We start from the raw sequence: 61,357 nt of genomic DNA, 5'->3' as shown, positions 1-61,357 counted from the left end.
GTGGTGTGCATGTTACATATTTGTGTTTATAAATATATATGTGTATATATATATATATATATCTCACATAAGTGATGATTTTTCACAAACTGAATTTTCATCAGCCAAACACATGTGCCCAAGTCAAGAAACAGAATATTAGCAACATCCTACAAACTTCCTTATTTCCCTCCCATTCATTACTGTCTGCCATCCAAGTATAACTATAATCGTGACTCCGAACATCAAAGACTAGTTGTGCCTGTTTTTTTAACTTTGTAAAAATTGAATCATACCACATATTCTTTTGTGTCAGTTCAGTTCAGTCACTCAGTCGTGTCCAACTCTTTGAGACCCCATGTACTGCAGCACACCAGGCCTCCCTGTCCATCACCAACTCCCAGAGTTTACTGAAACTCATGTCCATTGAGTCGATGATGTCATCCAGCCATCTCATCTTCTGTCTTCCCCTTCTCTTCCTATCTTCAATCTTTCCCAGCATCAGGGTCTTTTCAAATGAGTCAGTTCTTCCCATCACATGGCTAAAGGATTGTAGTTTCAGCTTCAGCATCAGTCCTTCCAGTGAACACTCAGGACTGATCTCCTTTAGGATGAACTGGTTGGATCTCCTTGCAGTCCAAGGGACTCTCAAGAGTCTTCTCCAACACCACAGTTCAAAAGCATCAATTCTTCTGCGCTCAGCTTTCTTTATAGTCCAACCCTCACATCCATATATGACCACTGGAAAAACCGTAGCCTTGACTAGACAGACCTGTACTGGCAAAGAAATGTCTCTGCTTTTGAATATGCTACCTAGGTTGGTCAGAACTTTTCTTCCAAGGAGTAAGCGTCTTTTAATTTCATGGCTGCAGTCACCATCTACAGTGATTTTGGAGCCCCCAAAAATAAAGTCTGACACTGTTTCCACTGTTTCCCCATCTATTTCCCATGAAGCGGTGGGACCAGATGCCATGATCTTCGTTTTCTGAATGCTGAGTTTTAAGCCAACTAATTCACTCTCCTCTTTCACTTTCATCAAGAGGCTCTTTAGTTCTTCACTTTCTGCCATAAGGGTGATGTCATCTGCATATCTGAGGTTATTGATATTTCTCCCGGCAATCTTGATTCCAGCTTGTGCTTCATCCAGCCCAGCGTTTTTCATGATGTACTCTGCATAAAAGTTAAATAAGCTGGGTGACAATATACAGCCTTGACGTACTCCTTTTGCTATTTGGAACCAGTCTGTTGTTCCATGTCCAGTTCTAACTGTTGCTTCCTGACTTGCATACAGATGTCTCAGGAGGCAGGTCAGGTGGTCTGGTATTCCCATCTCTTTCGGAATTTTCCACAGTTTGTTGTGATACACACAGTCAAAGGCTTTGGAATAGTCAGTGAAGCAGAAATAGATGCTTTTCTGGAATTCTCTTGCTTTCTTGATAATCCAACACATGTTGGCAATTTGATCTCTGGTTCCTCTGCATTTTCTTGAATTCTGGAAGTTTTCAGCTTGAATATCTGGAAGTTCATGGTTCACGTACTGTTGGAGCCTGGCTTGGAGAATTTTGAGCATTACTTTACTAGCATGTGAGATCAGTGCAATTGTGCAGTAGATTGAACATTCTTTGGCATTACCTTTCTTTGGGATTGGAATGAAAATTGATTTTTTCCAGTCCTGTATCCCCTACTGAGTTTTCCAAATTTGCTGATATATTGAATGCAGCACTTTCACAGCATCATCTTTTAGGATTTGAAATAGGCTAACTGGAATTCCATCACCTCCACTAGCTTTGTTCATAGTGATGGTTCCTAAGGCCCACTTGACTTCGCATGTCTGGCCCTAGGTGAGTGATCACACCATTGTGATTATCTGAGCTATGAAGATCTTTTTTTCATAGCTCTTCTGTGTATTCTTGCCACCTGTTCTTAATATCTTCTGCTTCTGTTAGGTCCATACCATTTCTGTGCTTTATTGAGCCCATGTTTGCATGAAATGTTCCCTTGGTATCTCTAATTTTCTTGAAGAGGTCTCTAATCTTTCCCATTCTATTGTTTTCTTCTATTTCTTTGCACTGATCACTGAGGAAGGCTTTCTTATCTCTCCTTGCTAATTCTCTGGAACTCTGCATTCAGATGGGTATATCTTTCCTTTTCACATCCACCATTATACTTATGAAAATCATTCTTATTTTTTTGTGTAGTTGTAGCTTGCTTATTCTTATTGGAATAGTAAAGCATTCCATTTTATAAGTATACTATAACACATTTATCTATTTGTGTTGAGGGACCTGTGAACTAAAAACGCTGCCTTCCAGATCAGTAACAAAGGATGTTAGAGCCATCAACCACCTCAGCCGTCCTTGACGGTGAGCCCTGAGGGGATAGCTGAGGTGAATATCAAAGGAATGATTTCAGTGAACTGAGAATCTTGCATTTCCTCATACATAGAAAAGTGCCAAATTCCACATTTTGACTATCTGGTCTTTGTTGCAAAAATTCCTGTGTATCCTGGCTTGCCCTTGCCTCTTCTGAGCAGTCCCTCAGAGGTATCTGAGATGCTGTGTCTTGGGCTTAGGTCCTCAGTTTTGCCCACCAAATAAAATATAACTCACAATTTTTAGTTTGTGCCTTTTTTTTTTTCCCCAGTCTCCAAGACCATTCTCAGGCTCAACAATTTGCTGGAAAGACTCACAGAACTCATAACTGTTATATTCCAGTTAAGGCTTATTACAGTTTGCTGATTTGAAATCAGCAAAGGGAAAAGGTACATAGAGCTGAGTCTGAAAAAGACAGGCACAAGTTTCTAGGGGTCCTTTTCCTGTGGATTTGCATGGATAGTACTTCATTTTTCCAGCAAGTATGTGTGACAACAGGTACAAAGTGTCTAGTAGGGAAGCTCATTCGAGCCTCGATGTGCAGGCTTTGTGGGTTTTTTGGAAATCATCACTGTAGGCATGAGATGCACACGTGATGGACCTCAGCTACTCAGGCTCACTCTCACTCATGGGTCAAAGTGATACCTCATGATGTAAAGATAGGCATACAGAAGCAGGCATTCACGTGAGTTACATTATTGTCTTAAGCTAACTGGCAGAGCCCATGGCTTTAGGCATACAAAGATACTCTTTTCTGGCAGAATATTCCATAGACTCAGAGATCTCCTAGAATACAAGGCAAAGACTAGTTCTGAGGACTTTGAGACTGTCCAGGGTTTGAGTAGTCTAGGTTTATAGAATTAGTCCTTTCTGCATTGTTGATGGGCATTTAGGCAGTTTACTGTTTTTTTTTTAACATGAATAATGCTGCTATGAACATCCTTGTATACATTTTTGGTGAAGATTTGGGTGCATTTATATTGGATGGTTCCTCAGTAGAGAAAATAAAGGTCATAGAATACATTTTCAGTTTTCATGTGAAGTGTGAAGTGAAAGTCACTCAGTCATGTCCCATTCTTTGTGACACCATGGAATTCTCCAGGCCAGAATACTGGAGTGGATAGCCTTTCCCTTCTCCAGGGGATATTCCCAACCCAGGGATCAAACCCAGGTCTCCTACATTGCAGGAAGATTCTTTACCAGCTGAGCCACAAGGGTTAGTTTTCATAAACACTGCCAAATCATTTTCCAAAGCGACTATGTCAATTTAAACTCTCACCATAAGTGTATGAATGTTTTCAATATCCTTTTTTCTGGGGGTGGGGTGGTGGTGCTGCATGGCTTGTGGGATGTTAGTTTCCCGACCAGGGATTGAACCTGGGCCATGACAGTGAAACCAGAGTCATAACCACTGGACAATCAGGGAACTTCCACAATATCCTTTTTTTTAGAAACAGTTTTATTGAGGTACAACTGACATACAACAAAATGAATACTAAAGTGGACAATCTGATAACTTTTGACATATGTATACATTTGTAAGACCATCACCAAAAACAAGATAGTGAACCTATTATTCATCCTCAAATGCTTCCTTGCAATTCTAATTTTCTCTTTTTTAGAAATCACTTAAATTTTTTTTTATTGAAATACAGTTGATTTACAATGTTATGTTATGAATAGATTCAGGTATACAGCAAAGTGATTCACCACCATTATATATATGGTGGTGGTTAGTGGTCTAGTTGCTAAGTTATACCTGACTCTTGTGATCCCATGGACTGCAGCCCTCCAGGCTCCTCTGTCCATGGTATCTCCCAGGCAAGAATATGGGGGTGGGTAGAAATTTCCTTCTCCAGGGGATTTTCCCAACCCATGGATCAAATCCTGGTCTCCTGCATTGCAGTCAGATTCTTTACTCACTGAACCACTAGGGAAGCCCCAGTTATATACATAAATTTTTTTTAAGATTCTTTCCCATTATGGATTATTACAAGATATTGAGTATAGTTCCCTGTGTTATACAGTAGATCTTTGTTGGTTATTGATTTTATATATAGTAATATGTATACTTTCATCTCAAACTCTTAGTTTATCCCTCCCCCACCCTTTCCCCTCTGGTAACAAATTTGTTTTCTGTCTGTGAGTCTATTTCTATTTTGTAAATAAGTTCATTTATATCAGTTTTTTTAGTTTCCTCATATAAGTGATATCATATGATATTTGTCTTTCTCTCTCTGACTTACTTCACTTAGTATGATCATCTCTAGGTCCCAAATTCTCTTAATGAATCTGTTTTCTATTTAAATTAGCCAGAGTTAGTTTCTATTATTTACGAATGAGACTTCCTAGTTGATATAATCCCATTTTACATTTTTTGTCTTTGTGTCCAGCTTGGTCTTCTGCATTTCTTTTTATTTTGCTAGATGCTTGCTAGGTATCTACAGTGTGTGCTAGGAACGTAGACCCTGACCTTTGCCTGTGTGAGTCAGTTCAGCTCGACTCCCAGTCCTCTGATTGCAGCTTTGGCCCCAGAACTCCTGGTAATTCCACATTTCCTTTTATCCCCTATTCTCTGAACACTCTTTTTCTTGAACCCCTATAGTTCTGGTCCTAGTCCTTCCTGATTGGCATAGAACCAAACGCCCTGAGGCCCAATTCCAACAGAGGGTTTCCTAGTGTTAAGAGAAAGAGCCTCTCCCTTAGATCTTAAGTTGCATAGACCACTATTGTAGGTTGAATTGTGTCCTCTCCCAAAAAAAGATATGTTGGAGTCCTAACCACTAGTTCCTTAGAATGTGAATATATTTGGAAATAGGGCCTTTATGGTGGTAACCAAGTTAAAATGTCATCATTAAGAGCTGGCCCTAATCCAATAAAATTACGGTTTTGTAAAAGGGGAGGACGTCTTTGGTGGTCCAGTGGTTGGGACTCTGGGCTCTTAATGCAGGGGGAGTGGGTACAATCCCTGGTCAGGGAACTAGGATCCCATATGCTGCACAGTGCAATCACAAAGTAAAAAATAAGAGCAGATATTTTTTAAAAGAGGCGGGGAAAATTTGGAAACAAGGACACTTATGTAGAGAGGACAACACAGAGACATAGGAAGAAGATGGCTACATATAAGTCAGGGAGAGAGGCCTGGAACAGATCCTTCCCTTACAGCCCTCTGGAGTAATCAACTCTGCTGACGCCTTGACTTTGAACTTCCAGTCTCCAGAACTCTGCTGCTGCTGCTGCTGCTAAGTCGCTTCAGTCGTGTCTGACTCCGTGCGACCCAATAGACGGCAGCCCACCAGGCTTCTCCGTCCATGGGATTCTCCAGGCAAGAACACTGGAGTGGGTTGCCATTTCCTTCTCCAATGCATGAAAGTGGAAAGTGAAACTGAAGTCGCTCAGTCGTGTCCGACTCCTAGCAATTCCATGGACTGCAGCCTACCAGGCTCCTCCATCCATGGGATTTTCCAGGCAAGAGTGCTGCAGTGGGGTGCCATCGCCTTCGAGCAATTTCTGCTGAAGCCACTCAGTTTGTGCTACTTTGTTAGAGCAGCCCTCGCAAACTAACAACCAGGTGGGGTGCATCAGCTTTTCCTAATGGTTTTCAGATCACATGGAGTATGACAGCAGATCAGAGCATAGTGGCTGCCCTTTTAGAAACACTGCTGCAAAAACCAAGGTTGGGGAGAGAAGAATTGGAGAACAACAAACTAACTCCAGATTATCTGGCCATTCATGAGACCTTGAACAAGACCTGGCTACATAGTGGAGTTCTACACTCCTTGTTCTTTCTGTTTTCACAGATTGATAAGCCTGATTCACTTCTTAACAGCCATCTGTGAGAACGCATGAACTGCTTCACTCAGTGGCTATTTCCACACTCTTCCACAGTCTTGGGGAGGGGGGCGCATTTGGGAATGTTTTTCTCTCAGGCCCTTTTCTTGGGAACTTTTCCAAAACCAAAAGATTAATACAATTTTGATAGAGGCAGTACAGCATGTCTTGAAACCTCCCTGAAGTATACTCATCACCATTAATCGGGTAACCCGGCAGATAACCTTCAAAGAACCAACTTCAAGCTGAGTCCTTGTGAGGACTGCATTTTGCTTTATTTGCAAAATGCTGTGAAGTTTCAGAACTCCTACTTGTCTTGATGGTCAAACTTTTGATTAAAGAGGGAAAAACAGGAAGAAAGAGAATGACATAAACAGAAAGTACATTGGGAATCTTAAATGGATTCAGAGCCCATGATTTATTGCTCTTCCAGCTGAGCCTGGCAATAAAGAATATAGTAAAGGTGTCCCACCAGGAACTTCTTTTCTATTTCAAGTCCCTCCTTTGGCTATTTTCATGCTTCAATTCATCCCCCCAATTTTTTGGACTTTTAAGTCTGGATTTGAATATGTTTCAACAAATCTGCATTAATGATTAAGTGCTCAACCCACTTGGTTGAGCCTCAGGGGTCAGATTCTGCCTGGAGGTGAACATAGTGACCCCCTCAGGGACTTGCTCTGGTGACATTAAAGAAGATTTTGGTTTGCTGGTGGTCGAGAGACCCTTTTGCCTCTTTGGTTCACTTCCTTTAGCTTCCAGGGACTAGTGACAGTGCTCTGCCCGCCTTTAAAAGAGGTTGCTCTTTTAAAATTGAGATGAAATTCACAGAACTGAAAATTCACCATTTTAATGTTTTTACAGCATACACTTCAGTGGGTTTTAACATGTTCACAATGTTGTGCGGCTAATAGAACTAATTCCTGAACATTCCATCACTGTGAATGAAAACCATCCTCTGTCGCCTCCCAACCCCTCCATCTTCCCCAGGCCCCCAGTGTGCTTTTTGTCTGTGTGCATTTCCCTACTTTGGATTTGCCTATTCATGTAAATGGGATCATATAATAAACGAACAATGTGACTGGCTTCTTAGCACGTTTTCAAAGTTCATTCATGCTTTAGCATGTATCGGGCTTCCATTCCTTTATCCAACTGAGTATTACTGCATCATATGGATAGACCACATTTTGTGTGTCCATTCATCAGTTAATGGACATTTGGATTATTTCCATTTTTTTCTTTAATGAATAATACTGCTATGAGTATTCATGGACAAGTTTTTGTTTGGATATATTTTCAGTTCTCTTGGCTATATACCCAAGAGAAGAATTGCAGGATCATATGGTATCTCTATGTTTAACTTTTTAAGGAACTGCCCAAGGTTTCCCAGAGTTTTTTCCAAGAGTAGGATGGTAAGATTGCTCTCAGACATACTGTTGTTGAGGGGCAGCTGAATCGTCAGAGAGAAATGCCCACCATAAAGCTGAAGGTGCAGGAGTAGTGCCCAGACGAGATGCCAAAGTTAGATATTTCCACTTGGCCATCATCCAAATGCAGTGACTGTTAACGTTGCTGGGAGATGAGTTTCTGAGGGTGATAACAGATGGAAAGAAGGGAATACAAGAGGCATATCATAAGCCAAACCCTGTCTAGGATTGTGTGTTAGCTGTGCTGCCAATTTAATCACCACCACACACTTGAGTGGTTGCTATTAGCCCCATTTTGTAGATGGGGCTGCTGAGGCGCACTGAGGTTAAGCATGTGAACTGGTTTGCATAGTTTGTGTCTAACAGGGCCAGGACTTAATGCTGACTTAAGACCACCTTAATGCAACCTTAATACAAACTAAGAAAACTGTAAGGGAGTAGAGGTAGATTTGAAAAAGAGAGTACTATTACTTGTACCAGGATGGGATAGATAACACATAGTGTTCCAGAGTAAGAAAGTTGCTTGTTTGTTCTTTGTTTAGTAGGTTGCCAAATATGCCAACTGTCACAAAGGGGTCAATTAAATGCAAAACATATGTGCATGAGAATATCCAATTATCTCATTTCTGATCCATTACATTCCTCGGGATGTTTCCTATTCAGACTTTAATGCGGCCTGGGCTACATGCCGCTGGCCTGCATGCATTTCCCTCTGCACAGCACCAAGGACACAACTGAATCTCCATTATAGACAATAAGTGCATTTCGGAAGGAGTAAGAAAACCCATTATTTATAGAGAAAACAGTTTCACAAAAGCTGGAATTTCAAAGCACAGTGAGACTTTCTCACATTAAGCCATGAATCAAAGTTCGAGTGCATAAGACTAAGTAACTCAATACTAGAAGGGATAAAAAAATTACATTGCAGTGTTGAAATAAGACCATATTTTATTGCAAAGAGGCAACACCTTAAACTTCCCTGAGTATTTTGTATCTTTAGCTTTTTTTTTCTTCTTCAGATGGTGATGAGTGAACCTGAGATTAAAGTGCCATTATTTCAGAGCACTGAAGCACAACCATGTAATGACTCCAGAAATCCCTGGCAGTTTCAGTCAGCAATCTCTTTTTTATTAACAATCTCGACATTGTTGGGGCTAGAATCTTTCCCGACTTTAGATTGTTGGTTTACTTGACACTTGAGAATGTTTTTGAGGATAAAACAAGTTTGGAGCCAGATCCATGTAAAGCCAGTCATGAAGCATTTCTATGAAAAATTTCCACGGAAAAAATCAGAAACAAGTGTTTCTTTGAAGAAAAGGTAAAAATAAGGTGAAGTTGATGCCATAGTAAGTCTACATTACTCACAAATCAATGGATGAATTGATTCCAGTAGTTGTTTGTTTAGCTTTCTTCTAGGTAAAAAGAGCTTCTTTTTTTAAAGTATGGTTTTTTCTTTCGTAGTATGTTGACTTATAATGTCAATTTCTGCTGCACAGCAGAATGATTCAGTTATACATATACATTCATTCTTTTTTAAAATAGCCTTTTCCATTAAGTTTTTTCACAGCATATTGAATATTGTTCCCTGTACTTTACAATTGGATCTTGGTGTTTATCCACCCTATGTGTAATAGTTTATTTATATTTGCTAATCCTAAATTCCCAATCCTTTCCTCCTCCACCTACCCTCTCCCTTGACAACTAGAAGTCTATTCTCCATGTCTGTGGGTCTAAAACAGCTTAGTTTTTAAGGATTCTGCTACTTATACACTTTCAAATACAGGGATAAAGGAAGCCTCTTTGGTCCTTCTCTGTGGTGACCTAGTATCTGCTAAGATGCCATCCAGAGGTTGATCTGTGTGCTACAGCTACTGTAACTGCAGGTACTGATGTCTAAGAAAGTGAATCCTTTCCAAGTTGAACTATAGAAATACAGATCACAGAGGTATGAGAGAGCACTGGAGGAGAGCAGTCATTGCTGCTTGGGGTTCATGCCATCAGATGACCCTACTTAACTCCTGAGAAGAATATACATCCTTTCAGAAGATCTCACTATTTAGTAGTTGAGCATTTACTGTGCAGACAGAGTCTAAGATGGCCCTCCATGGTTCAGATCTCCTGATGTTCACAACCTTGTGTAATCCTCTCCCCTTGAGTGAAAATGAGGCTTGGGATATGCTTCTAATCAATATGGTAAAAGGAATGAGATGTCACTCTCATGATTATGTTATGTTGGATAAGCCTCTGTCTTGCAAGCACATTTGCTCTAGAGATGCTCCTTGCTGGCTTGATGAAGTAAATGGCCATATTGGAAAATCCACATGATAAAGATCTGCAGGTAACAGCCTCTAGGATTGAGACTGTCCTCCAGTCAATAGCCAGCAAGAAACTAGGATCATCTTTCCTAACAATCACAAGTACATGAATTCTGTCAATATCTGATTGGAAATGGATTCTTTTCCATTTGAACCTTCAGATGAGATCACAGCCTTACCCAACACTGTGAGTGAAACTTTGTAACATCCTGAACAGAGGACCTAGTTAAGCTATGCCAGGAATCCTGACCCACAGAAACTGTAAGAAACATATGCCACAAGTCACTGAGCTTGTGGCAATTTGTCATGCAACAACAGAAAATTAATGCATTCACATATTCTATTTACTAATCCATAAGCAGACAATTCTATTCTTAAATAACAGCACTGAATGAGACCCATGGTTGACTGCTTTGAGTAAGCACCATAGCATTTCAGAATGAGCAGATTCTGTCAAAGTGGGTTTCTTCTTCCTATAATTTGTTCATGACCATGAAAAGGCTAAGGTAATGGGACCTGGAAAAAGCAAGAGAGTTCCAGAAAAACATCTATTTCTGCTTTATTGACTATGCCAAAGCCTTTGACTATGTGGATCATAATAAACTGTTGAAAATTCTGTAACAGATGGGAATACCAGACCACCTGATCTGCCTCTTGAGAAATTTGTATGCAGGTCAGGAAGCAACAGTTAGAACTGGACATGGAACAACAGACTGGTTCCAAATAGGAAAAGGAGTACGTCAAGGCTGTATATTGTCACCCTGTTTGTTTAACTTATATGCAGAGTACATCATGAGAAATGCTGGACTGGAAGAAACACAAGCTGGAATCAAGATTTCCGGGAGAAATATCAATAACCTCAGCTCTGCAGATGACACCACCCTTATGGCAGAAAGTGAAAAGGAACTAAAAAGCCTCTTGATGAAAGTGAAAGTGGAGAGTGAAAAAGTTGGCTTAAAGCTCAACATTCAGAAAACGAAAATCATGGCATCCAGTCCCATCATTTCATGGGAAATAGATGGGGAAACAGTGGAAACAGTGTCAGACTTTATTTTTCTGGGCTCCAAAATAACTGCAGATGGTGACTGCAAACATGAAATTAAAAGACGCTTACTCCTTGGAAGGAAAGTTCTGACCAACCTAGATAGCATATTGAAAAGCAGAGACATTACTTTGCCAACAAAGGTTCGTCTAGTCAAGGCTATGGTTTTTCCAGTGGTCACGTATGGATGTGAGAGTTGGACTGTGAAGAAGGCTGAGAGCCGAAGAATTGATATTTTTGAACTGTGGTGTTGGAGAAGACTCTTGAGAGTCCCTTGGACTGCAAGGAGGTCCAACCGGTCCATTCTAAAGGAGATCAGCCCTGGGATTTCTTTGGAAGGAATGATGCTAAAGCTGAAACTCCAGTACTTTGGCCACCTCATGCGAAGAGTTGACTCATTGGAAAAGACTCTGATGCTGGGAGGGATTGGGGGCAAGAGGAGAAGGGGACGACAGAGGATGAGATGGCTGGATGGCATCACTAACTCGATGGATGTGAGTCTGGGTGAACTCCGGAAGTTGGTGATGGACAGAGAGGCCTGGCGTGCTGCGATTCATGGGGTCGCAAAGAGTCGGACACGACTGAGTGACTGAACTGAACTGAATGGGACACTGAAGTGAAGTGAAAGTTGCTCAGTCGTGTCTGACTCTTTGCGACCCCATGGACTATAGCCTGCCAGGCTCCTCTGTCCATGGAATTATCCAGGCAAGAATACTGGAGTGGGTAGCTGTTCCCTTCTTCAGGGGAATCTTCCCAACCCAGAGATTGACCCCAGGTCTCCTGAATTGCAGATGGATTCTTTACTGTCTGAGCCACCAGGGAAATGCTCTATTTTATATAGGAAAGGGATTTTTTTTTTTAATAAATTGAACTAAAGGGGATGCTGTAGGAATGAGAACAAGTTCATTGAAGCCTTCCCGTTTGTTGCCACTTTCTAATGTTAATGGCACCTCTGTTGATTAGTGTTTGTTGGTTATTCAAATTCATTTTTTCTATTTGGTTATCTATAGATGGCTTCCATGGAAGAAAAAAGGTCTAGAACCAAGTTCAGGTGAACAACAGTAAAAGCTCTTCATGCTCCAGTCAATATGAAATTGGGCCGCAAAGACAGCCTGGTTAATATAGGAACTCTCAGAGAAAACCGTGTTCACTCTTCATTTCTTCTGCAGTCATCTTTTTCTTCAAAGATGATGTCTGTCTTCCTTGTCACTGGTGCTTTTTGGTCTGTGATCTATTTAATCTCTTCTCTAAGGTTTCAGTCAATCCTAAAGGAAATCAGTCCTGAATACTCATTGGAAGGACTGATGCTGAAGCTGAAACTCCAATACTTTGGCCACCTGGTGTGAAGAACTGACTCATTGGAAAAGATCCTGATGCTGGGAAAGATTGAAGGTGGGAGGACAAGGGGATAACAGAGGATGAGATGGTCGGATAGCATCACCGACATGATGCACATAAGGTTGAGTGGGCTCCAGGAGTTGGTGATAGACAGGGAAGCCTGGCATCCTGCAGTCCATGAGATTGCAAAGAGTCAGACACTACTGAGCAACTGAACTCACTAAAGTTTCATTAGAGTTTAGACATTGACATTTGATATTTTAAACATTTTGATATCTCTTCAACTTTTACATGTTTGATTAGGCAAATAATTCTCTAGAATTACATAAGCATATACAATTCTTAGAGTAATTATTGAATAACTGCACATTCATATTAGTAGAATATTCTTATAAACACTACCTTAAGTTCAGAAGAGAAGACACATTTTGAAGTGTAGCTCACAGAAAGTTCAGAACTCATTTTTTAAAGATTAAGTTAAAAAATGTGCAGGAACTCATTTATTTCACATCTGTCACCCACCAGTGCCTACAGTTATTAATGACCTAGTATGATTTGCATTGCATTTGCATGCCTGTGCATGTACTGACCAGAATATAAAACCACTCCACCTAAACTTTGGGAGAAATCATTCCTGGATTTCAGAAAGAGAAGTGACCAGCCTAGGGAGAGAGTCAACCATGCTTTTGAATTTTTATAAAAAATATTTACTGGGGGAGTTCCCTGGTGTTCAGGTGGCTAGGATTTGGTGCTTTCACAGTAGTGACCTGGTTTTAATCCCTGTTTTGAAAACTGAAATCTTGCAAGCCACACAGTGATGCCAAAAAAAAAAGAATTACTACCTGAAACCATAGATGAAAGATATGACCTAGAGCACCTGGACCACACCTCTTACCATGAGAACTTCTTGGCATTCAAGAAGACTCAAGATGGATATCTGCTCTCCTCTCCATTAGAAGTGCTAATGCGGCCTCAGCTATGACTCAGGAAAGGGAATCATGGTCTTTATCATCAGTGGAAAAATCTATCTGTAATCATCCCTGCATGTTTCAGCTACGGGGACCACTGTGACATCTCCCTGCAGCCCTTGCATCTAGTCCAAAATATTTTTTGTACATCATGACAATGACGTTGTTCAGTTCTAAGTCCACAAATAAATATGTTTTTAGCCACAATTTTTCCAGTAGTCATGTATGATGTGAGAGTTGGACCATAAAGAATGCTGAGCACCAAAGAATTGATGCTTTCAAGTTGTGGTGCTGGAGAACACTCTTGATAGTCCTTTGGACAGCAAGGAGATCAAACCAGCCAATCCTAAAGGAAATCAGCCCTGAATATTCACTGGAAGGACTGATGCTAACGCTCCAATAGTTTAGCCACCTGATGCAAAGACCCTACTCATTGGAAAAGACCCTGATGCTGGGAAAGATTGAAGGCAGGAGGAGAAGGTGACGACTGAGGATGAGATGGTTGGATGGCATCACCCACACCAATTCAGTGGACGAGTCTGAGCAATAGTGATAGTGAAGGACAGGGTAGCCTGGCTGGGAGATAGTGAAGGACAGGGTAGCCTGGCTGCTGCAGTCCATGGAGTTGCAAAGAGTCGAACACAACTTAGTGACTGAACAATAGCAACTAGTCAGATTTTCCTGTATTAACCAGATTGTCTCTGCTGCCCAAATTTATGTACTTCTGCAGGAGGATGGGACACTGACAACTTTAAGGATTGCTCACCCAAACTTGATTCCAAGTTTTTTCCTTTCTAAATGCTTTTTGGGTGAAAGCTAGAATCCAGCTATTGTTTTGGTGCCTTTCGTCTCCACAACCAACCAGTTCATTATTCCTTCTCCACCTCTATTCTTAGCCCTCCTTCAATTCCAAGCACCTTTCGCTCCTCTGAGAAATGGTCACCTTTGCCCTTCCATAATGACTCCCTTCACCAGAGGGAAATTTGACCTCAGAGCACATAGTGGCTAATGCTCCATCCTCCTACCTGTTCAGAGTCAGGTGACAGCCAAATCCTTGCCTTTTACAACAAAATGGGGAATGAGATTAGAGTCCAACACTCAGGCTATTATTTCATAAAGAGTTCAGTGCTTCAGCACAATTATCTGATCTTTATTGTTACAATTCAATTTTCAGGATGCAGTGGAGAGAGAAAATATATTCACGTTATCAACCTTCTGGTACAGGAACATCTAACAAGAGCCTCTTATCCTTTCTAATTCCCAGGAGAAAACAGCAGCCCTGAAAGCTGCTGCATGCCATCAGAAACATGGAGATGAATCCCTTCAGTATGGGGACTTGATGGCTTTGTGCTTCTTCAGTCACAGAGTTGACCTGACTGCTTATTCTGAAGGGCCTTGAAGAATAACTTTGGCTTTGATTACCCAGTGGTTTTCAGCCCTTCTCATTTGCTCTTCATATCTTGTTTTTCTGGGATTTAGGGAGTTCCTTCTTACCCTATTGCCTCAAAGCAACTTGCCTTATCATCTTTTGGAAGTCTAAGACCCATTCTCTTTTGTCCTTATGATTCTCCTGAATATCCTTCCTCTTTCTTTTCCTTTCTTCCTAGCATCAGTGTTTTCATCATAGCATCATTTTTTTTAATGAACACAGACACTCTAATACTAATTCTTTAATAGGGAAAAGAGATAGCATTCTCTGATTTGTCTAGTTAGGCATCTGCAATTGCTCTTGGAGACTACAGAGCTTTGTGGTGAGTCACTTCAACATTCCTGGTATGTCTGTAAAATAGTGTGCCAACATTCATATATAGAGACACAGATTGAGTGCACACAGTTTATTTGCAATCTTGGGAGATGTGGACAGAAGAATGTGTATTAATAGTAATATAAGGAAGGGAATGCAGTCTGTAAGGGGTACACTATTAGGGCAGCTACCATAGTTGTGCAACTAAAGTGAAATCCTTTGAAGAAGTTTTGGGAAATAACGTAAAATGCATACTCCATTATGATCCTATTCAAGGGGCAAGGGAGCTGAAGGATTTTTACATTCAAACCCTATAAATTATTGGTTATGGGATGGTCCTGTGGGTTAAAATTACCCAAGCACCTTGAGTTGACCTTACATGCGGGCAGGATGAGTTCCAGACTGTCCCGAGGACAATGCTCTGACAACGTTGTGGGTTCTGGCTGTTAGAAATCAGTCTGACATGCACAGGAGTGAGGGCATTGTGAAAACCGCCATAGGGACCAAGGGTGAGAGCTCAGAGGACTTGATTCACCCCATCGACTACCTGATGAGCAGCCACTTTGAAATTCACAGTGGTGGTAGCCCATGCTGTGATCCAAACATTCCCTACAAACTAGTGGCTGAGGTTAGTGGATGATCAGTACAGTAGACATTTGCCACTCTTCTGGTTACCCATTCCCCCAAATCTTTCTTATTTGGAGGACTCTGTCATTAAGGGACTTGGTAAAGTGCTTTCATTCCCGAGGTCAAAATGTCTGAATAAAGTTTTCTTTCCTTGTCTCCTTCTAGCCAGGGTATTGGCAGAGATTAGCCATTCAGAGATTCCTGCCTGGGATTTCTTCTTAGTCAGTTTGGGGTTGCCATAATGAAGACCCACAGCTTGAGTGGCTTATCAACAATAGATTTTTATTTCTCATAATTCTGGACACTGAAACTCCAAGATCAGGGTGCCAGAGGGCTGGGTTCTGGTCAGAATCCTCTTCTGAATGTCAGGCTGTGGTGTTCCACTTATATCCTCACATGGTGGAAGAAGAGGGGGAAGCTCTCAGGGTCCCTTTTCAGATCAGATCAGATCAGTCGCTCAGTCGTGTCCGACTCTTTGCAACCCATGAATCGCAGCATGCCAGGCCTCCCTGTCCATCGCCAACTCCCGGAGTTCACTCAGACTCACGTCCGTCGAGTCAGTGATGCCATCCAGCCATCTCATCCTCTGTCGTCCCCTTCTCCTCCTGCCCCCAATCCCTCCCAGCATCAGAGTCTTTTCCAATGAGTCAACTCTTCGCATGAGGTGGCCAGGGTCCCTTTTATAAGGGCACTAATCCTGTTCATTGAGGCTCCACTCATGATCTAATCACCCCAAAGACCTCTACTCCTAGTACCATCACATTTGGGGGTTAGAATTTCAACATATGAATGTGGGAGGATGTAAACATTCAGTTCATGACAGACTGCTAATCTTCTGGAGATGCTGTGCGGAATTGTTCTTGATGGTGCAGTTCAGGAGCAGAGGAGTCCATGTACAGATGTAGCCTGGATCCCTGCCTTGCTCCAGCCCAATGCCGCTGGTTTGTACATGTTCCTCCAACAAATGCATTTTCTTTCACTTAGCAAGTGCTGGTTCCTATTGTCTGCAACTAAGAACAATTGATCTTCACAGAATTACCGGAGTTTGAATGCAGACAATGCCCTGCTTTGTGCAGAGGACTTTTCTAGGATCTAGAGAGGAGGCTGAGAAAAACAAAGGAAGCAGATGACAAGTGTTCAGCCTTCAACAAACTCACAATCCAGTTGGACAGAGAAGTAAACTCATGTGAAAATGCCTGAAACAAACCCACTTACTTCACCTTGTTTACATACATTACATCTTTTACCCACTTATCTCTTATATACTTGAGATCTTTTATCCTCAATAACCCTGTATGGGAGGTACTATTCTGTAGGTTTTGCGGAAGAAGAAGCTGAGGCATGGAGAAAGTAAATCATATTTTCAGAATGACAAAATGGAGACTCAAGTGTCATTGTGTCCAACTCTGTCACGTGCCCTTGCCTTCAGGGTTCTGCTTAGGAATACCTCACTGCACACGGGCAAGGGCTGCAGCAGGGGTTGACAAATTATGGCTCAAGTCCAGTCAGCCAATTCTTTTCGTAGATAACATTTAACTGGATCACAGCCACATCCATTTGCATATGTATTGTCTATGGTTGTTTTTGAGCTGTGACCATAGAGCTGAGTAATTGTAACACAGACCATATGGTCTCCAGGCCTAAAATATTTACTACTTGGCCTTTTGTAGAGAAAGTTCACAAACCCCTGGGCTAGGGCATAGTTATAAACAATTTCACTTCATGGAATCAAGCTTCTGAGAGTCCTCGATCTGATGTCATTTGGTCTGCACTGTCTTAGAGACATTAATGATTACATAGTAAACTGAAATCTAAGTACAAAGCTATAGTCATTTTAATGATAATTATAACAGCAACTGTCATTAATGAAGATTCTCTATATTCATGTGATGAATGTTTTACTTCTACTAGCCTGATGCCAAATTCAGAGAGACTAAGTCAACCTGTGTAGGCACAGAGGACTGGTCATGGCAGAGCTAGATTTATCCTGCATGCAGTCTCTAGAGGCTGGGCTCTTAACCCCCACATGTTGCAGCCTTCACATCTATCATGAAGAAGAAGAAGTCAGGAAAAAGATAAATTTTCTATGGCTCTGTGGAGACAGGCAGATAACCAAGAACATCTCAAGAAGCTGGTGTTAATGAGACAGGAGATGTTGGGTTACCCAGAGCAGGAGGGTCTGGTTGTGATGGGCACTTCTCTCTCTCAAGTTGTCAAGATTCCACTTGTTAATTACATGCTGCTTTCTATTTTTTCCATGAAATATGTTGACAACTCTCAAGATTTATTATAGACACCTCACAAAGCTGCTAGTCCCATACCCACTAACATTTGATTTTCAAGAGTTTCTGAATTTTTCTATTTTGTGATATTTTGAATGACCCTCTCAAGCCCTTACAACTCCAGTAGGGGTTCAGATGGTAGAGAATCTGCCTGCTATGTGGGAGACCTGGGTTCGATCCCTGGGTCAGGAAGACCACCTGGAGAAGGAAATGGCAACCCACTCCAATATTCTTGCCTAGAGAATTCCATGGACAGAGGAGCCTGATGAATACACTCCATGGGATCACAAAAAGTCGGACACAACTAAGTGAATAACACTTGCACTTTCAAAATGAAGAGTAAACCTGCTCTTTGCCCCAGAGCACAGCAAAGAAGTAGGTGGTGAGTCTTCTTAAAGAGCATTTAAAAGGACCAAGATAATCACGATGGTGTGATCACTCACCTAGAGCCAGACATCCTGGAATGTGAAGTCAAGTGGGCCTTAGAAAGCAGCACTACAAACAAAACTAGTGGAGGTGATGGAATTCCAGTTGAGCTATTTCAAATCCTGAAAGATGATGCTGTGAAAGTGCTGCACTCAATATGCCAGAACATTTGGAAAACTCAGCAGGGGCCACAGGACTGGAAAAGGTCAGTTTTCATTCCAATCCCAAAGAAATGCAATGCCAAAGAATGCTCAAACTACTACACAATTGCACTCACCTCACATGCTAGTAAAGTAATGCTCAAAATTCTCCAAGCCAGGCTTCAGCAATACATGAACCATGAACTTCCAGATGTTCAAACTGGATTTAGAAAAGGCAGAGGAACCAGAGATCAAATTGCCAACATCCGCTGGACAATGGAAAAAGCAAGAGAGTTCCAGAAAAACATCTATTTCTGCTTTCTTGACTATGCCAAAGCCTTTGACTGTGTGGATCACAATAAACTGTGGAAAATTCTGAAAGAGATGGGAATACCAGACCACCTGACCTGCCTCTTGAGAAACCTATATACAGGTCAGGAAGCAGCAGTTAGAACTGGACATGGAACAACAGACTGGTTCCAAATAGGAAAAGGAGTACGTCAAGGCTGTATATTGTCACCCTGTTTATTTAACTTATATGCAGAGTACATCATGAGAAACGCTGGGCTGGAAGAAGCACAAGCTGGAATCAAGATTGCCAGGAGAAATATCAATCACCTCAGCTATGCAGATGATACCACCCTTATGGCAGAAAGTGAAGAGGAGCTAAAAAGCCTCTTGATGAAAGTGAAAGAGGAGAGTGAAAAAGTTGGCTTAAAGCTCAACATTCAGAAAACGAAGATCACGGCATCTGGTCCCATCACTTCATGGGAAATAGATGGGGAAACAGTGGAAACAGTGGCTGACTTTATTTTTGGGGGCTCCAAAATCACTGCAGATGGTGATTGCAGCCATGAAATTAAAAGACGCTTACTCCTTGGAAAGAAAGTTATGACCAACCTAGATAGCATATTGAAAAGCAGAGACATTACTTTGCTAACAAAGGTCCATCTAGTCAAGGCTATGGTTTTTCCACTGGTCATGTATGGATGTGAGAGTTGGACTGTGAAGAAAGCTGAGTGCTGAAGAATGGATGCTTTTGAACTGTGGTGTTGGAGAAGACTCTTGAGAGTCCCTTGGACTGCAAGGAGGTCCAACCAGTCCATCCTAAAGGAGATCAGTCCTGGGTGTTCATTGGAAGGACTGATGCTGAAGCTGAAACTCCAGTACTTTGGCCACCTCATGCGAAGAGTTGACTCATTGGAAAAGACTCTGATGCTGGGAGGGATTGGGGGCAAGAGGAGAAGGGGACGACAGAGGATGAGATGGCTGGATGGCATCACCAACTCGATGGACATGAGTCTGAGTGAACTCTGGGAGTTGGTGATGGACAGGGAGGCCTGGCGTGCTGTGGTTCATGGGGTCACAAAGAGTCGGATATGACTGAGAGACTAAACTGAACTGAGCTGAAAACACATCTGCCTTGTCTTGGAATGTGGTTTACACAGTTCCCACCTTCACTGGGAGATTCCAGCTGTTAAGTCCTACCTGATGGTACCACCGGATCCCCTTGGCTTTATCCCTGACCTGCTCCTTCCAGGAAGGTCACTCATGTTCTACCAGGAAGCTCAGCCTTACCTATTCCAGGTGTCAGACAGCCAAGAACGCAAGCATCCTGAAAAACCTCTGCTACAACCCAAATATGCTGGAGCATTGTTTGCCCTCAGATTTTGGCCTCCCAGCCCTGAACACAGAACACAATGTTAGTCTTGCAATCTAACTTGTGTCCACCAGCCTGGGCCGTCTCCAGTGGGGGAGACCCTCCCCCTCCTCTCCGTGTGGTCTGTGCTTAGCACACTGCTGGGCATACAATAGGTGGTCAGAAAAAGATTTTGGAGACCACCTCATCAGCCTTAGAGGGATCTGAATCTGAAGGACAGCTGGCCATATCTCCCTTAACTCCTCATGATTTTCCCTGGGCGCCTGAGGACTAGGGCCCAGGGCAAACTTCAGTTCCTGACACCCAGCCTGGTGCTCTGGGCCTCATTATTCTGCCCTGGTCTGGCCACAGCTCACCTAACTGCCTGCTATCAGATTTTTCAGCATCACCCGTTTGGAATTCTGCTCTGACTCAGTGTTTCATCCACCTGTCAGGCTTCAACCCTTGCCTTTCCAATCTTCAGCATTGCCTGTTGGGTGTGTTGGCCCCATGCTTTGCCTCTTGCCCAACTTCTTCGATTGGCCCAGGAGTTAGGTCATTTCCTCTAAAGCCTGTCCAGCCATATGGTATGTCTAACAGGTCATGTACCCAGAAAACAGAAAATTGGATTAAAGATTTACTGAGCATGGCCCCGCCCATCAGAACAAGTCGCAGTTTCCCCCACAGTCAGTCTCTCCCATCAGGAAGCTTCCATAAGCCTCTTATCCTTCTCCATCAGAGGGCAGAGAGACTGAAAACCACAATCACGGAAAACTAACCAATCTGATCACATGGACTACAGCCTTGTCTAACTCAATGAAATTATAAGCCATGCCGTGTAGGGCCACCCAAGACAGACAGGTCATGGTAGAGAGTTCTGACAAAACGTGGTCCACTGGAGAAAGGAATGGCAAATCACTTCAGTCTTCTTGCCTTGAGAACCCCATGAACAGTATGAAAAGGCAAAATGATATGACACGGAAAGATGAACTCCCTCCTCGGTAGGTGCCCAATATGCTATGGGAGATCAGTGGAGAAATAACTCCAGAAAGAATGAAGAGACAGAGCCAAAGCAAAAACAACACCCAGTTGTGGATGTGACTGGTGATGGAAGTAAAGTCCGATGCTGTAAAAAGCAATATTACATAGGAACCTGGAATATTAGGTCCATGAATCAGGGCAAATTTGAAGTGGTCAAAGAGGAGATGACAAGAATGACAAGACTGATCATTGATATTTTAGGAATCAGTGAACTAAAATGGACTGGAATGGGTGAATTTAACTCAGATGACCATTATATCTACTACTGTGGGCAGGAATCCTGTAGAAGAAATGGAGTTGCCCTTATAGTCAACAAAAGAGTTTGAAATGCAGTACTTCGATCCAATCTCAAAAATTACAGAATGATCTCTGTTCATTTCCGAGGCAAACCATTCAATATCACAGTAATCCAAGTCTATGCCCCAACCAGTAATGCTGAAGAAGCTGAAGTTGAGTGGTTCTATGAAGACTGACAAGACCTTCTAGAACTAACACTCAAAAAAGATGTCCTTTTCATCATAGGGGACTGGAATGCAAAAGTAGGAAGTCAAGAAACACCTGGAGTAACAGGCAAATTTGGCCATGGAGTACGGAATGAAGCAGGGCAAAGGCTAATAGAGTTTCGCCAGGAGAATGCACTGGTCATAACAAACACCCTCTTCCAACAACACAAGAGAAGACTCTACACATGGACATCACCAGATAGTCAATACTGAAATCAGATTGATTATATTCTTTGCAGCCAAAGATGGAGAAGATCTATACAGTCAACAAAAACAAGATCAGGAGCTGACTGTGGCTCAGATTATGAACTCCTTATCGCCAAATTCAGGGTTAAATTGAAGAAAGTAGGGAAAACCACTAGACCATTCAGGTATGAACAAAATCAAATCCCTTGTGATTATACAGTGGAAATGAGAAATAGATTCAAGGGATTAGATCTATAGAGTGCCTGAAGAACTATGGACAGAGGTCATGACATTGTACAGGAGACAGGCATCAAGACCATCCCCAAGAAAAAGATATGGAAAAAGGCAAAATGGTTGTCTGGGGAGGCTTTACAAATAGCTGTGAAGAGAACAGAAGCAAAAGGCAAAGGAGAAAAGGAAAGATATACCCTTTTGAATGCAGAGTTCCAAAGAGGAGCAAGGAGAGACAAGAAAGCCTTCCTCAGTGATCAGTGCAAAGAAATAGAGGAAAACAACAGAATGGGAAAGACTAGAGATCTCTTCAAGAAAATCAGAGATACCAAGGGAACATTTCATGCAAAGATGGGCTCAATAAAGGACAGAAATCGTATGGACCTAACAGAAGCAGAAGATATAAGAAGAAGTGGCAAGGATATATAGAAGAACTATAAAGGAAAGATCTTCATGACCCAGATAATCATGATGGTATGATCACTCACCTAGAGCCAGACATCCTGGAATGCGAAGTCAAGTGGGCCTTAGAAAGCATCACTACGAACAAAGCTAGTGCAGGTGATGGAATTCCAGTTGAGCTATTTCAGATCCTAAAAGATGATTCTGTGAAAGTGCTGCACTCAATATGCCAGCAAATTTGGAAAACTCAGCAGTGGCCACAGGACTGGAGAAGGTCAGTTTTCATTCCAATCCCAAGGAAGGGCAATGCCAAAGAATGCTCAAACTACCGCACAATTGCACTCATCTCACACGCTTGCAAATAATGCTCAAAATTCTCCAAGCCAGGCTTCAACAGTATGTGAACCATGAAATTCCAGATGTTCAAACTGGATTTAGAAAAGGCAGAGGAACCAGAGATCAAATTGCCAACATCCATTGGATCATCGGAAAAGCAAAGGAGTTCCAGAGAAACATCTACTTCTGCTTTATTGACTATGCTAAAGCCTTTGTGTGGATCACAACATACTGTGGAAATTCTGAAAGAGATGGGAATACCAGACCACCTGATCTACCTCCTGAGAAATCTGTATGCAGGTCAGGAAGCAACAGTTAGAACTGGACATGGAACAACAGACTGGTTCCAAATTGAGAAAGGAGTACGTCAAGGCTGTATATTGTCACCCTGCTTATTTAACTTATATACACAGTGCATCATGAGAAATGCTGGGCTGGATGAAGCACAAGCTGGAATCAAGATTGTCAGGAGAAATATTAATAACCTCAGATATGCAGATGACACTACCCTCATAGCAGAAAGCAAAGAAGAACTAAAGAGCTCCCTGATCAAAGTGAAAGAGGAGAGTGAAAAAGTTGGCTTAAAACTCAACATTGAGAAAACTAAGATCATGGCATGTGGTCTCATTACTTTATGGCAAATAGATTGGGAAACAGTGAAAACAGTAACAGACTTTTTTGAGGGGGACTCCAAAATCTCTGCAGATGGTGACTGAAGCCATGAAATTAAAAGATGCTTGTTCCTTGGAAGAAAAGCTATGACCAAACTAGACAGCATATTAAAAAGAAGAGACATTACTTTGCCAACAAAGGTCCATCTAGTCAAAGCTATTGTTTTTCCTGTGGTCATGTATGGATATGAGAGTTGGATTATAAAGAAAGCTGAGAGCTCAATAATTGATGCTTTTGAAATGTGGTGTTGGAGAAGACTTGAGAGTCCCTTGGACAGCAAGGAGATCCAACCATTCCATCCTAAAGGAAATCAGTCCTAAATATTCATTGGAAGGACTGATGCTGAAGCTGAAAGTCCAATCCTTTGGCCACCTGATGGGAAGAACTGACTCACTGGAAAAGACCCTGATGCTGGGAAAGATTGAAGGAGGGAGGAGAAGGGGATGACAGAGGATGAGATGGTTGGATGGCATCACTGACTCAACGGACATGAGTTTGAGTAAGCTCCAGTAGTTGGTGATGGACAGGGAGGCCTTGCGTGCTGCAGTCCATGGGGTCGCAAAGAGTCAGACACGATTGAGTGACTGAACTAAATTGACTGACCCAGAAAAACAACGAGATTCCTAATAATACCACAAAACAGGGACATGTTATCAAGAGCCATTATTTCACTTGCTGATTAAACCTATCTATAAGTAGGTACTGTCATCGCTATTACATTAATGAGGAAACTGAGACTCAGGAAAATACTTGCTCAGGACGCTTAACTTTCTGTTGCTACATAAAGAATGACCACAAACAGTGCCTTTCAACAACACACTAGTTACCTTCAAGTTCCCATGGGAGGGGCCTGGGCACAGCTGGGTTAGAGGCTATGCCCAGGGTCTACTACTCAGGGTCTCACAAGGCTGTGTCACAGTGTCAGATGGGCCACATTCTTGTCTGGATTCTTGCCTGGGGAAGACTCCACCTCCAAGCTCAGTCTCTTTGTTGACAAAGTTCATTTCCTTGCAAACGTGAGATAGGGCCTCAGCTTCTTCCCGGACATTAGCTGAAGGCCATCCTTACTCAAGGCTTTACTCAAGGCCACCACATAGGCAAGTGATATGACTGTTCATTTTTTCAAGGCCTGAAAGAGAACCTAACATTCTAAAACTCCAGTCTACTCAAATAGTCTTAAGTGAAAGTGAAAGTGAAGTCGCTCAGTTGTGTCCAACTCTTTGCGACCCTGTGGACTGTATCCTACCAGGCTCCTCCGTCCATGGGATTCTCCAGGCAAGAATACTGGAGTGGGTTGCCATTTCCTTCTCCAGGGGATCTTCCCAACCCAGGGATCAAACCTGGGTCTCCCACATTGCAGGCAGACGCTTTAACCTCTGAGCCACCAGAGAAGCCCCTAAAGGTGACATCATATCACCTTTGCCATATAATGTGCCATAATTGACATCTCATCATGTTTACCATGTTTAATGGATTAGAAGTAAGTCACAGATCATCCCTCCCCTCCAGGGGGGAGGATCATACAGGTGTTACTGGAGGATGTGCCACAGAGCTGCTAAGTGGCAAGTGGGGGCTAGAGCCCTGCCACACTGCCTCCCTGCAGCCCAGGCACCTTCTTTTTCCAGCTGCCATTGTTGCCACATGGAATTGTTCTGTTTCATGAGTCTCAAGTTATGAAAATTGGAAATACTTTGACCTTACCCTCAGGGTCCAGCTCACAGTATGTTATGATCAAGTCCTTTCAGTTTTCTCTACTTTCTTCAATGTAAGCCTGAATTTTCAATAAGGAGCTCATGATTTGAGCCACAGTCAGTTCCAGGTCTTGTTTTTTCTGAGTGTATACAGCTTCTCCATCTTCAACTGCAAAGAATATAATCAATCTGATTTCCGTAAAGATGCTTTGATGATGTCCATGTGTAGACTGAGACTGGTCTCTTGTGTTGTTGGAAGAGGGTGTTTGCTATGACCAGTGCCAGGTTGGATGAATCACAAACTGCAATCAAGATTGCCAGGAGAAATATCAACAACCTCAGATATGCAGATGATACCAATGTAATGGCAGAAAATGAAGAGGAACTAAAGAGCCTCTTCATGATGGTGAAAGAGGAGAGTGAAAAATTCAAAAAGATCATGGCATCTGGTCCCATCACTTCACTGCAAATAGATGGGGAAAAAGTGGAAGCAGTGACAGATTTTATTTTCTTGGGTTCCAGAGTCACTGCAGATGGTAACTGCAGCCATGAAATTAAAAGATCCTGGCTTCTTGGAAGGAAAGCTATGACAAACCTAGACAATGTATTAAAAGGCAGAGACATCATTTTGCCAACAAAGGTCCGTATAGTCAAAGCTATGGTTTTTCCAGTAGTCATGTACGGATGTGAAAGTTGGACTATAAAGAATGCTGAGCACTGAAGAACTGATGCTTTCCAACTGTGGTCCTGGAGAAGACTCTTGAGAGTCCCTGGACTGCAAGGAGATCAAACCAGTCAATCTAAAGGAAATCAATCCTGAATATTCATTGGAAGAACTGATGCTGATGCTGATGCTGAAGCTCCAATACTTCGGCAACCTGAAAGATTGAAGGCAAAAGTAGAAGAGGGTGGCAGAGGATGAGATGGTTATATAACATCAGTGACTCAATGGACATGTATTTGAGCAAACTCTGGGAGACAGTGAAGGACGGAGGAGTCTGGCGTGCTGTAGTCCATGGGGTCACAAAGAGTCAGACACGACTTAGCAACTGAACAAAAACAGCAGCAATCTTTCAGTTTTCCAGTACAAACCATCTTGGAGTGGGTTTAAAGCAGACCTGCTTGTTTTGAAATGCCATTTACACAATATTCAGTCTTGTTGGGAGATTCTAGGTGGTTTATGACAGTAAAAAAACCCCCAGCAGAGCCAGTGGAGCAGACCTTGTATTAACTCAGTACAGTGGTACATGGTGCTGAATTCTGCTTCTCCTAAGGACAGCTTCTCTACATGCAAACAAAGATTTAACAAATATCCAAAGTAGAACAAAAAGATGTAATGCTGTTTTCCAATTTTAATCAATTCAGAAATACTATATCTGGATAGAACTTAAATTCCTTTCTCGGTAAAATAAAAAGGAGATAGATCAGATCTTCAGGGTCCATGAAGAAAATTGTCAACACATCAGACACTTATCTGTCACAGTGTCACATCATCCTTTTATTTCTGAGGAAACAGGCCCTGTTATCAGTCTCATAAAACAACTTTATCACAGAGGCAGCCATGTGTCCATGGCTGTGCCTGATTTCTTGGCCCTCCTTTAATTCCAATTAACAATACAGTAGAGATTTGATACGGTGAGCAGATACCACAGAGTTTTGTCTACTGTTTTTTAGTTTGTGGTGAAACACAACTCTGCAGAAACATAAAGTATGTTCTCCTCCTGAGTCTGAGATAGATTCTAAATGCAGGCAAATGCATTTGTAAAAAACTCAGGAAAGCAATAGCAACATAAGCCAGATGTGTCAGAGAATTGAGTTGCTTTAGTATACATACTGTGGTGATGGTGGTGTTGAGGTTACCATTACCATGACCTCAGGTCACAATGGGGAAATGTACCTGTTATTTTGGAAAGTGGTTCCTGATTCCTACAGGGTTCTTTGTTTTCTGATCTCTGGAGGGCAGGGCTTGATTGCTCAAGGACAGTGAGAGCAAGGGAATTCAGATGTAGCTGCTGCTGCTGCTAAGTCGCTTCAGTCTTGTCCGACTCTGTGTGACCCCAGACGGCAGCCCACCAGGCTCCCCCATCCCTGGGATTCTCCAGGCGAGAACACTGGAGTGGGTTGCCATTTCCTTCTCCAGTGCATGAAAGTGAAAAGTGAAAGTGAAGTCGCTCAGTCATGTCCGACTCTTAGCAACCCCCTGGACTGCAGCCTACCAGGCTCCTCCGTCCATGGGATTTCCTAGGCAAGAGTACTGGAGTGGGGTGCCATCGCCTTCTCTGATTCAGATGTAGAGAAACTAGAGAAACTTGCAATTGAGCGATGGGTTCTTGTGCCTGAGACAAGAAGGAAAGAGGGAGGGTGCAACCTTTAAAAGAATGACATAGCCATTGAGGATATGACATAAACTGGTTAGAACTGATTAGGCCCAAGATGGCAGAAGAATCAACTTCCAGGAGAACTTGAGCCTCATTACATGTTCGCTGTAATACATTAGCTAAATGACATGTCCATAGGCACCATGATAGTTCCAAGGCTGATCATAAATGAGCAGTTAGTTGGGCTGTGGCCCAATTCCTGGAAGTCACCTCCCCTCTTCAAAATAGTTGGCATTATCCTCCCAAACACATTAGCCTATAAGATAACCTTGACCGTAAAAACTAATCACCTCATATTTTGAGATGGCCCGCATTCTGTACAGTGTGCTTCTCCCAAGGCTTCTCGCCCACTGAGACAGACTGCATTCTGTCTATGGAGTGTGTATCTTTTTCAGTAAACTTGCTTTCCCACTTAGTTCTTGGGACAGAACTCCCTTGTCCGCCTGCTTGTATCCCTCACAAGTGTCCTATATTAACAAATTTACTTCTTGCTTATCATTTTGCCTCTTGCTGAATTCCTTCTGCACTGAGACATACAGGAACTGAGTTTCATTAAATACTGAGACCAGGTGTCCATGCAATTTCAGCTGGGAGATTGTGGGTTTGAGTCCCCTTCTAAGCTAGAGATTGGGGTTCAAGTTCCATCTAAAGTGTAATTGGGTTTGAGTCTCAATCTGACATGTGCAGTTTCATGTCCACAGCTTAGAAAGTCCAACTCTTAACAGCAGGTGTTTGCAGCAAAGTGAGAGTTTGTTGCAGGAGGTTAAGTGAGAGAATGGGAGACAAGCCTCAGATCCACTCAGACTTAGTCTTTGAGATTGCAGGTTTTTAAAGGGGAAGAACAAAGAAGCTGAGGTTAATCATCATCTTGTGACACTTCTTAATCTTAGTTTTGAGAATGAGGATGTCTCAGTTCAGGGTTCTCTGGCCAGGTGGTCCACGGCTCTAGGGTCTGTTAGCTTGTCTTGCCTTGGAGGAACAAGCTTTGAGTTTGAATTAAAATTTGATAATTACAACAGCACTTTTTACTCATTAGACACTAATTAGCGTTCAGTCAGCACAGGATTGAGATTAGAGAGGTCAATAAAAGGATTAAAGTTTTAGATAGATTAATCATAAACTCAATAAGGGAACTTGGTTTCAGACCCACTGCAGCTGGGTACCAGGTGAACTGGAGGTAAAACCATCATCTATTTTCATCCCACCCCTTCCCTAGCCCAACACCAGAGAAAAGAAAGAAAGGAGGTGAAGTTGCTAATTACTTAATCCCTGAAGATAACTTCTTATCTAGTAGAAAGCTAAACTGAAGCAGTGAAGTAATTGAAACATCTGGGGACTTTCCTGGTGGTCCAGTGGCTAAGACTCTGCACTTCCAATGCTGGGGGTCCAGGTTCAATCCCTCATCAGGAAATTAGATTCTGCATGCAGCTAAGAGTTCACATGGGGCAGTTAAAAGATCCCACATGCCACAACTAACAGCTGGCACAGCAAAATGAATACAAATAAATATTTTTAAAATATTTAAAAATAATAATAAATAATGAACATATAAGTGTAGAGGAAGGAGGTCAGGTTTCTTCTTGGCTTTCCCCTCCAGCTGAAGATGGCACCTGCTACCCTGGGCATGGGGGAAGGGATACACAGAAATGGTAACAGAGATGAGTCTCACATGACCAAGAGGAGCTGAAACACAGAGCAGAATTGGAAATGGAGTATTCTTTTTCAAATGGAGGGAGTATGGATGAGACTCAGAGGATGAGGGAAAAAGGAGGAGAGGAAGGGGGAGCAATGTACAGATCCTGGTGAAATGCTCTGATTTCTCTTTGGTAGACCACTGTTTACAGGAAGCAAAAGAGAAAACAATCACATGCAATTTCCTTCCAATTCAAAAATTTGGATTTATAGAAAACTTGGACATGGGCCAGCCTGGAGCCAGAATGAGCTGACAGGATTGCAGTTAAGGAATGTCATCAGAGCAAGTAGTAAGAGCTACACAATGGCTCAACTCAAACAGCTTTAAAAAGTGAAAAGGATTTCACTCCTATTATCTAGGCTTTTAGTAGAACCAAAACTTCTGATTCACAAAGGCTCACAGTTTAATTTTAAATTGTGTTACTTGTCAGTTTCCCTTTCCATGACATTTATTTTCTTATTCCTTGTTAGAGCACTGCCTATTTTTCAACATTTTTTAAAAAATTCTAATTTTAGACCTCAGCTCTTTTCCTGCCTAGTTTAATAGTGATGTTGACTCATTTTTCATGGAAAACAATTGTTTCCATATAGGTGGTGCTAGTGGTAAAGAACCGCCCCCCCCACCCCCACCCCCCGGCCAGTGTAGGAGACATAAGAGATGCCAGTTCTATCCCTGGCTCGGGTAATCCCCTGGAGGAGGGCATGTCAATCCACTCCAGTATTCTAGCACCGAAGAATTGTTGGTTTCAGACTGTGGTGTTGGAGAAGACTCTTGAGAGTCCCTTAGACTGCAAGAAGATCAAACCAGTCAATCCTGAAGAAATCAGCCCTGAATATTCATTGGAAGGACTGATGCTGAAGCTGAAGCTCCAGTACTTTGGCCACCTGATATGAAGAGCCAACTCATTGGAAAAGACCCTGATTCTGGGAAAGATGGAAGGAAGGAGGAGAAGCAGGCCACAGAGGATGAGATGGTTGGATGGTGTCACTTACTCAGTGGGCATGAGTTTGAGCAAACTCTGGGAGATGGTGAAGGACAGGGAAGCCTCGCATGCGCAGTCCATGGAATCATAAAGAGTCAGACACAACTGAGAAACTGAACAAATTCTTGCCTGGAGAATCCCATGAACAAAGAAGCCTGGCAGGCTATAGTTTCTACGGTCACACAGAGTTGGACATGACTGAAGTGACTTGACTTAGCACACAGGCACTAGGTTGTTAGACCAAGCCCCAGGAACACTGATCCTTATAGGAAAGAGAAGTCCAGCATGCAGCTGTGGCCTTCATGCCTTTAAAGTTTTCCATATTTTCACATACAGGGACTGAGAAGCACAGGTGACAACAGATGAGCTATCAGAGGGAAAGAATAGGGTGATGAGAAAGCACAGACTTCAGATCCAGACTGCCTGGGTTTAACTCCCAGTTTTACCAATTATTCCTTACTTGCCATTGGAAGCTATGAAACTACAGTGTCTCCGTTTCCTTATCAGAAAAGAAGGCATGATGTTATTAGATATCTCCTAGGGTTATTGTGAGGATTAAATGAATTAATGTTTCCGGAATCCAGCTACTTACTATCTCCATTACTGTCTATCAACATTGCCTGAGTTCACCATCATCTTATCAGGGAAGAAATTTTCCTTTACCCTTCTAGGTTCTTCTAGCTGCTCTATGAATTAAACTGGCACATATATTATAATACATATCTATATTAACAGGAAAAAATTAAATAAAAGTTGAATAACATGTATACAAGGGAGAGACCCAGAAAAACTTTGTAGTTTGCCAAAACGGCCAAAGCCCTCACCTTAAATACCATCCTCAGCTAAAGACAGAAGAGGATGTTGAGAGTGGGCATAATCATTTAGGAGAGGTGACCAGGAAAAGCACAGTAAAATAAGAGTAAAATTGTTATTCAGATTTAAGTCAATGTCTTCTCTATTAAGAGTTTCTAGAGATTTATCATCCTCCTCTTCCTGATACAGCAAGAGAGACTCTTACAAATGGAGGTTTCCCTTACAAATGTGAGTGTTTCTCACAAAAGGGTAACTCCTATTTGGTTTCCAGAGTTTCTTTCATGTCTGTGGCTTCTTAGACAATAACTGGCTTAAAATAATAATGATAACCAGCTTAAAATATGCCATTCCAAACAGATATATTTTGGGGTTGGCAAATTCTGCTTCCCTACAATCTCCTTATAGATTACAGTCTCCCAACCAGACTCTCTCTCTCAGCTTTTACCCTGCCAGGCCATGGTTTATTTCCCAGTACAGCATGTGTTCTGAAACTGGGTTTCCCTCTTGATGGGTGTTGAGTCAAAAGAAATACCCAAGCCATAGAAGGGGAGAAGGAATGGTTTATTTCTTGTAGCAAGTAAGGAGAACACCTGGGATTTTTCCCAAAGCAGTGTCTCCCTGAACAGCAAACTTGGGGAAGTTTTAAGCTAGGACGATATGCATATTCATGAAGGGGCTTGAGCAGAGGAGAAATCAACATAGAATTTGGACAAAGATGGACAGAAACTAAGTGTTAGTTCATTGAAGTCAGGGTCAGAAAAAAGAGAAAGGGAATCAGGCACAGCTTTCTTGACATAAGAGAAGCCATTTTTGGCCTAAACCATTTTGGAATCTAAGCCTGGCCACAGTGCTAGCCCTTGAACAATTCTCAGTAATTAACGGTCCTAAGCTGCAGTCCATGAGGTCACAAAGAGTCAGACATGACTGAGCGACTTCACTTTCACTTTTCACTTTCATGCATTGGAGAAGGAAATGGCAACCCACTCCAGTGTTCTTGCCTGGAGAATCCCAGGGACGGGGGAGCCTGGTGGGCTTCGGTCTGTGGGGTCGCACAGAGTCGGGCATGACTGAAGCGACTTAGCAGTAGCAGTAAGGGAACAAAAGAACAAAGAAAAGACTGTTATCAAGAAAGACAAGTAACAATAGCAAAGATACGAACCAGCTGAAAAGACTCTCAGTTCTGTTTTAATGGTAAAGACTAGTCTGAAGCACTTTCTGAGCCATTTTGCAGAATTTAAACCCTCCTCCAGCAACTCCACCACCAGATATACTAGAACCTAAGGGATGCTGCTGCTGACATTTTCTGAGCCTTGTGACTTCAAATCAACTAAAGCTTGGACTCTTTTGACTTTTGTCCCAATTCTATGCTGAATTCTCTTCAGCTCAAGCCCCTTCATGAATATGTATATAGCACCCAGGCCTCTTCATGAATATGCATATACCTTTAGCTGAAAACTTCCCCAATTTTGCTGCTTTGAAAAAGATCCCTCGTGTTTTCCTAACTTGCTGCAAATAATAAATCCTTCCTTTTCCTGCTCTTTGGCTTGGTTGTGTCTTTTGACCTGACACACACCCAGGCAAACTCGGTTTGAGGGTAGCAAATGTTCTTCCTTCAGATACCTGCACTGTTCATCACCCCTCCTCTTTTTTATTTTTGTTTATTTATTTATTTATTTTTGAGAATTTTAAAAATTTTAATACAGTTCAAAGCAGCGTATGTGGTTCATTTCAGCTCCTTCACGGCCAAACCGGGGGGCAGGGACTGCTTCAGCTTCTCTGCCTTCTCTTTATCTGTGATGACCAAGGTGTAAAGGTATCTGCTGCATCGAACTTTAAACTTCACATTATCCTTATTTTTCTTGATCTTGACAGACTTGGCATCCTTGCCGCGGGCTGTGAGCAGGAAGTCCTTGATTTCCTCAGTTTTGCAAGGGATAGCCACAAGGCACAGGGCACGCGGCCGGAACGTCAAGGGGCCAGAAGCGAAAAGAGCGAAAAAGCCCTTCTCTTTATTAAAAACAGTTTTATTGAGATACAATTTACATATGTATTTGGAGAATGTCACCTGCCATGTCAGTAAACAAAGGATGTTACAGCTATCAGGCCGTCATCCACTGCACCCAAGCCCCACTGTGCACCCTAAGGAGATTCAGGATGTGAAAGAGTAGGATGCTGTAAGGTGCATATCAAAGGAATGATTTCAATGGACCCAGACTCTCACGTCTTCCCACACATAGAAAAGTGCTAAATCAATTAACTTGAGCTCTCTGGTTTTCTTTAATTAACAGTAATCTCTTATCTCTGCTGTTGATGTTTTGTTTGTTTGTTTGTTTGTTTTTTGCAAAAACTCCTATATATCCTGGCTCCTCCTTTACCTCTTCAGAGCAGTCCCTCAGAGTTCTCTGAGAATCTGTCTTTTGGGCTAAAGTCCTCAGTATGTCTGCCAAATAAAACATAATTCTCAATCTTTAGGTTGTGCATTATTTTTTTCAGTTGACAATTTTGGAGACTGTGAAGGGACGTAGAGCAGTCTTCTCTTCTCTGCATATGAGGATCCAGAGTGTGGTACCTAAAGAGACCTCTTGGGTCCTTCTGTCTCTTCTGAGAGTCCAGACAAATTTCAGTGAGTCTTTCCTGGTTCTTGGATCTCCCATTACTGGCTGCTGATCCAAAGTTTTATACGGTGATGTTAAACTTCTCTCTGGAGGGATAGGTTATCTTTGAAACTTAGTTTCAAGAAGAGGTACCTGAGCCTCAGTTGAAAGGTTCTAGGGAAATTTTGCTCACTTTTGGCACTGAGTAGGTTATCCTCCGGAGAAGGCAATGGCACCCCACTCCAGTACTCTTGCCTAGAAAATCCCATGGACGGAGGAGCCTGGTAGGCTGCAGTCCATGGGGTCGCTAAGAGTCGGACACGACTGAGTGACTTCACTTTCACTTTTCACTTTCATGCATTGGAGAAGGAAATGGCAGCCCACTCCAGTATTCTTGCCTGGAGAATCCCAGGGATGGGGGAGCCTGGTGGGCTGCCGTCTATGAGGTCACACAGAGTCAGACACGACTAAAGCAACTTAGCAGCAGCAGCAGCAGCAGGTTATCCTCAGTTAACTGGGAATTAGAGGAAATCTTGCCCTGAAAATGACTAAGATGAGGCTTTTTTATCACATATGCAGTTAAGTTAGAGAACCCTAGCTTGATTAAAACATCTTTTCAAAATTCTGACTTCTTAAAGAAACAAAAGCCCTTCTAGGTGGGAATTCTCATTTCTCTCCCTGTGCCTTTGAGATATAAACATTCTACCTGATTTTCACAGGTGTTATGTGTGTGTGTGTGTGTGTGTGTGTGTTGACAACTTGATCTCTGCCCTCTGGAAGATACATATATAGTGTACATTTGGCAGTCAACTGATTCTGAGCAGGCTTTTGTCTTACTTGTCAACTCTCAAGGACAGATGATGGATCCTTTAAATTGGAGAACCATTATATATATATATATAACTGTTAACCTAAGAACTCCTTTAGTTTAATACCATAGAGAACAGTATGGAGGTTACTTAAAAAACTAAAAATAGAGATACCATATGATCCAGCAATCCCACTCCTGCGCATATATCTGAAGAAAAACACAATATGGAAGGATGAATGTACCCCAGTGTTCACTGCAGCATTGTTTACAATAGCCAAGACATGGAAACAACCTAGTATCTGTTGGCAGAGGAATGGATAAAGATGTGGTACATAGACACAATGGAATACTCCTCAGCCATGAAAAAAGAAATGAAATAATACTATTTGCAGTAACGTGGATGGACCTAGACATTGTCATACTGAATGAAGTTAAGTCACACAGAGAAAGAGAAATATTATATGACATTCCTTATACCTAGAATCTAAAAAGAAATGATGCAAATGAACTTACAAAGCAGAAAGAGAAGCACAGACGTAGAGAACGAACTTATGGTTGCTGGGGGAAGGGGTAGTTATGGAGTTTGGGATGGACATGTACACACAGCTATATTTAAAATGGATAACCAGCAAGAACCTACTGTATAGCACTTGGAACTCTCCCCAGTGTTATGTGGCAGCCTGCATGGGGGAGAAAGGTTACATGTATATGTATGGCTGAGTCCCTTCGCTGATCACTTGAAACTATCACAACGTTGAGGATCCCATGGATGGAGGAGCCTGGTAGGCTGCAGTCCATGGGGCCGCTGAGGGTCGGACACAACTGAGCGACTTCACTTTCACTTTTCACTTTCATGCTTTGGAGAAGGAAATGGCAACCCACTCCAGTGTTCTTGCCTGGAGAATCCCAGGGATGGGGGAGCCTGGTGGGCTGTTGTCTATGGGGTCACACAGAGTCGGACACAACTGAAGTGACTTAGCAGCAGCAGCAGATACCCCAATACAAAATAAAAAGTTAAAAATAAAGCAATCAAATTATATTTAAAAAGCTGAAAGAAATACCTAAACAACAATTACTTGAAGCAATGGGCCAATTATTCAAGTTAAAAGATTGACAAAAGGGTCTGAGTTCCTTGGCTCAATCCCTCAATGGGGCCCCCAGAGTCTTTGATACAACATAGATTCAACGATTGGGTGATAAAAAGTAAGGAAAGCTTCCAGGACTCCTTATAAGACCAAGACTTGTTGATTGGTTCTTAAGGGAAACTAGAGGTAAAGCTATAAACGTTGATAGAATTGAGATGAAAGTTTATAAAAATTTAAATAAGCTTTATATAAGATGGTTACAACTCTTTTGCTTAGTTATATTATAGGATAGACATGTTTCACTGGGGAATGCTTCATTTGCTTGGTGTTATAAAATAGGTCATTTGAATCTACCCCTCAGGAAATATTAGCTAAACATGCTAAAGAAAGCCAATAGAGTTACCTGAACCTGTGAAGTAAAACTGAGAGCTAACGTTCAAAGGCTAATACAAAAATTAATAGAGATTTTACTCCGTGTCTAACCTATGCACTCAGAAAGAGGGCCTTTGTTGAATGTCTTATACAAGCCTTTGAAGGCATGATAAATTAAACCCTAAAATGCTAGAACATGGAACTTAAAATTTTCTATTTAGTTGGAAATATTCTCACCAATATAAAAAACAAATTAAAGAAAGTAGAATTGAGCCAATCAATCTTTTAACATCATTTAGGTAGCAGACCAATCCTTTGGGAAATTAAAGGCAACTATCTTTGTCTTGCAAATCTCAACAAATTAGAAATGTAAATACAACCCACTTTAATCTGTCACAGCCTAATTAGGTGGTTCAAATAAAACCTGAAATTCAGGGAGAAAAAATGGGGGCGGGTGGAAGAGAGAGGGGAGGGCCAGGTCTTTAGCAAAATTAATGATGGCTAAAAGTCTTGAGGCAGTTGATCATATAACTCTTAACATGTAATTCTTAACGTCTTCTGCATTGGCAGGTGGGTTCTTTACTACTAGTGCCACCTGGGAAGCCCCCTAATTGTAATAGTGCAACCCTAAATATGGGAAAAAGCAACGAGGGAGAACATTTCCTAGATCATAATAAAATAGTAAGACAGGCGACCCAGAGAATTTTAGATTTCAAAAAGGTCTGATTCAAAGAATTAGCACCTTGAGCAGCCTATTAACAGAATATTTACCTGATCTAGGAATGTACCTTCTGGTGGAATGGGCGGAGAAGGCAATGGCACCCTACTCCAGTACTTTTGCCTAGAAAATCCCATGGATGGAGGAGCTGGTTAGCTGCAGTCCATGGGGTCGCTAGAGTTGGACACGACTGAGCGACTTCACTTTCACTTTTCACTTTCATGCACTGGAGAAGGAAATGGCAACCCACTCCAGTGTTCTTGCCTGGAGAATCCCAGGGACGGGAAGCCTGGTGGGCTGCCGTCTATGGGGTCGCACAGAGTCGGACACCACTGACGTGACTTAGCAAGCAGCAGCAGCGGAATGGGACAAAATGCCCAAATGCCCATAAATTGCCTCCCAAATGTTGGTCAAATGTATGACCAAGAGGAGGCACTGTGAACTAGGAGTGTCACCTGCCATATCAGTAACAATAGGTGTTGTGGCCATCAAGTTATCAGCCACCATAACTGTATCCTTGAAGGAATTCAGGATTTGGAAAAGTGGGTTACTGGCCCTGGAAAGTGTTAAATTCATTAACTTGAGATAGCTGATTTTTTTTTTTTTTTTAATTAACAGTAACATTTGAATGTTCCAACTAACTTTTTTCTATTTGTTTGTTTGTTTTCTTTTGCAAAAACTCCTATATATCCTGGATCCTCCCTTATCTCTTCACAACAATCCTTGAGAGCTATCTGAAAGGTTGTGTTCTGGCCCTAAATCCTCAATATCTGCCAAATAAAACAGAATTCTCAGCTTTAACTTGTGCACTTTTTCAGTTGACAAATGCCATAAAATGTACCTGTTTTACACACTTCAGTGGCTTATAGCAGTGATCCCCAACCTTTTAGGCACCAGGGACTGGTTTCATGGGTGACAATTTTTCCATGAGCAGGGGGAAGGGGGAAGTGTTTTCAGGATGATTCAAATCCATTACATTTATTCAGCACTTTATTTCTATTATTATTTTATCAACTCCACTTCAGATCATCAGACATTAGATCCTGGAGGCTGGGGGACCCCCGGCTTATAGTATATTTACAGAGTTGTGCAGCCAGCACTCTGTTGGGACCCAGGGCCCCAAAATGTGCCTTAATGGTATGTGGATTATTTTAAGTAAAGTACTTAAGAAATGGCCATGAGGGACACTCTAACCCTTCTTTCTGTCTATGTGAAAGCAGGAAATAAATCTCTCATGTGAAAAGTGCCCTTCTGTTATTGAACCAGGTCCATTTACCCAATGTACAACAAGCCAAACACTGAGACACCGAGGTTGCAGCTGAGAAAGTGTTTGTTCCTGAGGCAGACGAGAGATGAGACAGGAGAACAAGTCTGCCTCCCTGAGGGCAAGGGGGTTGGGATCGTTATAGGACAAACATCGGGGAAGGGTGAGGTAATCAGTGTTTGTGTTGCTACATCTGCGTTACATGCTTCTGCACATTCAAAAGTGGAGGCCCTTAACGTGATCTGAGGGTGAAGGTTCCTGGCCTTCTGACTTCAAAAGGCCATTGTTCAGACACCTATGCAGGTCCAGTTTTGGGGTTGATAGTCCCAGCCAGTCCTACTTGGCTTGCACTGGACAAGAGCTGAATCCAAGTTCCTATAAAACAACTGGGCATGGTGAAGCTGGCAAGATACCCAATTAAAGAGAGGGAAAAAACGAAGAAAGAAAAAAAAAAAACACAGCAAGTTTTCATCAATAAAGCAGTTTACAAGCAGAGGTGTTTTTTTTTTTAAGTATTTATTTGACTGCTTTGGGTCTTAGTTGCAGCACTTGAGATCTTCATTGCATCATGTGGAATCCTTTGCTGTGGCCCATAGATTCTGTAATCGTGGCCCTTGTACTTGCTCCACAGCATGTGGAATCTTAGTTCCCCGAGTAGGGATTGACCAGGGATTGAACCAGTGTCCCCTGCATTTCAAGGCAGATTCTTAATCACCGGATGCACACCCAAAATCTGTGTCATTGTCCAGTCCATTCTTCACAATTGTAATGTTTCTTTGTCTAAAAAGTATAAAAGCTGCATGCTTTGGCCACTTCTGAGCTCCCTTTTCTATGAGACCTCCATGCACAGAGTAAAATTTGCTTCTTTTTCTCCTATTAGCCTGTCTTGTATATATTTTATTGTTAAGAACTCATGAGGAGCAGGGAAATTTCCTTTCTCTGCCAACTTTGATCCATTTTAAAATATATTAATCAACTCAAAAGGAACACTGTACATTTTAGATATCGTTCTTCTGTTTCCTCATCCATCCCATCCCCATACAATGTTTAATCTACCTTCTGCATATATATGTACATATATATATAATATGTGTGTGTGTGTTTGTGTATGTATATATGCCTATTCTGGACATTTTATGTAAATAAAGTCATACAAAAATATGACTTTGTATGTTTTCAAGGTTCATTTATGTTGTAGTATGTATCAGTTCTTCATTCCTTTTCATTGCTAAACAATATTTCATTATATGGATATACCACAATTTATTCATTAATTAGTTCATTTGACTGTTATGGCTAATGCTATTATGGACTTTGTGTATAGGTTTATGTATGCACAGATATTTTCAGTTGTCCAGGGAATATAACTAGGGAAGGAACTGTTGGGTCACATGGTAGTTCTATATTTAACCTTTTGAGGAAGTGCCCAGTTATTAGGTTGGTGAAAAAGTAGTTGCAGTTTTGGACTGTGAATTTTAACTCATTATAGCTAGACTCAAACACATCTTTATTAGACGAAATAAGAACCATTATAATCAACAAATTTTGCCAATGAGAAATAACGTTTGTTCAATTCTGTAGCATATAAATCCATGCTTCAGGATTTGATGAACTCTTAGAAAGAATTATCTATCTCCTGCTGGTTGTGGAAGCTTTTCCCTGCAAAAAGTTCTTGAGATGCCTGAAGAAGTGGTAGTCAGTTGGTGAGAGTCAGGTGAATATGGCAGATGAGGCAAAGCTTTGTAGCCCAGTTCCTTCAGCTTTTGAAGCATTGGTTATGCCACTTTGAGCCAGGTGTTGTCATGCAGAAGAACTGGGCACTCTCTGTTGACCAAATCCAGCTTGTAGTCATTGAAGTTTTCAGTGCATCCCATGGATTTGCTGAGCATACTTCTCAGATGTAATGGTTTAGCTGGGATTCAGAAAGTTGTAGTGGATCAGAAGGACAGAAGACCACCAAGCAGTGACCATGACCTTTTCTTGGTGCAAGTTTGGCTTTGGGAAGTGCCTTGGAGTTTCTCCTCAGTCCACCTACTGAGCTGGTCATCACTAGTCATCATATAAAATCCACTTTTCATTGCATGTCACAATCCAATCAAGAAATGGTTTGTTCGGCTTATGAGGCACCCACTTATAGAGATTTTTCATGTTTCCAGTTTGCTTCAAATACCAAACAACCATAGGATGGTCGATGCTGAGTTCTTCACCAACTTCTTGTGTAGTCATAAGAGGATCAGCTCTGATGATCCTCTCAGTTTGTCATTGTCAACTTCCGATGGCTGGCCACTCCACTCCTCATCTTCAAGGCTCTTGTCTCCTTTGCAAAACTTCTTAAACCACCACTGCACTGTACATTTGTTAGAAGTTCCTGGGCCAAATGCATTGTTGATGTTGCAAGTTGTCTCTGCTGCTCTACGTCCCATTTTGAACTCAAGTAAGAAAAATTGCTCAAATTTGCTTTTGTCTAACATCATTTCCCTAGTCTAAAATAAATATAAAATACACAGCAAGTAATGAGTCATTAGCAAAAAATAAAGCAAGAAGTGCACATTAAAATGATGCATAACATTAGCACATTTATTTAAGAATGTATTCCCATATCAAACAGCAAAATTCAGCAATGCAAAACTGCAAATACTTTTTTGCACCAACCTAATATTACCCAGATTGGAGGCACCATTTTACGTTCCCAACAGCAAAGTATGACGGTTCCAATTTCTCTACATTATCTCCAGCGTTTATTCTTGTTTGACTTTTTGATTCTAGTCATACTAGTGAGTGGGAAGTAGTTTCTTATTGTGGTTTTGAATTGCCTGTCTTTAATGACCCATGACGTTAGACATCTTTTACACCTACGTGCTTGTTGGCCATTTGTGTTCCTTCTTGGGAAAAATGTCTATTCAACTTGTTCACACATTTTTAATTGTGTGGTCTGTCTTTTTGTTATTGAATTGTAAAAGTTCTTTACATATCCTGTTTACAAGTCTCTTTTCAGGTATATATGATTTGCAAATATTTTATTCTTATCCATACATTATATTTATTGTTTACAGTGTCCCTTTGCTAAAATATGATCTCTACAAGACCAGACGTCTTTTTCTATCTTGTCTGATGATGTATCCCAAGTGCCTAAGCACATATAGCCACTGTTCAATAAATATTTGTTGGATGAATACATTAATCTATTTCTCAAACAGTAACTGCTAAATAAGTTGTTTTTGTTGTTTTTCCTGCATGGAAGATGCAACTCAAAACATGGTGCTAAAATCGTCCTATCGGTCCAATCCAAAGACATTGCCAAAGAGGCTTCTGAGGTGCCTAAGTGTTTTGCCCTTCATCTTTAGGAATTTTTGTTTCATCGTTTACAAAGTAAAGAAAATAATATCTTAATATTTTCTCCATAGATGATATGAGGATGCAATGAAATAATGTATATAACATGTGATTCAAACTAGATAGAAGTTTATTTCTCACATAATAGTTTGAACATTCAGGTCTTTCTGCTCCATGAGGAAAACCAGGCATTACATTTCTTTCATCTTGTTCTTCTCCACCTCTTAGAATATTGTTCCTTATATCAGTTAACTATTGATGCATAAAAAGCTACCCTAGAACTTTATGGCTTAAAACAATTAATCTCCGACATACATCACAGCAGGATCCTCTATGACCCACTTCCCAGAATATTGGAAATAAAAGCAAAAATAAACAAATGGGACCTAATTAAACTTAAAAGCTTCTGCACAACAAAGGAAACTATTAGCAAAGTGAAAAGACAGCCTTCAGAATGGGAGAAAATAATAGCAAATGAAGCAACTGACAAACAACTAATCTCAAAAATATACAAGCAACTCCTACAGCTCAATTCCAGAAAAATAAATGACCCAATCAAAAAATGGGCCAAAGAACTAAATAGACATTTCTCCAAAGAAGACATACAGATGGCTAACAAACACATGAAAAGATGCTCAACATCACTCATTATCAGAGAAATGCAAATCAAAACCACTATGAGGTACCATTTCACATCAGTCAGAATGGCTGCGATCTAAAAGTCTACAAGCAATAAATGCTGGAGAGGGTGTAGAGAAAAGGGAACCCTCTTACACTGTTGGTGGGAATGCAAACTAGTACAGCCACTATGGAGAACAGTGTGGAGATTCCTTAAAAAACCGGAAATAGAACTGCCTTATGATCCAGCAATATATGCTGGGCATACACACTGAGGAAACCAGAAGGGAAAGAGACATGTGTACCCCAATGTTCATCGCAGCACTGTTCATAATAGCCAGGACATGGAAGTAACCTAGATGTCCATCAGCAGATGAATGGATAAGAAAGCTATGGTACATATACACAATGGAGTATTACTCAGCCATTAAAAAGAATACATTTGAATCAGTTCTAATGAGGTGGATGAAACTGGAGGCTATTATACAGAGTGAAGTAAGCCAGAAAGAAAAACACCAATACAGTATACTAACACATATATATGGAATTTAGAAAGATGGTAACAATAACCCTGTGTACGAGACAGCAAAAGAGACACTGATGTATAGAACAGTCTTATGGACTCTGTGGGAGAGGGAGAGGCTGGGAAGATTTGGGAGAATGGCATTGAAACATGTATACTATCATGTATGAAATGAGTCGCCAGTCCAGGTTCAATGCACGATACTGGATGCTTGGGGCTGGTGCACTGGGACGACCCAGAGGGATGGTATGGGGAGGGAGGAGGGAGGAGGGTTCAGGATGGGGAACACATGTATACCTGTGGCGGCTTCATTTCAATATTTGGCAAAACCAATACAATATTGTAAAGTTTAAAAATAAAATAAAATTTAAAAAAAATTAATTTTTGTTCATGGTTCTTAGAATTGGCAAATTGGTTTGTGCTCAGATGGATGTTTCTTCTACTGGTCTCACCTGGGATCACGCATTCAGAAATGGTCACCTGGTGGCCTGATCGGGACTGTGTAGTCCAAGATTGCCTACTCACTTGTCAACTGGGCATTTCTCTCCACATGGTGTCTTTATTGCCAAGGAGGCTAACCCCAGTATGTTTAAATGGTTGTCACAGCATTCTAAGAAAAAAACTAAAAATTAGATAGCACCTTAAGACCTAGGCTTAGGAAGCTGCACACTGTTACATTATCACTTGCACACCATTGTATTTTCCAAAGAAGATTAAAAAGGAGAAAGAGACTTCACCTTTTGACAGGAGCAGCAGCAAAATCATATTACAAAAGGACATCCATATACAGATGGGATACATCTTCCATCAAACTCTGGGTTGAATCAGAATCACCAGTGCAGCTTCCTCCTCTGTACAGTTGAAGCCATCCCGTGAGTGTCACATTTGCGTTTCAGTTCACTCTAGATCTAATGAATCAGGGACCTGGAGTGGGGCCCTGCAATGTGTATTTTAACAAGCTGCACTGGTGATTCTGATTCAACCCAGAGTTTGAGAACCATGCTCTGTTAAATATGGCACTACTGGGCACAACTCTTTTCTTAAGGGCCAAGGCACCCATGCTCAAGCTGCAGGGAATCTTGGCTGCTGACATAGCTGTGTTCCTCACTAGGAATTCCCTCAACATCAGGGACCCACCTTGCCCAATGTTACACTCCCTACCAGCATGTGGTCCATGACCAATAGCTGGCTGGCATAGGGATACAAATATCCAACCTCTTGTCTCAAATTGGGACAACTCTAAAGAGCTTTCTCAACTCCAGAGTTCCCCATGGATCAGCTAAAGCCTCAATGGTCAGCACATTGCAAGTCAGCTTCTTTGCCCAATTTTACAGGCGTACCATGGACATATTGCCGGTTTGGTTCCAGGCCCCTTGCAATAAAGCATGCGTCCCAATAAATCAGTCACATGAATTTTTGTGGTTTCCCAGTGCATATAAAAATTATGCTTATATTATACTGTGGTCTATTTTTAAAGTAATTGTTTATCATTTTTTTTTTTGGCTGTGCTGGGTCTTTGTTGCGGCATGAGGGCTTAATTGCCCTGAGGCATGTGGGTTCTTAGTTCCCCAGCCAGGTATCAAACCAGTGTCCCTGCATTGGAAGGTGGATTCTTAACCACTAAACCACTAGGGAAGTCCCTATACTGTAGCCTATTAAGTGTGAAATAGAGTTATGTCTTTAAAAACATACATACATTAACTAAAAATACTTTATTGCTAAAAAGTGCCAATCATTTTCTGAGCCTTTAACAAGTCATAGTAGTAACATCAAAGATCACTGATCACAGAGCATCATAGCAAATAAAATAATAATGAAAAAGTTTGAAATATAGTGAGAATAATCAAAATGTGACACAGAGACATGAAGTGAGTAAATGCTGATGGAAAAATGGTACTCATAGACTTGCTTGATGCAAGGTTGCTATAGACCTTCAATTTGTGAAAAGCACAATATCTTCAAAATACAATAAAATGAGGTCTGCCTGTACTTTCCTTACTCCCTTATAGGTGTAGCTCTTGAGAATACCTTAATGTGCCTTTCACACACAACTCTCCATCTGACAGCCAATTTCCTGGGAATAAATCTAAGGCATGTTTGAAATAACATATGCACAAAGATTTATAATAGCAGAAGATTAACAACTTAGGTGCCCACAGTAGAAGACTGGTGAAATAAATCATGTGGCTTCTGTCCGAATTACAACTGACATGGAAAGAGCTCTGAAAATAATAATAGTAGTGATAAAAGGTTATAAGTATATAGCATTTACTAGGTACGAAGCACTGTTCTAAGGTCTTTATGTGTAGGTGTTTTTCCTATGCCCAGCCCAAGAAGAGTAGAAAGGAGACTCAAGAAAGAATCTCCCAGGTAAAGAAAATTGCATTTGAAGTTCCAGGGGCAAGAGAGGATTTGGAGTATTTTTAAAATTCACATTACACATGCAATATACAGGACGATAGAAGTGCATAGTGTGAGTGGAAAAAAAAACAGAGATGAGGCAAGAGAATTAAGATGGAACCGGGAGGAGGATGTAGCATGACTGAGCCCTGGGACCAGTTCAGTTCAGTTCAGTCGCTCAGTCGTGTCCAACTCTTTACGACCCAATGAATCGCAGCACACCAGGCCTTCCTGTCCATCACCAACTCCCGGAGTTCACTCAAACTCACATCCATCGAGTCGGTGATGCCATCCAGCCATCTCATCCTCTGTCCCCTTCTCCTCCTGCCCCCAATCCCTCCCAGCATCAGAGTCCTTTCCAATGAGTCAACTCTTTGCATGAGGTGGCCAAAGTACTGGAGTTTCAGCTTTAGCATCATTCCTTCCAAAGAAATCCCAGGGCTGATCTCCTTCAGAATGGACTGGTTGGATCTCCTTGCAGTCCAAGGGACTCTCACTAGTCTTCTCCAACACCAGTTAGGAGGCTGTTATTCTGGTCCCAGCAAGAGGCAACAGTGTCTTGGGGTAAGGCAGTGATAACAGACATGGGGAACAGATTTATGAGATGACGTTAATCCAATGCAGTAATTTGAATCAGACGTGGGAGGAGAGGCAGATTTGGGTTTGTTTATATGTAAGTAGTGGGCATGCTTTCAAGAATTGGGCTTGAATATATTAAGTTGGGGAAATTCCTAGTCAAAATCTAAGTGAAGCTGTCAAATAAGCAGTTGGATATGTAAGTTTTGGATTCAGTCTGAACTGAGCATTGAGCTGACATTGTGTCTGTGTTATTTAAAGACAGAGATTAGATGATTTTAGGAAATTAATGTTGATGGTGAAATTTTCCCTTGAGATTATCCTGAGGACTGACAGACCAGTCATTTTATTTATATGAGTTGAGTTGAGTTGTGTTCAGTCTCTCAGTCATGTCCGACTCTTTGCTACTCCATGGACTGCAGCACACCAGGCCTCCCTGTCCATCACCAACTCCCAGAGTTTATTCAAACTCATGTCCTTTGTGTTGGTGATGCCATCCAACCATCTCATCCTCTATCATCCCCTCCTGTTTCCACCTTCAATTTTTCCCAGCATCAGGGTCTTTTCCAACAAGTCACTTCTTCAAATCAGGTGGGCCAAAGTATTGGAGGTTCAGCTTTAGCATCATTCCTTCCAATGAATATTCACCACTGATTTCCTTTAGGATGGACTGGTTGGACCTCCTTGCAGTCCAAGGGACTCTCAATAGTCTTCTCCAACACCACAGTTCAAAAGCATCAGTTCTTCGGTGCTCAGCTTTCTTTATGGTCCAACTCTCACATCCATACATGACTACTGGAAAAACCACAGCTTTGACTAAACAGACCTTTCTTGGCAAAGTAATGTCTCTGCTTTTTAATATGCTGCCTAGGTTGGTCATAACTTTTCTTCCAAGGAGCAAGTGTCTTTTCATTTCATGCCTTCAGTCACCGTCTGCAGTGATTTTGGAGCCTAAGAAAATAAGTCTGTCACTGTTTCCACTGTTTCCCCATCTACTTGCCATGCACTGATGAGACCAGATGCCATGATCTTAGTTTTCTGAATGTTAAGTTTTAAGCCAACTTTTTCACTCTTCTCTTTCACTTTCATCAGGAAGCTCTTTAGTTCTTCACTTTCTGCCATAAGGGTGGTGTCATGTGCATATCTGAGGTTATTGGTATTTCTCTCGGCAATCTTGATTCCAGCTTGTGCTTCATCCAGTCCAGCATTTTCCATGATGTACTCTGCATATAAGTTAAATAAGCAGGGTGACAATATACAGCCTTGACATACTCCTTTCCCAATTTGGAACCAGTCTATTGTTCCATGTCCAGTTCTAACTGTTGCTTCCTGACCTGCATACAGATTTCTCAGGAGGCAGGTCAAGTGGTCTGATATTCCCATCTCTTGAAGAATTTTCCATAGTTTACTGTGATCCACACAGTCAAAGACTTTGGCATAGTCAATAAAGCAGATGTTTCTCTGGAACTCTTTTGCTTTTTGATGATCCAGCAGATGTTGGCAATTTGATCTCTGGTTCCTCTGCCTTTTCTAAATCTAGCTTGAACATCTGGAAGTTCATGGTTCATGTAATGTTGAAGCCTAGCTTGAAGAATTTTGAACATTACTTTGCTAGCATGTGAGATGAGTGCAATTGTGTAGTTGAGCATTCTTTGGCATTTATTTACACATGTATTAATAAATATCTATGAATAAATGAAACTTGAACTTTTAAGGTAAAAGTGAGACATTTACCTTTAATGGGGAGATGGAGAAGAGCACAGCAAAAGTGATCAAATAAGAGTGTGAAGACAATGAGGGGAAAAGAGTGTTCTAGATATCCAGACCAACTGCTTCAGAGAACTCGAAGCTGAGCCCTGGGTCTTGGCACTGAGGTCATTCATGACCTTAACAAGAGCAGCATAGGGTAGTAGATACCAGAGTGTGTTGGACTGAAAAGTGAAAGTGGGGAGAGAAGAAAGGAAGAGAGAAAGGGAGGAAGGAAGGGAGGGAAGGAAGGAAGATGAAAGCAAGTGAGGGAGGAAGGGAAGATGAGTATGGTGTGTGTGGAAAGAAGTCATTTAGAAAGAAATATATAGGGACTTCCCTGGTGGTCTGGGATTCTCAGGTGGCTCGGTGGTAAAGAATCCGCCTGCCAATGTAGGAGACGTAGGTTCGGTCTCTGGTTCAGGAACATCCCCTGAAAGAGGGAGTGGCAACCCACTCCAGTATTCTTGCCTTGGAAGTCCCATGGGCAGAGGAGCCTGGCAGGCTATAGTCCATGGGGTTACACAGAGTCAAACATGACTCAGTGACTGAGCATGCACGTCCCTGGTAGTCCAATGGCTAAGATTCCACACTCCAATGCAGGTGGCCTGGATTTGATCCCTGGTCAGGGAAATAGATTCTACATATTGCAACTAAGAGTTCACATGCCACAACTAAAGATTTGCAAGCTGCAACTAAGACTTGGTGCAGCCAAATAAATAATAAAGAAATATGTAGTGTTCAATGACAACTTTCCCATCTAAAATGTCAATTAAGAACATAACAGTCACCTAACCTCTACTTCATCTAGTAGCTGTGAATATTAATGCTCTAATATACTATGAAATACGTATAATAGTATTAAGGGCATAGTAAGCATTTTGAAATGAAAGTTCTTGGAACTAAATAGAAGCTTTCATTATTATTCTTAGCATTATGTAACTATCACAAACGCTGCACTCTTACAAGACAGGAAGTGAGCCTGGACTTGAAATAGATTTTTTAAAAAATCTCATTAGGTAACAAAAAAAGAAAAAGACACAGACAAAGATTAGAAGAGAGTCACAGGGGTGAGAATTCATGTCTTTATTACGTGTTGTTATTTGTCACCCTAATTACCATCAATATTTAACAGGTAGCCTGATTTCCTAGGGAATCAGGGTGACTGAGTTTCTGACTAGAAGTGAAATAAATGTTCACTCCTGTGAGGTGTTATTTCTTTCTGTTCCAAAAAGCCAGCTGGTGCTACGAACACAGTTAATTGAATTTTTCCACCTCCCTCAGAAAAAGCTTCTAAAAGAGCCCATTTTAAATCTTATTTTAGTGACTATCCATCTAGTCAATTCGTTAAGCAGAGTTTGGTATTCCACTTATTGGAGCCATTTTGACTGAAATGAACGCAAATGATTAGTGATTTTTCTTGTAGAGAGAGAGGGGAAATGCTTTTGAGAAAGTCAATATAAATTTTTTTTTCTAGGAAGAAATAAATATTACTGGTCCAGTATACTATAGACCTTATTCAGAAAAACCATGAGTTATAAGACCTCTATCTACATTGTGCTGTCCAATACTTTAGTCACAATGAAATATGGCTGGTGCAACAAAAGAACTGAATTTCTAATTGTATTTAATATTCATTAATTTAAATTTAAAGAACTCTTAAGTAAGTTTTGAACAACTAGAGTAGGTAAATTTACTTTTTTTAACTGTAAGTTTTATGTACTATAAATATAGATCAAGAATTTTTAATGAAAATTAGCATCTGAATTAAGAGGTACTGTAAGTATAAGATAAACAATGGGTTTTGAAGACTTGTTATAAAAAAAGAATGTATAATATCTTATTAATAGTATTTCATACTCACTACATGTCAAAATGATAATCATTTGAATATATGGGTTTAACTAATATATATTATTAAAATTAATTTCACCTATTTCTTTTTGGCTTTTTAAGGTGGCTACTGGAAATATTTTAATTACACTTGTAGCTTACATTGTGTTTTTATATTTACGTTCCAAGATTCATTGAAATCTATCAAAACTACTATGTAAAGAGATAAAAAAGCAAGATGGCTATTATTTTATGTCAAGATAGTGAAATTTAAAGTCATTGTGCTAATTTTGAAGACATTTTGATAGTGACTACCTGAATCAGGCGCATTTAAAATAAATTATAGTGGAATATTTGGGAATTTGTTGTAAGAAAATCTCAAAATACAGAGAAAGTTTTATGCTAGAAGAAATTCATTGCAATTTAATTTATAATTAGGAAAACATTTAAAATAATTTGTATATAGAATAGCAGAAAATGCTTGAAAAAGTGGAAGGATAGTCTTAATTGAATATCATGGTATTATTAAAAATACTAATGATGCTCACATAACAATATGTAAACTGTTGGTCACCCAAAATTAAGAAATATTGCCACCCAATATTAAATGAATAAAGCAGTATACAAAATGATGTTTGTATACAATTAGAACAAATTTTAAATTATATATACATATAGACATGAACTGGAAATGAACATAAAAAAGAAAAATAGTTTATTTGTTAGACTAGTGGAAATGTAAGTGTGTTTACTTAACAAAAAGGGGACATTATGTTGTATAATTATTCTATAATGCTGCTAAGTCGCTTCAGTCGTGTCCGACTCTATGCAGCCGCATAGATGGCAGCCCACCAGGCTGCCCTGTCCCTGGGATTCTCCAGGCAAGAACACTGGAATGGGTTGCCATTTCCTTCTCCAATGCATGAAAGTGAAAAGTGAAAGGGAAGTTGCTCAGTCGTGTCCGACTCTTAGAGACCCCATGGACTGCAGCCCACCAGGCTCCTCCATCCATGGGACTGTCCACGCAAGAGTACTGGAGTGGGGTGCTATTGCCTTCTCCGATTCTATAATGAACAGTTATTATATTATGAGTATTATGATTTATTTTTTGTATGATAAATAAATATACAGTGAACTGGAAAAGCATGTTAGAGTGAGTGGAAACATTTTAAAATTTCTTTTAGTGAATGAAAATGATTTCAGTAAATTACAATACTTGGATTGAATTAATTGGGTATCCATGTAATATAGGGTAAAACTTCTTTTCCTTCTAAAATTGTACCAAGGCCAAGTGTTTTCCGTAGGGCCACATATCCTACTTACTCTATATTCTGCTGGTGGTTTTAGGAAAAAAGAGATCAGAAAGGCATTTGGAAATGAAACAAGTGCTCTGATTGTTAGAAGAAAGACCGGGTTAAGACTGTCAGAAACATTTGCAAATGTGTGAATGCATTGCACCCAAAGAGAAAAGAAAAAAGTGTCACCAAGAGAATAATTTTGTGCTAATGTCGGGTGACAGCACCTTGGCACTTACCTCTTTTTTCCTGACCAGATCTTTCATTTTTCTTGTTACAGTTCATTCTGATAACGATGTGCAGCCTAATTACTTTTTTGAGCATGGCTTTAATTTAAGGCTCTTTGTCCCTTAAACTCAACCTTACATAATTGCTTGCATTTTTTCCCTTTTAACTCCTTCCAAGATTGCTTTAGTTAGTGAATTTCTACTCACTTTGAAAGCAAAAGGTATTCATTTTTCTTTATTTTGAAATCTACACAACCTTATCAAAGATTAGTTAATAAGCAAAGTTTGGAGCTACAAACATGTTATTAGCATATGCAAATCATTAACAATTTCTATATTGTGATACATTTGACCTGTATCAGTTCATAAACTTGGCTATAGGAGAAAATTAAGTGATTTGGGTGGAACAAAAGCTGAATATTGAAGAAGGATAGTTTGTCTTAACATATTAACCTTGGAATAATTTTCAAGTGATAGACTTACTAGTGCTGGTGCTGACATTTATACTGACTTTATAGTTACATAATGTGCAGAATAACTTTTATTTACCAATTATACTCAGCATTGCTCAAGCTAGACTATCGGTGTTTTAGAGACTGTTTGACTTCATAAAAAGAAAGCAGGCCTTGCAATCATAGAATATTGGGTTCTAATCCAGTCCCTGCTATGCCATGCTTTATAGTAAGTTACTTAACCTCTTTGAACTCCAGTTTCCTAAACTTTAAAATAAAAGTAATATCACATATCTCATTGCATTGTTGTTACCAATTAGCTAAAAAATGAAAAGAATGAAAAATTAGCTAAAGAATGAAATTAGCTAAAGAATTAGCTAATTAGCTAAAGAATGGAAAACACATATACCCTACTGACACATAATAGGTTCTCAATTAATGGCAGTGATAGCAAGCATTGGGCTCCACTAGCCCAATGAGATTGTTCTTCTGCTTTAACAAGATATTCTGAAACACTGATGAGCATCCGGAGAAGAGAAATAAAAATCCTGAAGTAGAAAATTAGGTAATTTTCAAGCAGGTTTTAAGAAATAAGAGGAACTCAAATTATTTGAAAAGGGTGTGTGACAATTGCATGCATTATGTCATAGCCCTCTTCAGATACATGAAGGGTGTCAAAGAAGGAAAAAAAGAAGTTCATGTCTTTACAGATAGATTTTTCAGAAAAATAAATTAGTTTTAATTTCAACAAGTGATTCGGCATCAATAAAACTGTCAGACTACCATCTTAACTGTGAAGTGTGAAGAAGTATAGCTTTCCTGGTGGCTCAGACGGTAAAGTGTCTGCCCGCAATGCGGGAGACCCAGGCTCAATTCCTGAGTCGGGAAGATCCCCTGGAGAAGGAAATGGCAATCCACTCCAGCACTCTTGCATGGACGGAGGAGCCTGATGGGCTACAGTCCATGGGGTCACAAAGAGTCGGACACAAATGAGCCACTTCACTTTCATCATCTTAACTGTGAAGTGTTAGAACTAATTAAAAAAAAAAGTATAGTTGATTTACAATGTTGTGCTTGTTTCAGGCATACAGCAAAGTGACTCAGTCATATATATATATATCAGATCAGATCAGATCAGTCGCTCATCGTGTCCGACTCTTTGCGACCCCATGAATCTCAGCACACCAGGCCACCCTGTCCATCACCAACTCCCGGAGTTCACTGAGACTCACGTCCATCGAGTCAGTGATGCCATCCAGCCATCTCATCCTCTGTCGTCCCCTTCTCCTCCTGCCCTCAATCCCTCCCAGTCTATATATATGTATATATATAACTTTTAGAATTCTTTACCATTATAAGTTTTTTAAATTAATTAATTAATTTTGGCTGCACTGAATCTTTCTTGCTATGCACAGGTTCTCTCTAGTTGCAGCAAGCAGGGGCTACCCTTTGTTGCATTGTGCGGGCTTCTCACTGTGGTGACTTCTCTTGTTCCTAGAACTTAGGCCCAGGTGCCCTGCAGCAAATGGGATCATCCTGGACCAGGGACTGAACCCATTTCCCTGCACTGGCAGGTGGATTCTTAACACTGGGCCACCAAGGAAGTACTTCCATTATAAATTATCATAAGATATTGAATGTAGTTGCCTGTGCTATAGAGTAGATCCTTGTGTTAGAATCAATTTTAAGAGAGGTTTCAGAATTTCCTGGGTGGATATGAGCAGTTGCCTACATGATGTCCATTTCCCTTCCCCATTTCTTAACAGTGTCCAGGTTCTCTTCTGCTTTTCTAACTCTCCTTCATGAAACCTGAAAGTTTTGGGAAGAGAAGCTCCCTCTTCTATTTCTAAGGGTAGATTTGCAATTGCCTTATGATAATGGACATATCTATTACCCAGATCAGAGATACCAAAGGAACATTTTATGCAAAGATGGGCTCGATAAAGGACAGAAATGGTATGGACCTAAGAGAAGCAGAAGATATTAAGAAGAGATGGCAAGAATACACAGAAGAACTGTACAAAAAAGATCTTCACCACCCAGATAATCACGATGGTGTGATCACTCACCTAGAGCCAGACATCCTGGAATGTGAAGTCAAGTGGGCCTTAGAAAGCATCACTACGAACAAAGCTAGTGGAGGTGATAGAATTCCAGTTGAGCTATTCCAAATCCTGAAAGACGATGCTGTGAAAGTGCTGCACTCAATATGCCAGCAAATTTGGAAAACTCAGCAGTAGCCACAGGACTGGAAATGGTCAGTTTTCATTCCAATCCCAAAGAAAGGCAATGCCAGAGAATGCTCAAACTACCACACAATTGCACTCATCTCACACGCCAGTAAAGTAATGCTCAAAATTCTCCAAGCCAGGCTTCAGCAATATGTTAACCATGAACTTCCTGATGTTCAAGCTGGATTTAGAAAAGGCAGAGGAACCAGAGATCAAATTGCCAACATCCGCTGGATCATGGAAAAAGCAAGAGAGTTCCAGAAAAACATCTATTTCTGCTTTATTGACTATGCCAAAGCTTTTGACTGTGTGGATCACAATAAACTGTGGAAAATTCTAAAAGAGATGAGAATACCAGACCACCTGACCTGCCTCTTGAGAAACCCATATGCAGGTCAGGAAGCAACAGTTAGAACTGGACATGGAACAACAGACTGGTTCCAAATAGGAAAAGGAGGACGTCAAGGCTGTATATTGTCACCCTGTTTGTTTAACTTATATGCAGAGTACATCATGAGAAACACTGGACTGGAAGAAGCACAAGCTGGAATCAAGATTGCCGGGAGAAATATCAATAACCTCAGCTATGCAGATGACACCAGCCTTATGGCAGAAAGTGAAGAGGAACTAAAAAGCCTCTTGATGAAAGTGAAAGTGGAGAGTGAAAAAGTTGGCTTAAAGCTCAACATTCAGAAAACGAAGATCATGGCATCTGGTCCCATCACTTCATGGGAAATAGATGGGGAAACAGTGGAAACAGTGTCAGACTTTATTTTGGGGGGCTCCAAAATCACTGCAGATGGTGACTGCAGCCATGAAATTAAAAGATGCTTACTCCTTGGAAGGAAAGTTCTGACCAACCTAGATAGCATATTCAAAAGCAGACACATTACTTTGCCAACAAAGGTCCGTCTAGTCAAGGCTATGGTTTTTCCTGTGGTCATGTATGGATGTGAGAGTTGGACTGTGAAGAAGGCTGAGCGCCGAAGAATTGATGCTTTTGAACTGTGGTGTTGGGGAAGACTCTTGAGAGTCCCTTGGACTGCAAGGAGATCCAACCAGTCCATTCTAAAGGAAATCAACCCTGGGATTTCTTTGGAAGGAATGATGCTAAAGCTGAAACTCCAGTACTTGGGCCACCTCATGCAAAAAGTTGACTCATTGGAAAAGATTCTGATGCTGGGAGGGATTGGTGGCAAGAGGAGAAGGGGACGACAGAGGATGAGATGGCTGGATGGCATCACTGACTCGATGGACGTGAGTCTGAGTGAACTCCGGGAGTTGGTGATGGACAGGGAGGCCTGGCATGCTGCGATTCATGGGGTTGCAAAGAGTTGGACACGACTGAGTGACTGATTTGATCTGATCTGATTACCCAAGCAGTCATGGGAGTTAACATGCCTAAAAGTGAAGTTTAGAACTCTACTTAAACTGCTGGGAAATAAATTCTTTCTTCAAGAATAGTCATTGCCTAAAAGTGAAGTTTAGAACTCTACTTAAACTGCTGGGAAATAAATTCTTTCTTCAAGAATAGTCATTGCCAGCAAAAGAGACACTGATGTATAGAACAGTCTAATGGACTCTGTGGGAGAGGGAGAGGGTGGGAAGATTTGGGAGAATGACATTGAAACATGTAAAATATCATGTAAGAAATGAGTTGCCAGTCCAGGTTCGATACACGATACTGGATGCTTGCGGCTAGTGCACTGGGACGACCCAGAGGGATGGTATGGGGAGGCAGGAGGGAGGAGGGTTCAGGATGGGGAACACATGTATACCTGTGGCAGATTCATTTTGATATTTGGCAAAACTAATACAATTATGTAAAGTTTAAAAATAAAATAAAATTTAAAAAAAAGAATAGTCATTGCATACCTTATGATATAATAGATATATATACAATATATAAAACATATATACATATATAGAAAGAGAGAGAGCACTGAATCACTACACTGTAGTCCCAAAATATGTATGGCATTTTATATCAACAATACTTCAATAAAAATTTTTTAAATAATTGCAATGTATAGTGGAACTATATGTAACTTTGTTCTGTATTTTCCAAGTTTCCTGTAAATGTGTTATTATACTTTCATATTTAAAATTTTTTTTAAATTTAGCAGTCATTTTGACATTCAGATGGGAAGCCTGGAACTGTGGCAACCATCTCAGGATTATGAGAGAGGACGGCCTAAGAGAGGATGAGTGGGGAGAGGTCAGAAGAAATTAGGACCCTGATGACATTGCAGCACTGACCAGCCAAATCAGTAATAGCCCCAAAGACCTTCAGACTTGGCAGGTACATGACCCCAAATTCCCTTGACTACTCTAGTGGTTTTTGTCTTACTGCAGCAGAGGATGTCCTAAAAGTGGCACGGTGGCATCCCTTCTGAAGGTTTATCTCATTCTCAAGTGTGTTTCTTAGCCTCCAAATGGGCTACAGGCATCCTCCAGAGTCACAGTTATGAGTTATTTTGGATTTCCTATCATATCTAATACCCTGCCCTTTGTACAGTAGACCCTCTGGAAATGTTTGTTTACGGAGGATTGTGGCTGTCTGGCCTATCTTCAAATCATATTGTGTCCTACAAATCTCAGCAGGAGCACAGATTAGTTTTTAGCTTATCTTCAAACCCTCTTCCCACCTTGGGCTCTCACTGTCATTATCTTTCTGATGGGAAAATGGTTTTAGCAAATGTGTTTTGGCCTCTCATTGAGCTCTCGGCTCCTCCAGTGTTAGCCAAAACTTGGACTCTCTGGAAAAAACAAAATTTTTTAGGAGAATTCTACTAAAGCCATCACCATAGTCACAGCTCATTTTCAGAATGCGCTAAATATCTATAGACATGAAATTTACAATTCCCAGAACTCTTGGAAAATTAGTATTTTAATTCAACTTTATGCATGGCTTGCTATTGCCATATTATATATAAAGAGAGAAGCTGAGCCATTAATTCTCCAAATGGCTTGTGACATGAGCATTTAAAATGTCTATGGTAGGAGAAATTATGTGTGGCATATGTGTGATTAGCATAGTTTATCACATACTGTGGGCTCCAAAAACCAGTATTGGGTGAATGTCAGATACTAATCCTATCTGGTTCCTATGTGTGTGCGTGCATGCTAAGATGCTTCAGTCATGTCCGACTCTTTGTGACCGCATGGACTGTAGCTTGCCAGGCTCCTCTGTCCTTGGGATTCTCCAGGCAAGAATACTGGAGTGGACTGCCATGCCTACCTCCAGGGGATCTTCCCAACCCAGGGATCAAACCTACTTCTCTTATGTTTCCTGCATTGGAAGGTGGGTTCTTTACCTCTAGTGCCACCTGGAAAGCCCAGTGTGGTTCCTAAAATGTGCTGCTATTGCTGGATGTTCCATTCATGTAGAAGGTTTTCTTTCTCTCTTTCCATAAAAGTTCATGACCAAAAGCTTTTGTAATTAATTTATGCACATATGTAATAATAATTTAGCTCTTTTCATTTATCTAAAGGTACCTTGACATAACAAAAACTGTCTCCATTATTTACCCCATGAAACCAACAGAGACAACTGACACTGAAAGCACGTTTCTATTCTTTCCCAAATGAGAGGCTTCTCTAGTTCTAGGTGGGAGCTTGTAGGACTCAGGACAGGTTATAGAAAATGTCCTGGTTTGCAGGACTCACGATATTAATAGAATGAAAGTTCTTTGTGTCTACATAGAATAAAGAGCCAGGGCTGACAGAGTTCAGGGTCATGGCCACGTTTCTGATTTTTTTAAGACTTGTAAAGATGAGACCATGTTCTCAAATAGTGGAATCAAGGTCACAAAGAAAAATGAAGCTATCAGATCTAACTGATTTTTCATCACAGTGTCCACAATACTTTTCTGAAGCCATCTAACATACTTTGGTAAGATACCATATTAATTCTGCTCTTAAGCAATTTTCCTAACTCCTCACTTGAAATACCTCACTTGATTTCCTGGCCATGTTACCCCTCTCCCATGCTATTATGTTGGCCAAAAAGCTTGTTCGTAAGACACTACAGAAAAATCCGAATGAACTTTTTGGCCAACCCAATAGCTTCAGCCTCCACCCTAAATAACACTTACATAATCCTTACCATGGGCTTCCCCAGTGGCTCAGTGGTAAAGACCCTGCCTGCAATGCAGGAGATGCAGAAGACTCAGGTTAGATCCCTGGGCCAGAAAGATCCCCTAGAGGAAGGAATGGCAAGCCACTCCAATATTCTTGCCTGGAAAATCCCATGGACAGAGGAGCCTGGCTGGCTACAGTCCATAGGGTTGTAAACAGTTGGACTAAGCAAATTCTATTATATATGAACCACTGTAGACACTCTGCATATATTAATTCAATTCTCCTAATAACCCTGAGAAGTCAATACTACTTTATTAGCCTCAGTTCACAGATAGGGAAACTGTTGGGTTTGTCTGACATCATGCAGCTAGCAAGTAGTAAGATCAGGGTTTGAGCCCAGGAAGACTAGCTCTAGGAGTCTATACTTAAATCACCATGTTCCACTGTCTCACAGCTGACCTCAGGGTTGAGACTCAAACTGGCCAGCAAATAGGAACAATTCTAAGGCCAGATCAGCAATCTGTCAAGGCTGCAGTTTTGCCTTGGAGCTCAGTTTCCATTATCAGGTCAGTACTTCAACATCACTGCTTTCTTTCCCAGGCCATGGTCTTTGCCTAATGTTTCCAATCCTTTAGAAATAATGTTTGGGATAAAATCCCCAAGACTTGACGTGGAAGCTGCCCGGCCCTAGCCTGCTGAGAACTTTTTACCTCCTTACCACTGTTAACTGCAAATTGGCACTTGCCATCCACCTCTGCAAGAATTAAATCATGTGCTCCTGCAGCTGCAGACATTCAACATCCCCTGAAAGGAATTCAGGGTGAAGAGCAGACGTGAGGGACTCTGTTCTGGAAAAACTGGCAAAACAGGTCTTCAGTTAGTTAGATATTTTCAGGAGCTGATTTTATGAGCCCAATTCTTGTATCTCCTCATATCTAGAAAAACACTAAAATCCTTCATGGTGACATCTGTTCCTCGTGACTAGCAGAAGCCTTCTGCAAAACAATATGTGCTTGATTGCGTGTACTTCCCCTTCCCCCAAATCACATATATTCTGACTTTCCTCCCTGCCTCTTGGGAGCAGTTTCTCAGAGCTATCTGAAGTGCTGTCTCCCATGTTGCAGTATTCACTTTGCCCCAGATACAACGTGACTCACGCGGTGCCTTTTATAAGTTGACACCACTTTGAGACTATGCTGCTTACTTCTGCCTATGGCCCATCACCAAGCCTCTCTGTGCCTGATTTGCCCAATTTGTTAGTATCTGTCATTCTCAGGGATGGAAGACAACTCTGGGATTCTTTCAAGTTTATGCTGGGAAATTCTTGATGGCTGTCTGCCTAATTGTAAGCAGAAAGAGTAGAGAGTCTCCAGAAAAAAAGAACCACAAATGGCTTTCTTGACAATAGAGAAGCCATTTTTGACCTAAACCATTTTGGGATCTAAGCCTGGCCACAGTACTTGCCCTTGAACAGGTCTCAGTAAGTAATGAACTTAGGGGACAATGGAATGTGTAAACAAGACAAAATCAGGCAAGAGAAGTAACAATAGCAAAGATAACAGATCAAGCATAAAGGCTTCAAGTTCTATTTCAAAGAAAAAGATTTGTCTGAGCTCAACCATCCAGATCCACTGAAACCTAAGGGATGGTAATGATAACATTTTCTTAGCCTTGTGACTTCAATCAACCACAGCTTGGACTCTGTTGAAATTTGCCCTAATTCTAAACTGAATTCTGCTCTGCTCAAGCCCCCTGCTGAATAGGCATATACCACCCAAACCCTCTCCTTCATGGATCACACTCATGTCATGGTGAAGGGATTTGCATAACTCTAAGAAGCAATGAGCCATGCTGTGCAGGGACACCCAAGATGAACAGGTCATAGTGGAGAGTTCTGACAAAACATGGTCCACTGCAGAATGAAATGGCAAAACATTCCAAGATTCTTGCCACAAGAACCCCATGAACAGTATGAAAACGCAAAAAGATATGACACTGAAAGATGAGCACCACCCAAGTCAGAAGGTATCCAATGTACTAACAGAGAAGAGCATAATAATAATAGTTCCCAGAAAGAAAGAAGAGACTGGGCCAAAGCAGAAATGACACCCAGTTGTGGATGTGACTGTTGGTAAATAAAGACTGATGCTGTAAAGAATGATATTGCATAGGAAGTTGGAAAGTCAAATGCATGAATCAAGGTAAATCGGATATGGTCAGGCAGGAGATGGCAAGAGTAAACATTGACATCTTAGGAATCAGTGAACTATAATGGACTGGAATAGGCGAACTTAATTCAGATGACCACTATGTCTATTACAGTGGGCAAGAACATTTTAGAAGAAACGGAGTAACCCTGATAGTCAACAAAAGAGTCTGAAACACAGTATTTGGGTGCAAATCTCAAAAATGTCAGAATGATCTCGGATCGTTTCCAAGGCAAAGCATTCAACATCACAGTAATCCAAGTCTATGCCCCAACCACTGATGCTGAAGAAGATGAAGTTGACCAGTTCTGTGAAGACCTACAAGTCCTTCTAGACCTAACACCAAAAAAAAGATGTTCTTTTCATTGTAGGGTACTGGAATGCAAAAGTAGGAAGTCAAAAGATATCAAGTTTGGCACTGGGGTACAAAATGAAGCAGGGCAAAAGCTAACAGGGTTTCACCAAGAGAACATACTGGTCATAGCAAACACTCTCTCCCAGTAACACAAGAGATAACTCTACACATGGACATCACCAGATGGTCAATACATAAATCAGACTGATTATGTTCTTTGCAGCCAAAGATGGAGAAACTCTACAAAGTCAGCAATAACAAGACTGTGAGCTGACTGTGGCTCAGATCATGAACTCCTCATTGCAAAATTCAGGCTTAAATTGAAGAAAGTAGGGAAAACCACTAGGCCATTCAGGCAAGACCTAAATAAAACACTGTGATTATATAGTGGAGGTGATGAGTAGATTCAAGGGATTAAATCTGGTAGACAGAGTACCTGAAGAACTATGGATGGAGGTCTGTAACACTGTACAGGAGGTGGTGACCAAAACCACCCCAAAGAAAATGAAATGCAATAAGGCAAAGTGGTTGTCTGAAGAGCCTTTACAAAAAGCTGAGGAAGAAGAGAAGCAAAAGGTAAGGGAGAAAGGGAAAGATACATCAAACTGAATGCAGATTTCCAGAGAATAGCAAGGAGAGATAAGAAGGCCTTCTTACACGAACAGTGAAAAGACATAGAGAAAAACAGTAGAATGAGAGAGAATAGAGAGCTATCAAGAAAATTAGAGATATCAAGGCAACATTGTATACAAGATTAGGCATGATAAAGGACAGAAATGACAAGGACCTAACAGAGACAGAAGAGATTAAGAGGTGGCAAGAATGCACAGAAGAACTATAAAAAAAAGATCTTCAGTTCAGTTCAGTCTCTCAGTCATGTCCGACTCTTTGTGACCCCATGGACTGCAGTATGCCAGGTTTCCCTGCCCATCACCAACTCTCGGAGCCTACTCTAACTCATGTCCATCAAACCATCCAACCATCTCATCCTCTGTCCTCCCCTTCTCCACCCACCTTCAATCTTTCATCAGGGTCTTTTCCAAGGAGTCAGTTCTTTGCATCAGGTGGCCAAAGTATTGGAGTTTCAGCTTAAGCATCAGTCCTTCCAATGAATATTCAGGACTGATTTCCTTTAGGATCGACTGTGTTGGATCTCCTTGAAGTCCAAGAGACTCTCAAGAGTCTTCTCCAACACCACAGTTCAAAAGCATCAATTCTTCAACACTCAGCTTTCTTTATGGTCCAACCCTCACAACTATACATGACTACTAGAAAAACCACAGCCTTGACTAGACGAACCTTTGTCGGCAAAGTAATGTCTCTGCTTTTTAATATGCTATGTTGGTCATAGCTTTTCTTCCAAGGAGGAAGTGTCTTTTAGTTTCATAGCTGCAGTCACCATCTGCAGTGATTTTGGAGCCCAAAAACATGAAGTGTGCCATGGTTTCCATTGTTTTGTCATCTATTTGCCATGAAGTGATGGGACCAAATGCCATGATCTTCATCTTTTGAAAGATGAGTTTTAAGCCAACTTTTTCACTCTCCTCTTTCACTTTCATCAAGAGGCTCTCTAGTTCCT

General features: G+C 41.1%; 1 protein-coding gene across 1 annotated transcript; it reads right to left on the bottom strand.

The window, feature by feature from the left end:
- Positions 1–32,699: 32,699 nt before the first annotated feature.
- On the bottom strand, positions 32,700–43,722 carry LOC147379076 (large ribosomal subunit protein eL38). The gene is made up of 2 exons (XM_086414927.1): positions 43,714–43,722; positions 32,700–33,120 (listed from the first exon to the last, which is right to left on the bottom strand). The coding sequence occupies exons 1-2, from the start codon at positions 43,720–43,722 to the stop codon at positions 32,779–32,781; spliced, it is 351 nt and encodes a 116-aa protein (XP_086271053.1). The 3' UTR covers positions 32,700–32,778.
- Positions 43,723–61,357: the final 17,635 nt, after the last annotated feature.

Source organism: Bos grunniens, chromosome 1, assembly GCF_055505025.1.
Source record: "Bos grunniens cultivar Pamir isolate PY7600 chromosome 1, Bosgru_T2T1.0, whole genome shotgun sequence".
Classification (NCBI taxonomy): Eukaryota; Metazoa; Chordata; class Mammalia; order Artiodactyla; family Bovidae; genus Bos; species Bos grunniens.
This window is presented reverse-complemented; position numbering and strand designations above follow the sequence as displayed.